The sequence below is a fragment of the Solea solea genome, chromosome 13 (genome assembly GCF_958295425.1).
Source record: "Solea solea chromosome 13, fSolSol10.1, whole genome shotgun sequence".
In the NCBI taxonomy this organism is placed as follows: Eukaryota; Metazoa; Chordata; class Actinopteri; order Pleuronectiformes; family Soleidae; genus Solea; species Solea solea.
Genome location: NC_081146.1, coordinates 4,481,759 through 4,553,847, shown reverse-complemented (window position 1 = coordinate 4,553,847; position 72,089 = coordinate 4,481,759). Strand labels below are relative to the sequence as shown.

The window sequence follows — 72,089 nt, the reverse complement described above, 5'->3', positions numbered from 1 at the left end:
AGCTCCCATCCTCTGCTCTGTGCGCGGCCATGACTGTGTCTCTCAGGGAAGAGAGCACATTCTCCTTTCATCCCCTCTTAGAGGACAAACATCAGTCCCATCTTGCCGCCCATCCATATTCATGAGCCGCTTATAAATATCTGATAGCAGCCTCGCTACAGCTGTTTAGCTAGGAGAGCAACGTAAATCGCTTTGTGCATACTCACTCTCCCCTCTCTCTCTCTCACACACACACACACACACACACACACACACAAACCAGCACACACATACACCAAATACACTGTTTGGAGGCCAGGACGTAGCCCCTCATCCCCCTGTGGTTCTACCTGCCTGGCCCCTTGCCTGATAGCATCAGCTCATTGCAGGACTATCTCTTTCTCTCTTGCTCTTTCTCTTTAATTAAAGTGTAAGTGTGACTACAAAATGAGAGAGACAAAATGACTACAAAATGAGAGAGGAATCCTTAAGTGGCGCATCTACCTTCCTCCTGACAGGGCTCACGCTTATCAGTGCAGCAAAAGTACCAGAAGCAAGAGACAGGGGCTTCTCAGAGGCCTGAGTAATCGCTCGGGCCTCTCTCCCTCAACACACACACATACACACACATACACACATACACTCTCTCAACCTGAGCATCTCCCACTTCGCGGCGCCCCTCTCCATATGATACAGATGGAATACAAATACTTTGCTGTTCTTCTCATAAGTTGCAGGAATTTTAATGGATAATAATAATAAATACAAAGAGTTTAACCAAACCAACATTCACAACATGCCATTAGGACAAAACAAAACATTAGTGTGATCATTTTCTGTGTTTAGATATTAATGCTAATTTTTCTTTATTTTTATTCCAAACACTTTTTTTTGCTGGAATATTTCTCCTAGAGAAAGTGTAATTGACTCCCAGGTGTTTAGGAAAGAAATGGTAAGAGAACAAGAATATATGGCTGTTTATGAGTTCAATGCAGGGTGAGAACTGAGCCTCTTTAACACTAAAATTGCTTTGTTTTTTTAAACAGCTAAAAAAAAAGGTCATTAATACCATTCTCATTGCCAGTGGTTGTTTCACCCTGTGGGTTTTTTTTTCCCCTGCCCCTGCGTCAGGACATGGCGGAAAAAAAACAAGTCAGGGAATAGAAACTCCACAAAAACAACAACAACACCATAGTTCTCAGTGATGATGCATGATGGTTACTATTTTGCATTTTTGAGTTCAGTCTCTCTTTTGATCAATCATTTAGATAAAAATTAGGATCGATACAAACATTAATGCCAATGGCTAGTCAAGAGGCTGGAAAATGAATGCATGTCGTAGCGTTGTACTGGAAATGGAGCATTCCTGCCAAAATACACATTTAACACATTTCCAGTGGTGAAAAATAATTCATACCCAGGATTAACTGGGTTTTTTGACCAGAGGGAATAAAACATGTAACATATCTTCATTAAAATCCAAAGAAATACACATTTCCTATTCAAGGTTATGTTCATTTTAAGACAACATCATTGTCATCCTATTTTTGACACTGATGGATCAAAAATTGTCATTTGCTGCATTTATTTATTTATTTTTATTTTTATTTATTTATTTGATTGAGAGACCTCTAGTAGCAGAAATTACACACTGTGCATTTAACCAAAACTGTATTTATTTGGAGCCACCAAACCAAAAACAATAAACTGAAATAAGCTAAAACACTCTAAGTGCAGCACTAAGGGAAATTATAGACTTGAATGAAGTGACTATGCCTCCTCACTGTAAACGGCCCCTTTCACATAAATTAATCCAATTCTAATATAGGACTATAGTACAATGAAGGATGCTTGAGAGAAAAAAGGAGGAGGGGCCATTTTTCCTGGGGCTCCAGATTAGAATGGTGATATAAACACCTCCCTATCACTGTCTGCCCGTGGTTTACTAATCACATCCCAGCAACTGATACTGAGGCAGAGAGAGAACGTGAGAGGGAGGCACAATCTCGGGAATCAAATGCCACAGTCCACCATGTGCTTAGTATGGCGCTGACACTGCCACACTATTCAAAGGTGACATTGCAATAAGTGGACAACAATGACACGAGTTCCTGCACTTCTGAGGAACTTGCTCATCTCCTTTTCTTTTGATATTTTTTTTTATATATTTACTGATACCTAAGCGCTTCCACTTGCCCCTCTTCTCCTCCAACTCATTAAAAACAGAATTGCTGATGCTGGCGAGAAAACACATTTTGCTTCGGTCTGAAGAATATCTTTGTTCTGTTCCCAATACAAATAGAAGGAGATTTAAATATTGCTCCTCGGGAGTGTGCTTGTGTGGCGGAGTGAGCGAGGGAGGAAGAGCGAGGGAGAGTTTGAATGTGCTGTGTGCATCTGTGTGTTGATCTGCGATTGGTTGTGCGTACGAAAGGATGAAAAATTGTGTGAGCTTGTGCGTGTGTGTGTGAGACTGGATGTGTGTGTGTGTGTGAGACTGGATGTGTGTTCCCAGAGGGTATTTCTGTTCTTGTGGGTAGTACAGTTAAAGTGAACAATAGGCAGCACTGCACTGCACTGCACCCTACACAGCATGATACTAGAGAATCGACAAAAGGCAGAATAAAGCGGAAGCTGGAACTCTGCTTTACTCTTAGAAATCATTAAAAATATATATCATTTAGACAAAGAGATCCAGAATGTTATTCATAAACTTAGATGAAGGTCCAGTAGCTGGACTGGCCTTTAAAATAAGTAATACATCTACCTGAAGCACTGCAACAGGTGCACTGATTGTAGTCTCATCAAAACAAAACCACAACATGGAGGGAACTAACATGAGTTTACTTTTAAAGGGATAGTTCGGGGTGTTTTGATAGTAGCTTTTTTTGAAACCACTGAGCATGCACAACACCGTCTCTGAGAACCAGCCCAGGACATACATGGATGACAGCAGTGACATAAGGAAAAACTGATTTTAGTCACTAAACAAAAGTCTATTTTGTTTATTTGTTGTAACCTGTTTAAGTCGATATGATATAGTGACTCAATGTTTATAAAGCTGTCACTCCCCTTCACCAAAACCCATAGAGAAAATCACTGATTTTACATCACAGCACACAAGAATGATACATCCACTGCTGCCTGGTAGCTAAAAATGACTTTGGTGCAGGAGAGTTTGTGGTTTACAAACGTCAGTTACCAGGCAGAAAAGACTGTCTAACCGTGAAATAATGTGACAAACACTTCACAGGTGTACAAAAAGGTGTATAAAAAGCCAGAGCCCACAACTGTCTCTGAAATAACTTCACAAAATAAAAAGTAATTCGCCTCCCATTGTTGTTTATTCCACGTTTAACACAAATCAGGCTTTGCTTTGGATTTTTGATTCAACTAAATGTTTTACAAAATAAAACAATATTAAATGGCACAGGCAAAAATCACCGAACACTTAACTTAATATTTTAGTGCACAATCATTTGCACAAATCACTGCCAAAAAGCAAACTCTGTAACTCCCACTGAGACTTCTGCATCTGCTGACAAGTAGTTTGTCCCACTCGTCCTGAGCAAACTGCTCCAGCTGCATCAGGACTGAAGGGTGTCTTCTCCACACTGTACTTTTCAGATTATTCCACACATGTTCTGTTAAGATCAGGATTCATATAGGATGATTTCACAGTAGCCCAGTGTTGGATGCTTTATCTGTGTGTTTTGGGTCATTATCCTGTGGCCAATGAGCTGTGACTGAGACTGAGCTTTCCGACACTGAGCAGTATTTTTCCTCCAGAATGTCTAGATCGTTTTGAGATTTCATTGTGCCCTGCATAGATACAAGGCACCCCATGCAAAGAACACAACTAAGTGCCCTCCATGTTTCACAGTAAATATAGTGTTCTTTACTTTGAGGCCTTAATTGTTCTGTCGATGAACACAGAGCAGAAGGGACCATGCTAAAACCTTCCAGTTTTGTCTAATCAGCCAAAAGAATATTCTCCGAGAAGCTTTGCTGTTTAATAACTGACTTTTTTAATTTAATACATTTTCAGGAAAAATTAGGGATCAACAATCATCTGTAACAAGGCATAGATTTGTTATGCCTGCTTTTTGAGTCATTTGTTAATTGGCTAAAACCTGTTTTTCCCTCTGTTCAGTGAGAGCTTGTGTCTTTGGTTCTTAGAAAAAGTTGCAGGCTTGTAACATAGTCAGTGCTTGACAATGTGTCAATACCTCATAAAGCCGCACTTGATAAAACTTGAATCATCCCTTAAAGTGACACAATGTAGTGTTTTAACCTTCAAATGGCGTCTCCAAGCTTATTTTGTTTCTTCATTAACTCACAACAGGGTGAATGTCAGCTCTGTCAAAGCCTGACCAGGTTGGCATTACCTGCTTTGGCATTTTGCAACTTCTGGTTTTGGGTTCATGCCACACAAATAACTACAGAATGCTGCTTTACAGCATTAGTTTTTGTTTCTAATGAAACAGTGTAATGTATAAACTGTACCTGGTCTGAAGACATGACTGTTTGTACGTCCTGCTGCCTGAGTCCACCTGGATCAATGGCTTGTCAACAAAGGCACATTATACAGCAACATATTTTACAACACTTGTAACAAACAATACCATTCGGCAACAATAGGGGGGCCCTGAGAGCAAATCCTACATTGTGTTACTTTAAAGTGAAGGATGAAATGGCAACATAAGACATGAATAAATAAATGTGTAGTAAATACAAGGTGGGGAACTAGAAAGAGAAAGGAGAGGGAGGGGAGGCTGAAGCTATCGCTAGCTTACCTCATTAGCCATGCATAGTATTTTGGCTCTTCTCCCACACCTCCCAGCTCATCATCGCCTGGGCCCTGGCTGCCAGCGAACCCCCACCTCCACAAACCGTTCCTCTCTCTCTCCTCCCTCTCTTCCTCCCTCCCCTTCCAGCCTCTATAATCACACCCGCAATCACAGTCCCTAATTAGGTTAATTAATTTGTATCAGCCCTTGTAGGGACTTGGCTGATGAGGCAGCCATAATAGTATCAGTGCTGCCCCCTCCTCCCACGAAAAAGGTGGAGAGAGAAAAGAAAACACAGAAAAAAGGGAATAAAAGATCTGATGCAAGTCTGTCTATGACAAGACAGGGCTATAAAACACGGGGTCACGTTTGCCCCCCCCAACCAACCCCCAACCTCTTTGTCAACTATGATTTTTCTCCCCTCTCACCCAACACATCCCTTCCCCCCCCCCCGCTCCTGGTATTCAGCCGGGGTGACACCTAAATAGTGATATACGCATATATCCCATTGTGTCTCTGTGCTTCATTGTGTCCACTGGAATGAAAACATCCCATAATCAAGTCTGCATCTTTCCGGTGGCACATACGCCACGTGTGTGTGTGTGTGTGTGTGTGTGTGTAAGTGTTGTTTGTTTACTCTTTCACACTCCATATTGTTGTGTTCCAAAGGTGGGGAGAGGAAAAAGGAAAAAAAGTGTATGCTATGATAATGACTTCCATGGCGGTTTTTGTCTGTCGTCGTCAGGGACTGATCGTGGCATCACATTACAATCAGTGGCCCTCATCGCCCCTCATCAGGCCACTGACGAACAAACTCTGATTAACACCCCGATCTGATTACTGCAATCACCCAGGCACGAGCACTGTCCCCCATCACCACACACACACACACACACACACACACACACACAGATGCACATACACGCAGATTCAAAGCGCACATGCTCACCACATTGTCATGTACTGCTTAGAGAGGGAACAATTATTAGAGTAAACACTAACAAATTCCCGAGACAGAAAAGTGCATGGTCACACACTGATAATATAGTTTAATATAATGAGTTTTCATAAACTCACAACTAAAAAAATGTATCCTCAGATACTAATATTAAAAAATGTGAATGGGATTTGCAATAGTATGGATACTAACAGTGCCATCTTCTGTATCATTAACAGCCAGGGTTATTGAACATGGTCACACTATTATCTGCGTCACAGAAACTGACCAGCAACAAGACAAACAGTGGCAGCTTTTCTTAACAACTCTGTTAGTTGTAATCTAATCACCTGAAGCACAGAAAAGAAACTCTTAGTGTGAATGATACTGACTTTTCTTTTTCAGTTTTTAGTCATTAAAAATGTTAAAATCTGTGTAAAGTGATTAAAAAAAATGCTCTACAGGAATTATTAATAACCACCATGCCAAACGTCAATGATTAAAAAGTTAAAAGCTAAGTTAGGTTTTAAATCAGGTAAAATTCTGCAACATTCTCTGCTCTGAAACACACACACACACACACACACACACACACACACACACACACACACACACACACACACACACACGTTGCCGCTCATCAATATCTGCATAGAATAAACATACATGCTCAAACTCATCTGTTCAACAAACATAATAGTAGTAGAGCAAGTTGTATTTCAACTCAAAGGTTGTGGATTTGCCAATGTGTCCTTGGGCAAGAAATAGAAAGTGATAGAAAATGCACTGCACATAGATGCACTGTATGAAAGTGTGAGCGAATGTAGTGTAAAGCAGCTTTGAGTGGTCATCAAGACTAGAAAAGAGCTAAATACTGACCATTCACCATTTAGTTCATATCGAACATACAAACAACATATGTATATATATATATATATATATACATATATATATATATATATATATATATATATGTATATCTGGATAATCAAAGAGAACATGTACATGTACAGAAGTCATGTTCATAATTGTTAAGGCAGTTTAATAACTGCTCTGGTTCAGCTACAGTCCTGACCTCTTTCTCTACTTTCTTTCTCTTCTTCCATAGATGCAGGAGCAGCCGCAGTTACTCACACATGAACAGGAAAACCACTTACACAGTAAAGCTCACTGAGGGCTTTCATATCATTACAGTGTTTGCAGAAGAGTTATGTTAACTATGGCTCGGGTGTTCCATCATGTCATTTTGTTAACATGTGTGAAGAGGAGAAACTCTGCATTTGCTTTACACTCACTTTACTGGTATCGGGTATGAAGTATTTTGCTGGGTATCGTTATCAAACGTGAAAGTGTGGTATCGTGACAACCCTAACCCACCCAATCAAACCCAGTACAGCTTGTAGTACGAGCACCATTTTAAACTCCTCCAACACTTTTCTGTACACATGAACTGGGTGCGTTCAGTTGTGATACAAGCAGACAGATGCATAAACACACACACACACACACACACACACACGCACTCTCAGGCAGACAATGACACGAGGGTGGGGGTGGCTGTGGTGGTGTTGTTGGGGGGAGACTTCAAGACAAGGACAGATCCGGTAGTTAAAGCGTAATGAACACGTCCCCGAGGCGCGCGCTTGGCATTCCCCTGAATGATGGACTGACAGTAATACCGGGGCAGATGGGTGCGCTCCACGCCCCGTTCAACACCACACACGCACACACACGCACACACACACACGCACACACTCACATGTACACATCCTCCCCCTGGTATATTCTGTCCCCCTCTCTCCTGCAGAGACTTACCCCCTGTAGGGTCTGATGTTGAAGGAGGGGAGGGGGTGGAGGGGGGGGTCCAAGGGTGCTGTGTGTGTGTGTGTGTGTGTGTGTGTACCTAGAGGCAGGGGGCACAAGTATGAGGCCCCCATCGTGATTTAGGCTCCCATGCAAATTTAATCAATTCGAGTACCTCTTGCCAGCCAGGCCTCATTAGCGGCAATTGAAAAAAGAGGACTCTGTGATCCCCACCTCAATGCATGAGCCAGGCATTCAACTCAAGCACACACACATACACACACACACACACAAACATGCTAAGATACGCACACATATCCAAATACTGACACAAATACACACATCCCCCCCCCCCCCCCCTCAAAATAAGAGAGAGAGAGAAAAGCGCAAACACGTCAGGGGCACTGTCAAGGCTGTAAAGATTTTCCTTCAGACGTCTTCCCCCTGGCATGGAGAGAGAGAGAGACCATGCCTGTACGCCATCACCCCCTCCTCCCCCTTTCCTGTCCCTCCTCTATCACGACTTCAAAAGCCCCATGACACCCAGCTTCAAGTTAAAGGAGAAAGGGATCCGAAGATAAAGACTCCCTCTCATCCCCCCACCCCGCGCATTCTGAGACACACTCCCTCTCAACACTCAAACCCCAGGCCACCTCTCTCTTCCACCCACCATTCGCTCTCCAGCTCAGAGTAATTGGAGGATCGATTAGTACATCCTTAACCTCCACTCTGTACACTGGCGGTGGAGCAGGGTAGAGTTGTTGTTTATTAGAGAAATGGGTGGTTAGAGGTGCAGCACTTGTGATTTGCAAGGACCAGGTCTGGAGGTAAAGACATCCAGAGAGTGTGATTGGTTTGTTTCTGTATTATCGCTACAGGTCGGGAACCAAGAGTGCTCACCACGTTGTTTTACTCAAACAAAATGTTTTTTTTACTTATTGCCAAACTTGAACTTCTGAACTTATTTGATAAGAGGACATTTCAAACATTTACATCTTTTTGTCTGAGTCATGATAAGTGTTACTGGGCGACGCATAGACACGGTTTAAAGTCTCCACATCTGTGATGCCAGCTGTTATTCTTGTACAATCAAAGTGGAACAAATGCACCTTTTTGCTGCTTCATGTCCATCACTTCAATGAAACACTTCCTAATGTTGCTGTCGCCTCTACAACAGGCAACTCATTATAAAACTTCTTCCTGTTCATGGAAACTAGTAAATAAACCCAAATCTACTTAACATGAGCACTTTAGCAGCAGTCCCTTTTACATTGCTGCATCACATATGTTACACAGTTAGTAGCTGGTCTTCATTAACTGGAACACAGTTTATGCTGTTTTTCCCCCTATTCGTGTATTGTTGTTGTAGTATTGTTTAGTTTGTTTTTGTTTTCCTTCTTGTCTACGTGCTCACCAACCTGTCTAGAGACTACAGATGTAAATTAGCCACTTGCTATAATCTGTGCAATATTCCTACTCAAGCAGATAAATAAATAAACAAATAAACATTACGACATTACTGATGCCAATAAAACACCAACTCCCTTTTTCCCCACGACCAAAAACATAAAAAAAAGAAACAATACGCAATTAAGAACATTCACACACGCACCATACATATGTACGTTTATTTTAATGTAATTTATGTTGTAGGTATATTTGAATTTGCAGTGTATTCACATCTAAGATGATTTTCTGATATACAGGATTTTTTTCCCATGATGCATCTAATAACTAAACTTGCAGAACAAAGGTCCATTTATTGTACCCTTTCTTAACCAGGCCACACTTTTCTCTCTTACACAGTCACTATATGTGGAGGTTAATGTCATACCCTGCAGCTGTGTGACTTCAACCCAGCTCTCCACGTCTAACCCCCCCCCCCCCCCCCCACCAGTCCAAAAATGACCGTTTGTTAGCAAACCTCCAGGGTCAGTAACTTTACAGAGGGGGACAGGATGGCCCGTACGAGTCGTCAAGTGAATTATGAGGCTTTTGACAATAGAGGAATGCCTGTCTATATCTTTAAAATCAGAGGGTCGCCCACTGCCCACCCCTGAGCCCTGCCTCTGCGCCCCAGCATAAGAGTCCCGTTGCTGTGGGGAATGAAAGGCGAGCTTGAGGAGGAACAGTGGCTCGTCTGTGTCTGGGTCGCACAGTCTGAACGGGGTCCCGGAACTGCGCACACAGTGTTTCGACCCCTGGGCTCTCCTCAACGACCTCCACCCCCTCCGCTTATGGATGCTGGGCCTGAGGGTGTAGATACAGGCACGCTCTCTCAGCGGTCTGACGCAGTCGGAGAGGACAGGCAGAGTGGGAGGAAGACATAAGGTAGTAGAGAGGGAGCACTGGCTGGGGACGTTCGTCACTCTTCTACTGCAGACGACACAGTTTTTCACATGAATGGTCAACAGTGAAATGCCAGCGATGGAGGCTTGTGTGACTTGTTGTGCGTTTACTACGTGGTTCTCTACTTTGTGACACATTCTCGTCAACATTCCTAGTACGATTTGGGTAGAATTGTTTATATCAGTGGTTGAATCAGCTCTGACTGTGCTGTGTAGAGCTCCAGACACAAACATAGCTTTCTTAAGTGCTCACTCTCCTGCACCAAAGTCCATAGAGAATATTTGTAATTGTAGCTCACAGGGACGCAGAGATGCTGGTCCACTGCTGTCTTGTTTATCATGCTTGTGTCACTTTAGTGAATATGAAGCAAGGATTTCAAAGACAATCATCATAAAATATCACATTTGGACTGTCTGATGAAGGCAGCAGTGGTTTTAACCACTCCTGAATGTAGTGATGTGAAAATGCAACATTTTCTTTATGGACTTTGGTGCGAGGAGTGAAAACAGCAACACAAACTTGACTTTACAGTTAGAAAAACCTGTCTAATGATGAGATAAAGCTGCATAAATATTCTTCAGGTGCCATAGACTTAAGCAGGTGTTGTTTTTATTACTTGAGCCTCTTGTTAAGTGGCTAAAATCTGTTTTTTTGTTGTATCTGGCAGCCATGTTTTCAGTGACCGAGCATTCATGTCTCAGGCTGCTTCTCTACGTAAGTCAGTGCCTCATATAACGACGTTTCAGAAAAGCCTAACTTTCCCTTGAAGGCATTTACTCTCGTTAGTTCTGAGTTTTAAATGAGAACAACCACCATCACTCTTTCTCTGCTTTGGCCCGTCCCAAGCCGCTGGCTCACCTTTGCTCTGGTCAGCAGTGTTTGGGCCAACGCCTCTGGTCCCTCTCCCGCAGCTCCTCCACCTTTTCCCTGTGCCTGGTGACATTTCTGCCTGGCTCCCTCTCTCCCCTCTCTCCCCACAGTGGCTCCCAGGAGAGGCTGATGGATGGGCCCTGTTTATGAAGCTGCTGCCACCACAGTGATCAATCAAGCCTGGGTCACCATGATTCGCTGCTGGGCACCAGGCTTTTAGTCTATTTCACACTATAATCAAAGGGAAGTAACAACACATACAGTTTGGTTGTGCTCACATCGTGTATGTGAGCACAGTGATTACATGGAGGTACGGGGGGGGCAGGGGGGGGGAGAACAGCAGGGTAAAGCAGTAGAAAATACAATTTACTTTACCAGATCCACGGTGCTTCATTCATTCATTTATTGTCTACTGCTTTATCCTCCACATGAGGGTCGTGGGGGAGATTCAATCCCGGCTGAGCAGGCGGGGTACACCCTGGACAGGTCGCCAGTCTTTGTAGGGCCACCATATACAGACAAATAACCATTCACCCTCACACTCACACCTACAGTCAGTTTAGTGTCCAATTAACCCTTACCCAGAGAGAACCCACACACACACACACACACACACACAGGGAGATCATGCAAACTCACACAGAGGCCCTCTTCGATTAAACCCGCATTCAAACCGGCGACCTTCTTGCTGCGAGACAACAGTGCTAGCCACTACTTCGCCGTGTGCCCCTATGGTGCTTCAGTTCATGTTAATGTCAAAGTGGAGACTGCTGTAACCGTCAGAGCAGGGGAGAGGATCAGCAGAACAGTTGGAGGCAGGAGTGTACTTACAGTAGGGCATCAGAGCTAATCCACGCTCATCCATGCCACTCAGGCAGAGTACATGCTCTCCTAATTCCCCAAGGACCCAGGTGGTGAGGTGCAAGGCAGAGAGATGTGAGGACACACAGAAAATGACAGCCCTCTTAGGATTCTTCATGGAAGACATTTTATACAGAAAAAAACACCTTGTATGCTGCCATAAATCATGTACAAGGTTTATGTTTGGGAAACTATGGATGCAGGAGTGACTCAAAGGATGCCAGCACTCAGCTGCCAACCAGTGTTGTAACTGTACCATGCAGCATTTAGTGAATCCACGGTGTAAATGAATCTTTCACAGATGTTCAGGGCTGGTGTCTAATTTGCGGTATGTGTGTCGAGAAAAGAGAAAAGCCCACAGCGAACCTCTACGAATACAATGCATTTCAATTCAGTTTGTCATCCTCCAGATTTTGACCAGTCACGTAGACCAACCTGAGTTTTCTTCCTCTTTAGCGTCCTCACTTTCAGGCTGCTTCACTGTCCCACTGTCCTGACTTAAGTTGAACTGAACAGAGCGGTTGTTAATGTGATCAGTTATTACCTGTGCTTATCCTGTTGAAACAACAGGCACATACACACACACACATGTTTAACAAGGTTATCTCACAGGTTAACGTCCATAATCATAGAGTCATGACGTATATCCTCAGAAGATTTCATTCAGTTTTGCTGCTCACTAACACTAACAATAGAGGAAGTAACAAAATGAATGATGGCTGAATTCCATTCAGCTACGTGAACTTCAAGGTCCTCGTATTCAGTGTCATTCCTCGGACTCGTGAACAGAATGAGGCCATCAGTGATCTGTCTATGCTTCTTTTTCTTCTTCTGTCACAGTCACGTTTAACTTTACATTATATAGAACTATATATATATATATATATATATATATATGAATTTAAATGTGCATGAGATTGATCTTGTTCCTTGATGACCTGTGACAGAACTAACACCACGTCCAACAGGAACCAGCCCAGATGAGAATAAACTTTAGAAAGTGACAAAGCTGTAACAATCATTACATGTGTCTCTCAAGGGAGCCTTTCAACAGAGGTGTGTGTGTGTGTGTGTGTGTGTGTGTGTGTGTGAGCACAGCTGTGGTTAATAAAATGAATAATCGGGAGTTTTGATTAAAGTGAGCTAATGAGCAGGCATTGACGATATTATTATTATCAATGTTTGCTCACCGACACCTAAATCATCCATCATTTTATTGGCTGCAGCTGTGTGTACCCTGCTGTGACATGTGAAAGAGGGTCTGTTAGAAGTGTGTGTGCTGAATCTTAAGTCAGGGCCAGCAACAAAGGTGTGTCCTTCAGAGGCTCTGCTGAATGTGTGTCAGCCCTCACTAAGTCTGTGCGTGCTCTTTGTTAATACACGAGGAAAATAATGTCAAGTTTATCTGCACTACTGCTACTGCTGGAATAACTTTGAACCATAAAAAGACAGCAAAACATGAACGTGCACTCTACGTGCCACTATAATAGGTACACCTGTGTAACAGTTTAAAGCAAATATCTAATCAGCCAGGGTCATCTTGCATTCTGGTTCTGGCCTTTGTGTGTGGAGTTTGCATGTTCTCCCTGTGTGCGTGGGTTTTCTTCAGGAACTCCTTCAGGTTTCCTCCCACAGTCCAAAAACACACAGAGGTCAATTGGACAAACTGAACACAGGTGTGAGTGTATGTTGCTGCCCTGCACCTGTTCACCCTGTGTCAGCTGGGATTGGCTCCTGAGCCCCATGACCTTCATGTAGAGGATAAAGCAGTAGACGAATGAATCTAATCAGCCAATCACATGGCAGCAACTCCATGCATTGTGGGTCGTACCACCTGGTCAAGACGACCAACTGAAGTTCAAACCGAGCATCGGAATGTGGAAGAAAGTTGAAAATTGGAGAAAGGTAAAAATGAGGCCACGATTCATATGGGCTCACCAAAACAGAAGATTGGAAGTAAGTGTGCCTCATTCGTAGGTAGGCTAAGAATTTGGCAAAAAATAAAATCATCATGTGAACACAACATTGTACTTTCTTGTAATGTGTCATGTGACAAATAATCTCCAGCTGTTTTTTTGAATGACGACACCTTTAGGATGTGGTGTAGCAGGAGATTCACATCATGGATGTGCAGCAACTGCATGTACCAACATCTCTGAGTGCACCTTGTTGCATTTAGGCCAAAGAATCAAGGCAGTAATGTGTACCTAATAATGTGGCCAGGGTGTGTATGTTCATGTGTAATATATTAATTATTATGTGAAAAAAATATAGGTTTACCTTTTATGTATTGGTCATCAGATAAAAACATGAATGCAGTGATAGGACATAATCATAACATGGACATGTTGTATATCTTGTGTTTTAGGCTGATAAAGAAAACTTAAATGCAACATTCATCAATCACGGGAGGCTACATTTGAGGAATAGCTCTTTTTGTAGCTTTAAAAATGATCATCTGTCTTATAATGCAGGTTCAAATTAGGAATTAAAGGTGACATTAGAGTTTAACACTACAACAAACAAACAAAAAAAGGTGTTTTTTTTATGCTTGAATGTTGTATTACTCTTAATTACAATTAACTCTTTAAACACATTTATCCATGTACTTTAAGCTCCACTGTCTTTGGTCACCGAGTTTATTTACTTCAGTTTGAATCATAAAGAACACTAATGCCACCTACTGGTTCAAGAATAAAACAACAGCTGGTCAGACCACGTACCACATCCTCAGTTCAAATTCAGTTTGAAACCTTGTAAAATATAAACCAGACAGGTCAATCATATTTTAACAAAATTAACAAAAGGCTCGCATAATAAAATCTAAGCCTTCTTACATCTTCAATATTTTAAGATATTAGTTAATGTTTTTGTGATGCATTATCTCAGTGTTAATAAGCCACTTCTGGTTTGGAAACTTGTCACTCCCCTGCATCAAAGTCCATGCAGAAAAATCAACATGTTTTAGCTGCACATTTCAAAAAAGGAAAACACATCAATTTGCATGTTATTCAGATTTTTATTAGAAATAAACTACAAGTCATAGATAAATAAGCACAGAATTACCCAGGTGCAGCAAAGAGAAATATCCCATGCCTGTGATCTATTGTACGATCTCAAGGTCCACTGAAGCGCTTGTATGGCATTAAGCTGTTGATCGTTGTAAAATGACTTATCCATGTTCCATCCATTCCACTCTCAGCGTTTCCTCTTGGCCTCAAACTTATAAATAGCTGCAGAGTTGATCGTCTCCTTTTTGACCTTCACTTTCTTCCTCTTATCCTGATGCAAAGAGGAAAATAACAAAAACCACATGAAAGCTCACACCAAAATAAACATGGATGTTTGAGGATGCTCAATTCAAGCCAAAATGAAGAACCATCTCCTCCTCCTCCTCCTCCTCACCTGCAGATCCTTGCGTGTCTGGATCTTCTGGGTGATGACAAACATTTTCTTTTCTCGGTCAATCCTCTGAGAAAGGATCGTGTACTGGTGCTTCCTCTGTCTGGCCAGTTTCTACAGGTACAATGAGGAGAAAACAACAGCCATCAGTGCATTGAGCTGAGAAATGTGTTCAGGGGTGATCAGCATTCACTACAAACACAGACCTTCACTCTGTGTGGCTCTGTCGCTCCCTGGATGCTCTTGGTCTCCAGGGTTTTCAGAGTGGGTCTGTTGTAAACTCGGTCCACCAGCTCAGGAGCTGTGTTCAGGTGGTTCGCCAGATCGAATGAATTTACTGAGGACATGAGGGAAAAGAAGACAGTGTGTGTGGTGACCTTGATAGTGGCAGCACGCAGGGATGAGTCCAGTGTCTAGAATGATATTTACCTTCCTTCTTTGAATCCACGAAAAACGTGTGCTTGTTTTTCTGTTTGCTTTCTGCGTCCAGAAGGTGGAGCTCTCCTTTCATTCTCTCGATTTTCTGACACATGATGAACAAAAGACACCAGCACATTTGACCAAATAATAATCTCATGTAAAACAGTCTAAATTCTTGCCTAAACAACTACTGGGGTTTGGGACTGAAACTGATATTAAGTTAGAGGAATTCAGAAAATGGATCATGATAAAATGTAAGTTGTTCTTTTTTTTTAAAGTAGGAACCAAACTCTATATCTACTGTACACAGGACATTCTAAACCTGTCAGTGCTCCCTAGTGGACTAACACAGTAAAGGAGACAACGTTTCTAAAACACATCAGACTACATCAGGCTTTTCTGAAATTCATTTTGTTGTTTGTTGTCTCATAAACTGAGACAATTTGAGTATTTACAAAACAAAACTTTTTTTCACTTTTACACCAGCACAGTTCCTGCTCAGAACCTTGGTGTCTTCAGCAAATCCTCCCCCCTTTCATACCAGTGAATTAGAACCCAAATTCCACCATCCTATGTGATCAATGGTGGGACAGACAGAGACAGATTCCACTGAACTTGATTTAACTGCCAACTGCTGTCAGACCAACGTTTGAGGTCTGACAATGATATCATTTGGAGGGTATTTACTGACCACAGTTCAACATTACTCTTGAACTCGTACGGCCTGAGTCCAGAAATTTGAATGATCATAGATACTGAGATTTTCTTTGGGAGTGACCAGGATGGACAGGATTAGAAATGTCATATAGGATGTTGAAGATGGTGCTGCCGGGCAGGAGGAAAAGAGGCATAGATACACGCAAGTTCCACATAATTCCATTGGAATCACGGAGCCGAGAATATCAGATCAGACTGGATTTTTTTCCCCTTGGAACCATAATCAATGCCACATGTTTTCTGTCTCTCCGTTTTAACACGATCTATTACACATAAATGAATCTTACCTTAGCCTCTGCAACCCTTTTCATCTCCACATATTTGATGTCCTGCGTCCTCATCACTTTCTTCTGCTCCTCTGTCATCTCCTCCTCCTCTGGTTTTTTCGAAACGTGAACTCCATCCTGTCGTACGAAAAAAAAAATACACACAACACTTAAGGCTTCATTTTAAAATCAATGCGCAAGAAGAAAGTTTGTGTCGTCACTGATCTGATGTTTCAACAAAGGTCTCAAAGGTCTTACCTGCAGCTTCGAGTTGATCATGTTGAAGTAAAACTCATCTGGGTTCTTCTCCAGGGCTTTCTTCCGCAGGGCGGCGAGGGTGTTCTGTTTCTTGTGATAGTCACTATTGATAACAAAAAATAACACAGATCATGCTAGTTAATATCCTGGATCCACTGCCTTAAAAATGCAGTGCAATCTTTTCGTGATTTATTTGTATTAGTGCTTCTATTTGTTCATCATGATGAGAAACTCAGATACAGGCTCTGTCAAGCAACACTATCACACCAGACTGTGGTAGTGTTTGTGTGTGTATACACTGGCAGTGCACAAGAAGTTATCCCATCAAACTGCTACACGACGAGATCTAAACACCACTATACTTAATCGGCCCTGTGTGAACTCATCAGACAATGGTGTGAATGTGAAAGACATTAGTTTCTATTTAAAAGTTACACACTACAGCTTTAAAACAGAAAAACAATGCTCATAATTTTAGATTCACTCACTCTGCACGCAGTTTGTAGTCCTTCTTCTTCTCCAGCAGTCCCAAATGTTTCCTGAATCCAGGCTAGTGGGGAAAAAGATGCCGTTAAGAAACGTGACACACTTTCTATGTTGTTTCTTGCTGCGTGTCATAGAACACAACATTTATATGTTTCATTAATAATGTTGGAAAACTTCAGAACACCTTTTGATCTCGGACATATCTCAGACTCATTTTTCTAAGTCTTGTCTCTGTCCTAGAAGACTGAGGATTTTATGACTGATTTATGAAAAATAATGAATGTGATTCTACCTTGAAATGGAACCTTTGGTTTTACAAAACACACAAAATTATACAATATATTTGTGCTGACTTATCTTCCCTCACTTGTTTACATTACATTACATTACATTAATGTAATGCGATGTAATCCCTCACTTGTCAGTGGAGTTATATATACATAAGTTATATAACAGAGGTTATTTACTATATGAAATTCTGATCTCAGGGAATAAAACTTGTGATATTGATATATTACACTTTACAGATTTGTATGGTGAACTGGTTTTGGTCAATACCTATAAACCATGGTCTCTGTCCCTGAAGGTGTGAGTCTTGACATGATCTCAGACCCCTTTGTTTTGTCATGTTTTGGCTTTGACACTTGGTCCCTAAAAGTCTTGGTGTTGACATACTGACACAGCTTTAGTCTTGATATGGTCTCAGTCCCTAAAAGTGTTGGTTCTGGCTTGGTCTTGTTCTGGTCATGACAGGTTCTCGGTCGCTAAAAGTCTTGGTCTCTAGACATAGTCTTAGTCTCGGTCCCTAAAAGTTTCAGACTTGTCATGGTTGCTAAAACTCCTGGTCTCGGTCCCTGAATGTTTTGGACTTGTCTTGGTCTTGACATGGTCGCTCAAACTCCTGGTCTTGACATGGTCTCGGTCCCTGAATTTTTTGGACTTGTCTTGGTCTTGACATGGTCACTAAAACTCCTGGTCTTGACATGGTCTCGGTCCCTAAAAGTTTCAGACTTGTCATGGTTGCTAAAAGTCTTGGTCTTGACATGGTCTCGGTCCCTGAATGTGTTGGACTTGTCTTGGTCTTGACATGGTCTTGGTCCCTGAATGTTTTGGACTTGTCTTGGTCTTGGCATGGTTGCTAAGACTCCTGGTCTTGACGTGGTCTCGGTCCCTGAATGTTTTGGACTTGTCTTGGTCTTGACATGGTCGCTAAAACTCTTGGGTCTTGACATGGTCTCGGTCCCTGAATGTGTTGGACTTGTCTTGGTCTTGACATGGTCGCTAAAACTCTTGGGTCTTGACATGGTCTCGGTCCCTGAATGTGTTGGACATGTCTTGGTCTTGACATGGTCGCTAAAACTCCTGGTCTTGACATGGTCTCGGTCCCTGAATCGTTTAAAGGCATTTGATAACACACCAGCAGAATAATAACACAGTGAAATGCTCACCTGGGATCTTTCATGATGGTTTTTCTGTCGGGATTTCAGCGCTTTCCTGAACGACGACATGTTTGAACAAAAGCGTCCAACAGCTTAATACTGTGGTTAGTTCAGATAATAAAGTTATTATATGTGTCTCACACTCTCACGCACACACACACTGATGTTTCTGGGATCTGTTGCTCTCCGGCTCTTCGCCTGGGACACGTGGGTTCCTGCTTCCGGTCCGCCGCTTCACCCGCCGTGTTGTTGTTTTTCATTTCTGTTCCGCAGATTCGTTCCTCGATACAACAACAACAACTAGTGAAAATTTTATAATATAAATAAAATAACGTGTATTCACAGCGTTGCAATTTGACTCGAAAGTAAAGCATCATGAGTTATATTTTCGATAAAATATAATGCTACACCGCGGGCTGTGAGAGCGCATTATACCCACGAGAGGGCAATGTTGCACGTATTTTGAAAATATAATTGTATGCAGTCATGAGATATTATTGTGCATGAAATATGCAAATAATGAAACCCAATTATTTGTAATTTACTACATCCGGGATTACACTTTACTGTTAGGGGAAAACTGCTTTAATTTGAACTATATACAGTTATCTAATGATTATATATGTTCGGTGTTATTTTGCTTTTATTTTTTTATTTCAAAATGTTACACACAAAATGTCAATTTCTTAAGAACAAAATATCCAGGAAAGCAAGACAGTTTTATTTATTAAGCTCTGTTCATATATTTAAGGGTAGATTCAATGTGTTATACAGACACAAAATGCTTTAAAACATTAAAAACAACACAGAGACACAACATAAATGTCAAGAGATCAAGTTTGAAAAATGCAATCCATTTTTCCAATCAAAAGACCATAAAAGAAAAGAGATTAAAGGGGTAAAATAAGAACCAACATAATCAACAAACAAATAAATAAAATAAAGCCTAAAGCAAAAGATTAGGGTTTTTTTAAAAAAAGAAAAAGCATCAGTAATATTATCCAAGTGATAAAACTCACTAAATATCAACACTTGCATTCTGCAGTGTAGGAACCTCCAATGTAACAGAACACTGTATATTCATAAAGTTTTACTGCCACTTAAATGTCATTAACTTATTTTAATATCCGTTTCACTGCCAGAAATGCTGGAAATGACTGGAGCTTCAAGGAAATAGAAAAACATTTGAACAAATTCATCACCCAATTTCCCTAATATGTCCTTAATGTAATAACCTCATGCCTTTTAAGTTCAAAGCCCGTTAATATTTCCCTTGGCTTTAAATATCCAAGACCACAGTGCCTACACCAAACTATTTTGGTCTTTATATAACGACGGCCTGCATTTGCCAGAGCACACAGTGAACGCTAATTGGTAACAAGTTTATGTTTTTACAACATGGACATTTTACTGCATGCTTCCGCTCTGGTTCCAGACCCTTGTTTTGATTTATGTCCAGCAGAACTAAAAGAGAGGACACAGAAACAGAAACACTGTACATTTCTATAATAAGCAGCCATGCCATTTGAACACGAACATTTCTGTATGTTTGAATCCCAAAGGTAGAACTAACTTATTATGGTTTTAACTCATAATTATGAAAAGAAAAAAAAAGAAAGTATTGTAACGGGAACGATGTGGGGGGTCACCACTGTGCTGTGTGTGGGGAAAAAAGGCGATCCACTTCCTGACGTGATACTTTGGGGAGAAACGAGACAAAAGCAAAGCCACAATGGTACCAGCCTGTTAATCTCACCCAGACTCTCATCTCTTTGTGGATGTGAGAAGAAGCCAGCAGGACAGAGACGTTATATTCCACTAAACAGCCATTTTCCCCTGCTATCCCTCACTATCCCTGCTCCAACCGCAAAGGAATTTGTTTTATATGTGTGAGATTTGCCTGGCATGCAGAATGTTTTACGGATGATGAGACCTCTGAATGGGATCAGTGTTTCCACATTATGTCACAGGCTTGTTTATCAGTCTGATGGCTAATGACCCGATTCCTGTGAAGGTTTTCAGCCCAAGGCCTGACTGGTCCATGCACCACACACACACACACACACACACACACACACTAACCTGTGTTTAACTCTGCAAACAAAGACATCAGCATGAGCCAGAATTTACAGTATGGGTTAAATGTCTGCATTCTGACTTATTGGGCTGCGTGCTGTTTAATTCATGCGAGTATTTGTCATTACAAGTGAAATGCCCGGTGAGCCACGGCGGGGGTAAACACTATTTTACAAATCGGTGGCTTGTAATAAAACTGATGCAAGAGCAGAGGGACAAGAGATTGTGGGTTTGTTCAGGGTCAGCAGTGGAGGAATGCCCTTGTGGGACAGATGCAGAGCCGTTTGGTTTTCCAATATGACCCCATAAAAATAACACTGCTGACATATTGTAAGATTGCTGCACTTGGGCTGAGCTCAGGACTTTGGTATGTCTCCCCTGACCATGGTTGGTCCTCATCTGCAGCGAGCCGCCCGCCAGGCAGGCAGGCCCAGTCCAAAAATGCATGAGCCAGTTGTTCTCTCCTGTGTGATTATTTAGTTACATCCCAAAACTCAATAAAAGGGACCAAAAACAGAAACAACACCAGATATAAATTAGACCTCAGCCTGTTAAGTCATTATGGGCAGTGGTGGAATATACTGTAGCTCAGTGCCTGCTCATCATTTCTTTACTAAACTTAAACTTACTAAACTTACTAAACTAAACATTATTACACCCAACCTTTTTGTTTTGAGACAGCTGAGACTCATCTGATTGTTTGTGGTGCTTTCCTCTCTAATATTGCTTAATGGCCACTTTATTAGGTACAGAGGACACCTAATAAAGTGGCAGGAGCGGCACCTCCTTGTCTTTTGCTGCTGCCACTTCATCTTGTGGCATCATCAAAGCATTTTTGCCTGCATGGAGACCTGTCCCTCACTGGATAATGTCTCTTTTTTTGGATTATTCCCTGATAGAGATGGTTATTTCTGAAAATCCCAGCAGATCAGCAGGTTCTGAAATACTCACTCCAGCCCGTCTGTCACCAACAAGCATGGCATGTTCAAATACACGAAAATCACCTTTCCTGTCCACTCTGATGCTCGGTTTGAACTTGAGCAGGTTGTCTTGTGCAGGCCTACATGCTAAATGCAATGAGTTGCTACCGTTTGATCGACTGATTAGATCTTTTTTTTATAAGCAGTTGAACACATGGACCTCAATAATGTGGCTGCTAAAGGTCAATAACTGAACTAAGCAGGTGAAAATTGTAATGCGTCATAAAAAAGATAGAAAGAAAGATTAGAAACAAGTCTAATTTCAGTTTCTGTAGAGCTGATTTATTGCTCCTCTCAGCCCCATAAAAAACACATCCACTATAAGTATAAGAGTCACTGTGGCCATTTTTACATACTGTTTTCTGCTTTTCCTGACATGAAATCGAGAATAGACTATTTTCACATGGCCATATTAAATGGTCTACGTTCTGATGTCTGTTTCCCAGCTGTGACAATAGGTGTTCTCCTGGGTGGCATTCTCACCATAGTGGCTAAACCACAAACTCTTGTAAAACAAAGGACGTCTGTAATTAAGCGCCAATATACGTCGCTTATTTTCCCCCGCTTGAGTTTTGAGAGTGTATATGATAGCATGACCTGTTTAATACGTTGTACAGTCGCAGCAGTGGAGTGGACTAGATTCTGATGAGACGCAATATTCTCTGTACCTCAAGTGGGCTGTAAAAAAGCTATTATCGCCAATATCATCAAAAGGCTCTTACAGTTGATGGTCTTTTGATGGACTATTCTTAGCTGCTCTCTAAGAGGTGGCACATGATCTCAACAGTGAATCTGAAGCTATAAACACATTTGAACTGAATATTCAGTGTCCGGGCTTTGATATCATTGATTAGATGTTCAGGTTTTTTTACAGTGTATGAAGTACTGACAAGAAGTTAGTACGGACTGTGTTAAACATGATCCCGACACCTGTTTCAGACAAAGATGCTGCAAAAGCCTCACTTATCAAATATCTTTACCATTTTATTTTGCTGTAATACGACCTTTAAGTGGACCTGCCCGGGGTGTACCCCGCCTATCACCCTATGTCAGCTGAGACTGGCACAGCGGATAAAGCAGAAGATGGACAACAACCTGAAGTCACTCCCTGCACCAAAGTCCACAGAGAAAAACAGTGATTTTACATCATGGCACACAGGGCTTCATGATCCTCTGCTGCCTCCATCATTAAGTTTAAATCAGAGTTTTTGTGACTTCAGTGTTTAGCAAAGAAGGCAGCAGGAGATCAGCAACTGAACAACACTGATTTTCTAAATGGACTTTGGTGCATGAGTGTACTGTACACTGTTAAAGCACTTTACAACCTCAGTTGGCAGCGGCTGTGTAAAAAGCAGGGAACACATTGTTAAGATACTGTAGGCATAGATTTTATTAGTTTGTTTTTTCTTGCGATCCCCGCCGGGCAGCTATGTTTTCAGTGACAGCAAGCGTCCCAGTCTCAAACTGGTTTAAAGCAGTTGGTGCTTAAAACGTGTCAGTATCTCGTACAACCACACTTCTAACAAGCCTAAACTACCCCCATAAAATAATGTTTGTCTTACGTAGTGGCAGCATTCCAACAATTTCCTCCTACCATCACGTGTGAAGGAAAAAGGCACACGTTAAAGGTCAAGCATGTTACCTAAGTGGGACTTTTAACAATATAATTGCTTCATTGGTCTGCTGTTCAGTGTCATGATGCTCATTAGAGGTCATTTCACTCAGGTGTTTCCAAACCACATTATGATTCACTGAGGTTTACATTGTTAAATGGATTTAAATTTCATTTAGCGGAGCATGTTTTACAGTCTCCACTCTGACTGTCTCTCTTTTTCCATTATATTTAAACTGCATTACTCACTTAACCCACATTACCTTGTCACTTGTTTTTCAAACGGAAAACAGAGAGTTTCATGTGAAAGGTAAAAAAAAGAGGCTTTTTTTGGAAGAAAACAAAACAGTGGAGGAGTCATCAGAGCATTTCTGCCTTGATAAATTGACAAGCGCCTATCCTCTAATTTGTTGCAAGCAGAATGACAGGACCACGCCCCAGAGTGTAAAATTAGAATTCATAATTAGTGTGTTGTGGGAAATAGAGGAGTCAGACCGGGGCAGATTACACTCTTTTGGTTGTCACAGGACCATGAAAGACAAGAGTCACATGTGTAGACATGCAGTTCTGTAAAAGTCATGTTGAACGTGTTACTTTATGCTCTGCATTTTTCCTAAAACGAAACAAAACAAAAAACAAAGACGGGGGGAAAAAATACACCGAGGCCAAAGCAATTAAAATTTGAAGAAATCTACATAACTGTGTGACATGCTTATAAATTTCCGCCCCATGTGCTGTGAAATATTCACAGATGTCGAGTTTTGTGAATCTTCAAGCGCAAGCGTTGAATTAAAAGGTTGAATCCAACAATGGAGACGTAGACTATACAGTTGTTTTCCACGAGGAGGATATATAGTGATCTGTATTCTCATCCACAAATTTGCTAACACACTTTTCGCCGTCTTTGTAAATGAATAAATAAATAAAGAGTGACAACATTCTATCTGGAATTGGCTCATGTGCCAGTGCAGCTGGGAGAGCGTGCTCATGCACACGCGTGTTTACATTAAATCATTGCAGAAATATGACCGTGGAAGCGTGTGGTCCGAAGCATCGCTTACTGTGTAGACGTTGGCCTAAGTAGCAGGAGTCAGTCGTCTAGTTTACGCTCTACATGATGAAGGTTCCTACATGCTCTTAGCTACATAGACACACCCGACAATGTTGAGTGAATATTAATTTCTTTCATTCATGTTCAGTTCTGGGAAGGGAAATTATAAAATTATCCCCATTATAATTTATTTGCTTGTCAGGGTATGAAAATAAACAGCATCGCAGTGCATGGTAGGCTGAGCCAGGAGCTAATTGACTTCTCCTAGCAAAGGGACTGGAACATGGTTTTATGAAGTGAAAGTGTCTATATTGGCCAAGAGAGCTTAGAGCCATGTTTCTCAAACTGGTAACAAATCCTAAATGCTTTAGTTATCAATGCTCTGGATTGTCACAAGAGGAGGAAACGAACAAAGAAACACAGGCGTAACTAACTCTCAGTTCAGTCCACGTAAGTCAGGACAGTGTATCAGTGAACCAGCATACATCCTTAAACTGACAAGGTTAAATTAAACTTATCAGTAGGGCAGCAATTGCACTTGTTACAGTAAGGCTGAGGTGTGGTGAGCCGGGCACCTAACCCCCGGTTGCTCCCTGGGTGCAGCTGGTGTGTGTGTTCACTACTCGTGTGTAATAAAGATGACGTCAAATTCACTGTGACTGTGTGTGCAGAAATGACTAACTGTAATCTATCAGATTATTTACACCTGAGTGAGTTTCCTGTGCAGGTTCATTAATGAATGTTTGGCTTCATGTGAGTGTGTATCCTTTGTTGCCTTTCATGGTGCTACAGTGATCATAGACGACAACTTATTCCACATTGTGATGGCTATTTATATCACATGCGTGGCATCTGTTGTGAGTTTTTGTTTAACCAAATAAACACTTGTAACCTGACTGCTAGAGCACAATTCATTTGTGTACAGCGACAAGGTTGTTTACCATCACGGCTCTTTAAAGCACAGCATAACCTGGCTTTATTTGTAATTTGTGAAGTGTTGGATGGTGTATCTGGTAATAAGCAATCAATCAATCAATCAATCAATCAATATTTATTTATATGGCACTTTACAATATTGGCAAAGTAGAAAAATAGAAAGAATAAAAAAACTCAATCAACAAATCAAATACACAAAAAAAAGTTTACTTAACTTAAAAAAAAAATTGCAAATGCACAATAAAACAGCAAAGAAAACCAAAAACATAAGAATCAATACAATTAGAAAATGTACAATTAACAACAAAGGGACTGCTACTGAATATTAAAAGCCATTCTGATAAATATCACAAATAGGGGGTCACCTGTTCCAAAGGAACAGTGACCCCACTGTTTGTATCTTGACCTGGTGACAGCCTGTAGCCGCTGACCTGAAGAGCGTAAAACCCTGTTATTTCCATGTTATGTTAAAATCTCTGCCAAATAAGGTGGAGCAAGATCATTAATGGCTTTAAAAGCAATTCTAAAATGAACCAGCAGCCAATGAAGTTGATATAAAACAGGTGTGATGTGTTTGCGCCTCGGGGTGAAGACTGGCAAAGACCAACATGAAGTGTGTTACAATAGTCGAGCCCTGAGCTAATAAAAACATGGATTTCTGTTTCCAAATCTTGCCAGTTAAGAAAGGACTTTACTTTGGCTAAAAGGCAAAGGTTAAAAAAAAAGAAACTTGTTTTAACAGCAGAGTCAATCTGCTTATGAAATCTAAGGTCGCTGTCACAGATTAGTGCCTGTGTTGGTATATTTGCATCACATGTCACATTGTCTGACGCTTGTGTCTCAGTATCTGCTGCACGCAATGCCAACAAAAACAAAAAAAGAACAAAAAAGTGGCGACAAAGCGCCACTTGACACTGCTACATTTCAAAATGAGAGACATTTCTTGTAATATCTTCAATTTTCCGTGCATTATTTATTTCATTTGCATCAATGCGACTTGTTTGATTGTCTGAGCACGAGCAGATAAGGCAACAAAACACAAACTATAAGAAATGCATGGTGACTGTTAAGCCTGATACTGGCAAGAAGAATCCGAAGAGTGGTCCCATCTGTCAGACAGTGCTGCGTCTCAATGTGTTGTGCACGTACTGATTAACAGTAATGACTCAACTCATCAGCTGTTAAGTTTCCTCTGTGTGTGATAAAACAGCTGCATTGAAGATAAATGTCTCTCCCACTTGTTGAGTCATCGTGACAAAGTCAAAACGTCAGGACTGCACTCAAATAAAGGAAGTGAAATTTAACAGCTCTGTTGCTCTTTAGCCCTTTTGGATGATGTCTGGGCTCACAGATGTTACTGAAAGATACAGGTGATGCTGTTCCAGTCCACGCTCAGTCATTTACATCTGAAACCTCCATTATAATCCACAACACATTTCAGCAGCCAAATATCAGGAGATCTGACATTAACCTCACCTCGACGTCTAACCAATTTTTATATAATAATGGTCACATTTTATGACTCAGATGTGAAACTACAGGATGGATTCACTGTCAAAGCCTAATTATTGCACAACTTCACTATTTTCATACTGCTGTAAGGGAGGAAGGAATAATTATTTGGAAATAAAGTTTCCGGGAAAACGTATCTGCACAAATCTGTAAAAGTGAAAATTGAGACACTCTGGTATTTGTGTAATGAAATTGAATCTGAAACTGATCGGTCAATTGCCAGGTTTTTTTTTTTGATCGTGATTATTGATTCATTCATCATTGGATATTTTTCACAAGGCACCATTATAAAACAAACTTGCTAAAAGTGTTACTGATCACATTAATGTGAGCGCCCTGTGACAGTGAACCAGCATGGGAACTCTGTTGTTCTCTGTTGAACGCTGTTATTCATTTGATTTATACCTGTGATTTTTATTGACCTGTCAAAACGACAGGAGCAAGTTCTAGTCGTTTAATCTAAGATGGTGAATTTAAATACCATAAGAGTATTAATTCCATTGGATTAGAGTAGATTTCAGAATTGATTTAGTGGTAACTCTAATGGCCTTTTCCAGACTAGGCTTCTGGCAACAGTACTGCAGTTTATACGTTGTCTCTATATTCCTTCTACTTCCAGGTCAAAGATCGGGGAGGAAATTTTGGTGCATACAGAACGCGCAAGTCCGTGTGACTCCAGTCCGACTAAGGGTGCTTTCACACCGGAGATGTTTGGTCTGCCTTAAATGGACCAGAGGTCATTTCCTCGTATAGTCTGCTCAGTTTGGGCAGGTGTAAAAGCTCATCCGAACCCTGGTGCAGAACAAACAAGCAAACTCTGGTCCGCCTGAAAATGTGGGTCTTGGTTCGCTTGCAGGTGAACCCTGGTGTGGTTCGCTTACAGTGGGAAATGCAAACAGACTATCCAGCGAACCAAAGAGAGCAAGTGAACCAAAGAGAGGAAGTGAGGGTAGCTCGCTGCGTCACCTGCTGCTCATACGGGGGAAGCTTCTTGTGTAAAACCAATAAAACCAACCAAAAAACAAAAACAGAAAAACACCAAAGTAAAAAAAGAAACCCCAATCAATGAGCTGGGTTTTCTTCTTCCTCATGCATTTTTTCTTTCCTGGTCAGTGCTCATATCGGGAAATACGGCCCCAAAAGGACCAGCTTTAGGCCTAGACAGCTACGTGACGTTGTCTAGGCGGTTTGGTCTGCTTATAAAAGTGCAGTGTGAAAGGGAACCAAACCAAATTAAGGGGTGCCCAATAGAACTGAGTCCCAGGACTTTCATGGTGTGAAAGTTCCCTAAACGTATACATGCAATCAGACTATGAATCGCATTATCCAGCTATGTTAGTCTTAATAAGACTAGCTTAATTTTAGCCTCTAGGACTTTTAACATGGATCATCTATTATCATCTATTTTCCTGTCAAACTGTTGAACTAGCTTGTTTTTTTTGTTTTGTTTAGAGTAGTAGAATTAACTTCTGAAATATTTCTTGGATGCTTCTTTTTGTTTTCAGGCATAACCTGTTTGCAGTCGGCTCGCTTTACTAGCACAATGTTGCTGTTGCCTACATGTGTTTAGCTATAAAATGAATCATTTCTGGTGTTCTGCACAGGAATGTCACCCAGTGATTTTCATGTGAAAAGTGCTATAGAAATAAACTCTTCTTTCTAGTGTCTCTATCCTCTTAAAGACACATTTTTACATTCAGGACTGGGTGTCTGAATTATGATGTCATTTCTTTATCGTGTCTCTGATCTTATTTTAGATTTTCTCTTCTGATTATTATTATTATTATTATTATTATTATTATTAATAATAATAATAATAATAACAATAATAATAATAATAATAATACAATTATTATTATTATTATTATTATTATTATTATTGTTATTATTGATTGATTGATTGATTAATAAACTAAAGGATAGCAGATGAGCCCTGCAGTCATCCACTCTCCATTGCATGAACTTCTCTCTGGGCTCCTTTGAAGTTGCTGGTGAGAGGGAGGGAGGGTGAAAGAAGGGAGGAATGTTTTTTTTTTTCTTTTTTCAGGGGAAGGCGGGATCTTGTGACTCACTAGCAACTTCCTCAGTAGTAGGACAAAAGTAGCCGGCAAGCTGCATCACTGTTCGGCACAGAGGCTTGACTTGAGTGGAGTGAGAAGACAGAATAAGTTTCACGCTGCTGAGGAGTGGAAGTAAAGGACCTGCACACTGATCCCAGTCCTGCTGTCCTGCTGTCTGCTCACACACACACACAGACAGAGCGAGGCGAGTTACCACAGTCAACTTGCAAAAGTTGTCTCCAGACTTCACTCTTTATTCCTGGTAGGACTCAAATTTTTCTTTTTTTTCTTTTTTCCGTCTTTCTTTTGTTAATGTTGAGTATTCAGTTCCTTTGCCTCATTTAGACTTTCAGAAAACAATGAAAATACTCTTTTTGGTGTCAAATATTAGGACCTTACTTTGAAAACGTTTGATCATGGAATAGTGTATTCATAGAGTTTATTATAGAGGTTCTCAAATGAATATGAATGACATACTATTATCTTGAAACGTTGTGATTACCAGCAATAGGCTATAAAAGTGTTTGACTCTATAATTAGTGGAAATGACAGTCTTTGGTGACACATTGTTTTCTTTGGCCAGAGTATAACAAAAGGAGCAGCAAATAAGAAGTGAGCTTTTAATATTATTATTATTTATATGTCAAAATAATAATTATTATTGATTTTTGGACATGTCAAGTAAGTAAGAACAGCAGAGTTGAGCTAAAAAAAAGGGGATTAGACAAGGAAAAAACAATAAAAAAAGGACAAATAATGAATTAAAATAGTTAATACATTTAGACTGCTTAAAAGATTAAAGAAAATCAAAAAAAGGGAAGAGCTAATGATGGATGGGCGACTATTCCACAGCAGAGACAGTCCTGTCACCTTCAAGGAGACTGACAGTGTCTCCACTGGGATTACAGATATTTACAAGAGTCATTATGAATGTAGCCTAATATTTAGTCTATACATTTTATTTAGTGAGTTTTTACTGTACAGTCTGAGTAGGAAAGCGGGCGTGGACTTGACAATATGACCAGCCTTAATATTTCACACCGTAGTTAAACATGCTGTCTGGACAGAAGCCTCAAATGTAAGACAGGAACCACTTCCTGTAAAAAGTGAGGGGGTCTAATGTGTGTGTGTGGGTGTGTGTGTATTCCTGCTTTTCATTTTTCTCTTCCGCTCTAATCACATCCTTACACCTTCACCACATGGTCCAGTCGTATTGTGGTGGACACACATACATTGGAATTTGAGGCAAAAAGCAAATAAACAGCGAGTGCACTGGATTGTGTGAGCCACTGAAGTGTGCGCAGGAAGGATTAAAAGGACAGTTGTGTCACAGAAGCTCCCAGCTGAGCAGTGAGTGAAGGCCTCACAGACCAAAGTCCCTCGGGGGGAATCTTCTCTCTCTTTTTTTCCACCAGGAAGTGGGAGATGGTGCGTTTGTGCTTTGGGTTTGTTTTGTTTTGGGTGTGCATCCTGTCGTCACTGCATGTGCGGAATAGTAGTAGTGTCACCGTCATGACGGTTGATAGGTGTTTCACCTGTTGTGTCATCATGGGCACAGTGGGAACAATGGGTTTTGCCCAAAGGGGAAAAAAAAGCTCACTGACATAAACTCTATGTTTTCTCAGGAATATTTAATTGTACTTTTTGACAAATGAGGCTGAAGAATGAAGATGTTGCTGTTCTCTGTGGCTGACAGTTGGATAACACCACAACTATACCCAACTGTGTATAAATAACCCAGAAGAATGATGCAGCTTTATGTGTCTTTTTTCAAAATACCATACTACTTTTCTACCTTTGTTGTCATTTAAGAATTTTTTTTAGAAACAACCTTGTTATTCTAGTGTGTAGTAGTTGGCAGGGTGGAAATATCAATGTTTACTTCATAAACAACGTAGTCAATATATGATTTTAAAGTGCATCTTTACAAAAAGCCCAATTTGATCTATTTCAGAAGTGTGAGGCTGCAACTTTCCAGTCATTCCATTAAATAAGATTGTTGTATTTTATTTTAAAATGGTCTCAAAAAATGTGTATCCTGGTAAAAATGCAAAAAAAATGTTTAGATTTGGAGCCAGTTTAAGAGTTTAAAGCATATTTTACAATTTACAATTATTCCAATATTGTGAATTGCGAATTATTTTTGGTTCTGGATAATCATGCCATAGATTTTTCATATAGTCCAAGGCATTGACTCAAACCATTCCTTGGATTTGTGTTATCATTTAAGCCTTGGGTCTCAGACGTTCCCAGATCTTGTTGTTTCTCCAGTCATGACGTAATGACGCGTCTCTGCCCTCTGATGTTTCTGTTCTTCTGGTTTTGCACCAGTCACGCAACAGAAATTCAATATTTGTTGTGAATCCTGCAGATAATTAGCTGTTCTCCTCACACAGGAGGTGTGGATTATACGGGCTTGCTTGATGTACCGTGAGCTGACACAGTACATCAAGCTGCCGTTTAATGTCCCGTCCAACTGATTTCAGACATTTGCATTTGCTCCTGCAGGTCATGTCCAGTTAACAACCTTAATACAAAGAGTGTACACTAAATACACATAATCATATAATTATATAAGCCTTGATTTCTAACAGGTTTGATTTAGAGGGACTGGACATGATTATGATTAAACAATAGCAATTATTGTGGCTGTGTAATTGTCTTATATTTTCCAGTTAGATAGGGTCGCTATGCTGTATATTGTTAAATGTGAAGCATGATGCAAAACCTTCATGTGTTTGTCATTTCAAAGAATAAAGGCATGATAAATGTCATGATCAACTTTGAACATTTGCCCCAGCACCTGTTTTCTGGCTGTTGTGACATAAATGCCATTTTTGAGGGATTTGTTCAATGAAACACCCGTCTGTGCTTTTACTCACTCACAATCTTTTCTTTTTTTAGTTTGACACAGAACAAGAAATAATCAGCTAGCAGCTAAACACCAGTCATTCTGGTCCATTTAGCCTCTTGGAAGCTTTTCATGACTGTGCCCGCGGGCTGTATAATGTATTTGTTTGCTTTCATGCTCTTCCGCTCTCCCTCTCTGTTTCATTGACCATGGTCACATTCTTCAGAGGTCTCAGTGGCGGTTGGACCCTGGCCAGTTCCAAACTGCAGTGGGACAACAACCAAATGACTTGGGACTAGTTGTGGCTGGTTTTATGGGTTGGCATGGCCTGAAACCACGGCAGTGATAATGATGGAGAATTGACGGTCAAGTGGTTGCAGGTGGTTAGGGAGCAGAAATTAGAACTACATTGTGTCGTGAGTAGTTTGCTTTTGACATTATGCAGCTGTCTGGCTGCATTTAAGCTGCAGGTTTTTGTGCTGATTTTCAAAAAGGTTTAGATGGATAGAGATGTTTATATTACAGTTCTTCACCTTTTTGTTTGCAACACAGTTTGTTTAAACCACCTGTGGTCAAATTCCAAAAGGAAAAGCATGGCACCATGTGTGTGACAGCTCGTATCTTTCATTTGCAGCCTGGTTGCAGGTGACTTCATATTGCAAATCTAAATATATGGTCTATGCAGTGGATGCGCTGCCACGCACGGATGTTTTTCTGCACTGCACCTGTGCATTGTAAACTACCATCATGGCACTTGCTGTTGTATCGATTCAGTAGCATCTAAAGTAATACATGCATCAGTGAGGTTGATCTTTGTTTCAGTACAGCCCAAACACACTCGCTGTGTCAGCGCCACAAAGCACAGAACTTTGCAGTCCTTTTTTTGGTCCAAGAAGCGACAACGAAGACGAAAGACATGCATGACGTCATACACAGAGGTTGTTGTTGGTACCCACGCTTGACAACCCATTGCTCAACGAATACAATGTCATAGAACAAACATTTGACCAAAAAGAACTGGAATGAGAGATCTTGATATGGACGCTGATTTAAGTATCAATAGTGGAAGCCATGTACATGGTATGGTTCACACTTTCTTTTTATATTTATCATAGATAATAAATACAACCCAATTCAACTTTTAAACAACTATGTTGAGAAGGGAAACTGGTGCCAACCCTCATACACTTCTTTGAGCTGTGTCAGTGAAATAACCTCTGATTCCCATCATTCAGATTGCATTTTTATTTCATTGTATGTGTCTTCATGTCTGGACATGGTCAGTAGGTTTGTAGGGACACGTGTCTGGCAGCAGGAGTGTGTCTGCATTCCCTGAGAAGAGGGGGAGTTAGGTGACCTCAGGTTTCCTTCATAGTGACGGCCAGGTGCTATGGTGTTATTGTGAGGGGTGCAGGACTTCCTCCCTGAATGCTTTGTTGGTAAATGTCTGAAACGTGATCCTTTGAGCTTGGGCCCCTGTGGGAGGTAGTATGCCCCCCCCCCCCCCCCCCCTACACTTCAACACAGTCCAGTCATCCTGCCTTAGTCTCATTCCCTCATTCCGTCGCTTCCCTCTTTCATTACACGCGCTGCCACACTGTTCACTCTACACAAGACTTCATTTAAGGAGAATATAAACTTTATATAGGCAGCTAAGGAGTGCAAAAGGTAACAAACGCTGTACTAATGGGGTAATTACATTCCTCGAGGGATACAATTACAGGCCTATACCTGGCACTTACCTGCTACTCTCAAAGGAAATGCTGTTTTCAAAGGAAATACCAAATTGTGAGGACAGACTTGCAGATTCCTCATAACTAAACACTTATTAGTTTAATACAAACTAATTATAGGCTCTGAATGAATAAGTCTATATGTTCCGCCTCACTTCACTTTCACCTGAAGTGCATAGTCATGCCTCGCCTCTCCACTCTGTTAAGCCCCTTTCACACTAACATTAGCGGGTATCCCTGGAATTTGTAAACCTGAGTGAACCTGCAAAAATAAGGCGATTAACATCATTCCTATTACCAGTGGTTCTTCTGCCCTGTTGTGTCTTTTGACCCCAGGATCACCAGTGCATTAAATGTGATGTCACAAGTGTACCATAAACAAAATAAGGAGGAGGACGAAGAAGAAAACAACAGCAACAACACAACAGAGCTGAGTGACAATGTTAAATATGTTCATATTTTGTATGTTTTTGGTCTTGGTTCTTTCCTAAACTCTGATGATTTTAAGGCACTGATTAAATAAAATAAAATGAATGATACAATATTGAGCATTCATGGCTAATGGCTATGCTAACAGTTGGAAGATGAATGCACATCGCAGCTTTGCATCAGATGACACGTGAATTTGCATTCCTGTCAAAAATAAAACAGATAAAGAGAAATTAATTAATATATTCACCTTGCCTGTATGGTGGCGTCATTTGATCCAGGAGATTAAAAAAAATCCATTTAATCCAGGGATTAAGCAGGTTTTTTGATCAGTGAGAAGTATTAGTTACCTCTTCTGTACCTTGTGTACCTTATCAGTGTTTATGTCACACTTTGTACCAGCCAGGTGTTGTTTGGGTGCCTGAATCCTGACGATTCATTGCCGCATCATCACCTTCGGCTAAATTGTGAATTTATGCTGAGGAGACGCGTGAGTCAAGCCATGACTGTTTCCCTGCACCCTTGCCTGAGGGGAGGAGGGCAGGGTCATGCTGCAACAGAGGTGTGTGGCACGTACAATTCCCAGGACTTGATGAATGGAATGTTATGATGAAAACTGTGCAGTGGTTACCAGCTCTGCCATCATGTGGTGCAGCTGCCTGGTTTGTGTTTGGGAACAGGATCCCAGAAAGACCTGTCTGTGTTTACTCGAAACGCCCTCACCTCTGCCATGAGTTGAAATGTTCTTTCCCAAAAATCTCCAGCATTGCTTAATCCTGCTCATTGCGCAGTATGTTGGCACCCCTGAAAAGATGCTGTCATGAGAAAACAGTATTTATTCAAACGAAACAAATGTCACAAAAGTCCATTGACAACTGGTATTTGTCTTCCACAGCCAAGCAGCAGGGAGAAAGGGGAACTGAGAAGAAAGCACAAGCTTCAAATCAGTGGACAAATTGCAGTGGTGATGTGATGTTGTGTATAATAAATACATGTAACTAATAGTTATGTTGGGCTGTGGCTAATGGCTAAATTGAAGGATAACCTATAGTTAATGGAGACACTTGAGGAGAAGAATGTTGGGTGAAGAGAATTTCATTACATGAGGTAATAGGATGTTATTTCACTCTAATAGATCTTTGTGAAACGAGAGCCAGGACTCATAATCCACACTTTAACACCACATCCTCGTATCTAGTGATCTTTGGATATTATTGTTACTGAGGGAATCACTGGGCCACTGACCTACAATTATCATTGCTTCCAACAGAAGTAAATAATAATTTGCATAATGTGCTTTTCTCGAGCTGAGATTGGCAAAGCGACCCTCGTGTGCGGATAAAGCGGTAGAAGATGGATGGATGGATGCTTTTCTCTGTTGAGAGTTTAAATACCCTACCAGCCTTGGTATCTTTAAATTAAAATCTAAGAAATTATAGAATAACCTATTGTAGTATGCAGTAAGCCAGCAGCAGCCATCTGTCATCTGTTTCATTTCCATTGAAGCAACACAGACGTCATCCTTCCCGTTGGTTGTTCTTCCACACTGGCTTAATTGGGCAATAATTTGAGACCACGTGGCATGCAGCTCCTTTACCAGGCAATGATAATCAGCAGGCCTCAAATAAGGCAACAAAGCCTGAGGCTCAAAATGTCACCTTTCAAAACACTATATATCCCAGAAGGAGTGGGCCATTAACAAAGTATTTCCTCACAACAGATGTCTTGAAAAGGTAATTAAACCATGGCACTGGCACTGTGAGTTGTTTATATCACCACAACACTACTGTATCCCCACCTTCACCCACGGCTGCTGTGGTAGTTGTGTCTTTATATGGCGAGTAGCTTTAGTTTGCCACAATGCCAACTGCATTAGTGATGATTGTTTCCGAAACACTTAATAAGGCTGTATCCCACAGACACAATGAATGAACCCAGACTGTGACATCATGGTAGAGGAAGTGTAGTCATCAGAGTGTGGGTGTATGAAGTGGGTGCACTGCTTTTTTTTTTTTTAATTTAAATTGGCAGAAAAGCTCTAGCTTGTATGGATAAGCAGATATGATTTTCAGTAGCTGTATCAGTCTTATACTGACCAAAATCACTGAAGAGGCTGTCAGAAAATTAAAAGTAAAATCCTTTTTGATCTGTAAACCCTAAATATGATGCTTAAAATAATAATACGAGTTTGCATGTTCTCCCTCTGTGTGTGTGTGGGTTTTCTACAGGTTCTCCAGTTTCCTCCCACATGTCCGAAAAAACATGCAGAGGTTTAATTGGACACTCTACAATTGCCCGTAGGTGTGAGTGTGAGAGTGAATGGTTGTTCAATTCTATATGTTGGCCCTGTGATGGACTGGTGACCTGTCCAGGGTGCAACACGCCTTTCACCTATGTCAGCTGAGATTGGAGGATAAAGTGGTAGACAATGGATAGATAGATAAATAGATATACAGGGTGTCCATAAAGTCTCTTTACAATTAAAAAAAATATTACAAAGGCAGTTGATAATATATCTTAACCAGATTTGTTTTATTGTAATCAGTGGTTGTATTTTTTAATACACCTCTATATGAGCACCATTAGTTGCACAAAGCACATCAAGACGATACTTGATTTCTTGCCATGTTCGCTGTAGCATAGCCTCATCAATGGTGGCAATGGCATCAGAAATCTTTTGCTTTAAGTCAGTAATGTCCCGTATCTTTGTTTGATACACGATCTCTTTAACATAACCCCATAGAAAGAAGTCTGACACGATCGATGTTTTCCTCAGATGTTCTTGGTCGCCCACTCACTGTCCCTGTCGCCATCATTTTCTTGTGCCATTCACGCATTGAAGGACGTGATGGTGGATCTCTTCCATACTTAGTTCTGTAGTTTGTCTGCACATCCGATTTTGTCTCAATGAACCATGATACACATTGTGCCTTCTCTTGAGGAGTGGCCATTTGTTAGGGTTTCATTTAACAGTACCTCTTTCACCAACAGGATATCTGAAACACACAATTTCAATGTGATTACAAACTTTGATAAACACTGATTACAATGGATCAAATCTGGTTAAGATATCTTATCAACTGCCTTTGTAATATTTTTTTTAAATTAAAAAAGAGACACCCTGTATTAGCATGGGCAACATGCTGTAAAGAGACATGTCTGCCGCCACCATCACATGACCAGGACATGATAGAGGACTGCAAATGAAGAGCAATAATCTTTTGAAATGGCTGCTTATGGCTAGACAGTAAATACACGAGCACAAACGTCTAATTAACAGCTAAGTTGTACAAAAGAGGTTAAAGACTGATATCAGTGTCAATAGGAATGTGTGGTTGTGATATTACTATCTGTATCGGTATCAGTATTGGACACAGAAAATGGTGCTGAGACATGTCTCTCAGGGACGAGCCAGAAGGAGCTGACTTGTTGGACTGCACGAAGAGCTGTTACTTGTTCCGATAAGATGTATATTATCTTGTCTTTGATAAATACAGGAATGTTTATTTGAGGAGCAGCTGTGAGTGAAAGCATTCCCCCATCAAAGTAAACACAGTTAAAAATGTGTGATCGAGAATGCGACTCCTTTACCAAGATGTTTTACACACACACACACACAGACACAGACACACACACACACACACATGCACGCACACTGTTTTTTTCCTCACTAGTATTTCCACACATACACTATCACTCTCTATGGCTCTGTTGGAGAGACAATAGAGGAGACAGGCTGAGACAAGCCAGACTACGTGCACTGAGGTGTGGATTTATGTCAGTCACTAGCCCATAAATTCAATTAGGTGCAAATATTGCACCCTTTTAAAATGACATAACATAAGCCCTCACTCACTGGCAAAGTTCTGGCATGTTCCTGTTCCTGAACTAAATGTTCACGCTGAAAATAAATCGGCATGGAACCTAAAAAGTGCTTTTTTTTCATCAGTGGACGTGTCAGTGTGAGCTGTAGACGAGAGGAAGAAGGAAGGAATACTTACCAGTGTTAAGGCAAAGGAAACTAAGAAAATGCAGAAGTACCTAAAGGTCAAGGAATGTTTGGTGGTGATTTGGTCATCCCACATTCTTTTCACTTTCAGTTTATGATGAAGGACAGTTCTGCTTAACTTAACCGTGTGAAGGTTTCCAAATGGAACGAGAGCCCTGAATAGGAACCGTGCTCGCTTGCTGGTGTAAATGCACAAACAGAAGTGTGCACTGCTTGTTCTTTGGCACTCATCTTTAAAAATGTATCTTGGCCTCCTTTGCTACCCTGTCTTGTCTCACCTTCATGGGATACTGACCATTCCTCATACTGTATGTTGCATTGGAGGAGCCATAAATGGCAGAAAGTGTCCTTGATGTGGCTATAAAAGGATGTCAGCCCCTCAATGACAGGATCCCAGTTATTTACAACAGAGATGAGTAACAGAAACCTGAGGAACAATTTCTTGGCGAAGAGAGTTAGGCGAAAGAATGAGATTGCGAGAGAGAGAGGAGTGGCCTGACTGCGCCATCATTGCCTGTGGGTCCATCTGTCAACGGGCTGTCACGGAAAGGCATAATCGAAGATAAATGCAAGTTCCTGCTGTGTATAGTTTACTCAGTGTGCACAACCTTTCCATCTTGGAAAAGTTTGTATCACTAGGCAGAAATTCCAGCAACTATTTAACCTTATCGCAACAAATGCACACATGAGCAGGAACATGTTGTGACGCTCCCAAAGGCGTCCGTCATCTGCTCTCATTCACCTTTATGTAATTAAAGTTCTTGAAACTGGTGCAGTGAGACCATAACAGTGAAGCACTGCTTTGTTTGACACAACCAGCAGATCATACTGAGCTCAGGATGTTTGTAGTAGTCGGACATAATTCAGTCCAGAGGGAGATCAGAGCCTTTCCACTCATCACAATTACCAAATGAGTCACAGACCTCCTGAAGAGTTGGGTACAAAGGAATCAAATCAAATCAAACAATGGCATACATGTATACCTGAGAGTGGATCTGCTGGGCGAGACAGTATAAAGTAGCAATGTAAAGTGTATGGCGAAAGCAAGAGAGTGAGACTACGTCAGCCCTGCAGCAAGTCACAATGAGTCAGGAGTCAGAGCCAAAAACTGACTGACGTTTACACTTTTCAGTTGACAGAGAAAAGGGTTTCGAAAGGGATTCAAAATCAAAAAAAGGAGGCAGATTTCACGCCCCATGTCATGCCACAACAAATGTCCACATCAGATTGAAACACTGAATACACTCATAAAGTAAGTGTGTAGACTCATTTTTAGACCGTATTCAGTCACCTTTGTATCAATTACCTTGTTATTTAAAGTGCATCGCTAATGAACCTAATGCAACATTTGGTCAAATGGAAAATATGTGCAGCAGGGCCTGAAAGGTTGAGGCATAAGAATTCAATTAGCTTTTTCACTATCTTGATTTTTGTGTGAGTGGAAATCCTGACTTTGAAAATTGCATTATCTTCTGGAACCTCAGCAAAAACATGGTCAGATATTCTGCTACGACGCTGTAAACAACACATTTGTGATGATGCATTTGTCACTGAGGCATAAACACAACATTAGGCAACATGAATCGGATAAAATCAGATAAAATAAAAAATCCTGTTTTTGTTTTTTATTATATTTGTACAGTCTGTGAAGCATGTATGTGAAAATTGGGGTTTTGGTTTGTATCAATTGTTAAGGTTTTCCTTTTCTAATATCCAATCTTCAATACTCACACTGGCTCTATAAAAATCTCTCTTTTACCAAATTATTAAAAAAACAACAACTTGAAAATGAAATGTGAAAATATATAGTGATACTTTAGTGTTGTTTTACCCTCAGAAGTTCTGTAGATTTTTTTTAGGGGCCTTAAACCCCTGAACTTTGTGAATCTCTGATGTGGTGTATATGTCTCGGGCATTCAGTCAAATCACCTGACCACATGAGCAGCAGCAAACTGGTAATGTAACACATCTCTGGCATAAATCCACATCTAGGTGCAATATCAGTAGAGATAAACTGTTAGAAGGTGACATCACAGTAAACACAAGCTGCTAAAAAAGGGCAGCAGGCTGCTGTAAGGCCATGGCTGTACTGGTGCGGTGTGCTGTGTCTGGGTTTGCCTTTGAAAACAATCCTAAAACTATACTTTTAAATAATGCAAATACTCCCCTGTAAACTAAATGCCAGGAATCTTCGGTATGAATCTGTTAAACCGTTTAATCCATGCTGCAAATATCTTACAATTAAGTCTTGTTGATAACAAAGGGATTCAACTGAAATGCTCGACCTCTTATATCTTGAAACAGAATGACATATATGACAGATAATGACACTGAATCTGAAATTTACTGTCTGTTTTTTGTAAACATGTGCTTGGCTCACAGAAAAATAGGCAGGCAGTGTGGCTGCTCTAATCTGTCATCATGTGATCCTAAGTGAAAAGCAAGACCTCTTGCAATGCAAGATGCTGCTAATGCATCCAGTGTGGCCCCGGCCTAGGACAGAAAACCTGAGTCCAGGACCAGGGGCCACATTCTTTGGAGGCTGCATTTGAAGGCTGATTGCATCATAGCACTGTGATTAAGTGCTCCAATTTCAAAGGCTCCTTTAAATGTGGCCGACAAATGCATTCTTTCATCCCAGAGCAAAGAGAACCAGCCTCAAAAAAAACACACTGCCCTAAAACTTTCATTTTTCTTAAAATATTTGATGATAGTGATCTGCACTGTGTCCAGCTGCGACTCTGATGCTTGGTGACAGCAGTAAAGGCGAGACAAGCTGATGATGCAATGGGAAAATTCTCTATAGGCTCATTTCATCTCATTTCAGTGCGGCAGCTGTGGTTGAAAGACATTTTCAGGTAGAATTTCAATACACGAGAGGTGGAGATTTTGTAATATTATGATGCCAAATGATAACTAAAGCTAGAATGAAGGGAAGAACAGCACGAACAACAGATGCAAAAAGTAAGATAGGTGTTCAGATTTCACTGGACGCTGCTAAAGAAAGTTTACATTGTGTTTACGCCTTCCCTTCTCAAGAATCTGGCAAACATCGCTGAGTTGTTTTCTTCTTTACTTCTCTCGAGGTCCACCATACGTTTGCAATTCTGTCAACGCTTTAATGGGCCTAAACATTCAACTTCAAACAGAACCACATCTAGTTTTGGCATTGGAAATTAGATCAATGGGTAAAATGGGGGCCAGACGGTGAGCAAAGCACAGCAGAGAGCCAATGACACAAGCACCATGACTTCACTGTGGAAGTATTCAAACCCCCCCTTTAAAAAAAAAAAAAAAAAAAAAACCATCCCTCATCCCACTGCACGCTTTCTCAGCAGTGGTGAGTGGAAACTGTTTAAGTTTTAATGGATACTGAAGAATGAATGGAAGGAAATGCATCCTATAGTATTAGAAACCATGTGTAATGATGGTCATTGGTCATTTGCTGTGTCATGCTCGTGGCGGTGGGTCAGAGGAGTTTTAAGCCGTGTTTCCACCAAGTGTAACGATTCGGTTTTGGGACCCTACATATTTTTTTTTGTTGTGTTTCCATTAGGAATAGTACCAACATATCCAGCTCCAGTCGTGCCATTCTTTGGCACCCTTCCCTTTGGAAACCAGAGCAAAATGGTACGATGGTACCGAAGCGACCTTGGGTTTCGTGAATGGCGCTTTATAAATCAAAGTCATTATTATTATTATTTATTATTACGATACAGTGAGGGTGGAGCTAGACCGGCTCTACCCATGACAGTCAGCTGATTGGGCATCCCATGGAAGTTGAGGCTGGATGTCCTTCCATTGTTGGGGGACCTTGCGCCACATAGCCATCACACACAGCCCACGCCCTGCCTAACAAGTAAAGGTACTGTTCTCAGCTGAAACGCAAGCCTGACCCAGAGCTTTAACATTCCAAACTGTACTGTACCAAACGGAACCATATCTTGATGGAAACACAGCGTACCTTTGAAACTACTTCTGTTCTGTTTTGATTCTGCGTGTCAAATATTCAAGCCAGAGCCATACATTCTGTTTCAGCTAGGTAGATGTGTGACATACTCTACATTCACACGTCTCTTGATCATTGACAAGGCCATGTAGCCACGAAGACAACCATGTGCCTTCGACTAGCTTCTCAATTTGTGTGTGCCTTTTTTGTCTTCCCACATCCTCTAAAGCCAAAAAGGTGTCTCTGTAGAAAAGAGGGAGCGGGATAAAAGCAGAGCGAGGTCAAAACGGAGTCTGATGAGGAATTGTGGTTAATAGATTGAAGGCGATATAGGCAGGTCTGCTCGGGGAAGCAACATAATTCAACCATGCTATCAGTGTTTACCAAAGCACCTGTTTTCACGTCGTCGCTCCATTTAACAACCGCCGCCGTGCCTTTGCATGTTATCACTGATAATGAATTAGGTGGAGAAGATGAATGGTGTTTTGCATGGCTGCATGATAAAGAGATTCCCGTGTGTGTGACACTGTGAGATAAGGACCTGACGGATTGCAGGTCTCTTCTGGCAAAGTCAAGAAACAAGCTCTAGGATTTCTGAACTTGCAGTGAACATCAGATAAATCCTCTGAGATTCATTGTCTCCCAAAAGGAGAATTGCTTTCTTTTATCAAACTAATTGGTTATAGGTCATTACATGTTTACATCGAGCACTACCACTCCACTGCTCTCATGTTCCTCTGCTATGATTGATTTATCATGATCTGCTCAGATTCGACTGTCATGGCATGTTTGGATGCAAAATCTCAAAACATCAATGACAGGACACAAAGGCACAAGGACTGAACTTAGACTAGAGGACAGCGGAAAATGGGAGATAATGTTAGATGATGGTGAATGACCGGGAAACGTGCAGCGATGTGGTTGGAGGCAGTTTTGGACGCATGGCAACATGATTTATGGACACCTTTGAAGTGAGCTCATTCCAGCCACAAGGCCTGCCTGCAGCATCTCAGGGCTGGGACATTCTCCCTGCGGTATGGTGAGGAGGATAAATGACCTTTAGGTCACAAAGCTCCACTCACATATGCACTTCCTGATTTTGTGGCAATTCATCAGAGCGCGTTTGGCCTCCCTCCACCAAACAAAACGAGCTGCTGCCATGGCATCAGCCAGAGTCACTTCTCAGCAATCAGTCTGGAGGTCAAAGCTAAAGCAAACTGACAAAGACAACACACGCCCTGTTCAGACCTGGGACAAGTAAACTCATTCATCAGCATCAGCCAATTATTATTTATTGAATTGTCTGATCATTACCTTTGTAAGTTTACACATTTAATGTTTTGGTTTTACCTTATTGTTATTTAAAATATATACTGTAAAGTCCTCAGTTCAGTTCTATACAATCACAAGTGGACAGCAGTTTCTCCCCTCCTTGTGCTATATGTACAATCAATGTCTGTTCCCTGAGAAGTTTTAAAAATACCGTGGAACTGCAGCAGGTCAGAGGACGTCAGCTGAGTAGACGGACTCTAATCCGTCCTGAGGACAGGATGTGTTCATGCATGCTCTGAAATGTGTCCACATCTGTGTCTTCTCAAACCACAGATCTGAAGCTGCATTTAGGACACATTGAGTGCCTTCAGACCTGTAGCTGTGCACATGTGATAGGATTACTCAGGATGGATGTTAATACCAGGTCTGAACTGGGTCCTGAAGGAGGTGTTTCGTCTGTGGGATCATACAAATTTCCCTTTGCTTCAATGTGTTGAATTACTGTAAATTTGTTATCTTTCATAGTTTAAATCTCTCTTTCACTCCAGTTGTCTTTAGTCTTGATGTTAGTCATGATGGCATCATTATTTGAATGGGTAAATCTTGTGTTTTGTGTTTCGCTGGTGGTTGTCTTGGCGGTCGTCATCCTGGTTTGAATTAATCTGTTTGCATTCTTATTGCCAAGATCTTGCCACATTTTCTAAAATTAATTCCCTAAATATGTCCAAATTGCATGACCCGATCGGCTTTATTTATGTGAGCTGAAAAAGTAGGGGGTCTGTAAATATGAGACGCGATTGCACCCAACAGGAAGTCCCCACAAAGAGACCTAAACAAACTGTGAGTGTGTGTATGCAGCTGCTCCCTGTGCCTGCTCTTCCTGCACAAGTCATCCATTGTCCCCCAGTTTGGCTGCTGTGTTTATTTTTTGTTTGATCTCTCTATCTACCCTCTGCTTTGTGTATTCACATGTTTGCATGCATAATAGCGTAGGTGTGCGCTTATTCATGCACATGGCTGCAGGTGTGTCTACAGCTCGGCAGCTTTGTCCTTGTGTTAGTGTGTTTAGACATAATACGCCTGTTTTTCATTTTCTCTCTGTGTTTGCAAATGTGTGCGAGCATCTCTCTGAGACATCCCAGAGATGTCGCTCTGTTTGGGGTAACAGGAAGGAGCACATTGCGGGTGCATGCTGACTTGTTATCAACACCATGTTTTGTGTATGGGGTCGTTGCCCTGTAGGAAATGAACCCACGTTTTGTTCTCACAGTAAATGCCAGAATAAAGGAACAAGACATTATGTTTGTTATGACAGGAAAATGGTGCAAGAGGATGTTTCAGAAGTCAACACACATTATCATGTCTGTTTTTATGTTTTTAATTTTACAACCTGCTGATTTACAATAAACATATGGCATCCATTTGACTGCATGCTCTGGTGAGCGGTCCTACTTACTTTAAGGGTCTAGTGTGTGAGAATTATCGACATCTAATGGTGAGACTGCAGGTTGTCTCCTCTGTTCACCTTTCCCTTTCTTATGTGTGTCAGGGAACTACGGTGGCCTTTAAATAAATAAATATTGTTCTTTTTCTGTTTGCAAAGTAAGCTTACACTTATATTTATGGGTAGTATTTGGGCTAGGAGACACAAATTTTGATTGCAATTTGACTTCAGTTCAGTATTTACTGTGTGATAGGTTTAAAATAAGATGGTTATCACTCTTGCTTTTGCAACAAGAAGACCTGGGTTTGTGACCCGATCAGAACAAAGGCCTTTGTGCATATCCGGTTCTCCGGTTTCCTCCCACAGTCCAAAGACATGCAGATTTGGGGATTAGTTGGACATTAATTGGACACTTTAAATTGACACTACTGTAGATGTGAGTATGGATGAAGCAGTAGAAGATGAATGAATGAAATCAAAATATTGACACCAGAATGGGGAGGCACTGTATAGGACATTAGTTTAAAACTGTAATTGAAACTAAAACAATCAAAAATAAAACGTGTAAATTGCATTGTGGCAATTGTGATTTCTCTTTGAAAACTATTAATTGTTCAGCCGTAGGTAGTACTGTATATTCAACTCCTGCCACTAAACACCTCTAATAGTTACACACTGAACCTTAAAGTAACTTTGACCGGATTTTCGACATGTGCATTGCAGACTCTGCTCCATAAATATGTTAGGAAGTCTAAAATAATCAACATAATCTAACTTTAGGATGTATTATATGATATCTGAGTTCCCTGATGGCTTCAATATATTTTATGGTCCACACATCAATGTTCACATTGCCACAGCTTCCCCAATAAAATGCTGTGTTTTGCCCCCAGTCATTGCTGCGTAGGATGAAACAAGAGCAAAACGTTGCTGCCAAGATGTTTATGGTCCAGGGGAATGAGGGCACTGTTTACACGTTGCCATGGAGATGTGCATGAGAGAGAAGGGGAAAAAGGCTGCATATACTGGAAATGACTTCTGAGATATTCATCCCAGTCATTTCACATTTGGCAGCCCCTCCTGTTTTTCTGAGCCAATGTTTTTTTTCTTCATATGAACCCATTTTCTTGGGGTTACAGAGTCAAAGAGGGAGAGAGGTGAAGTTTTTCGGGCTGTTGCGGTTGTGGGAGATAATTTGTGCAGCTGTTAAAATGGGGATTGTTCTTGCTGCTCATAATCTATAATACCCATGGAGGCCCTTAGTTTCACACAGTGGCTGGAAACATCCACCTGCCCATAACAACACGCTGAATATTCAAGTGTGGGGATTTTGGGATGCATGTTTAAAAGTAGAAGAAGAAGAAGAAGAAAAGCTCTCTTGTCTGGGCATTAACCTCGGGGTCAGGTGCCATCACTGCTGCCACGAGCCACAAGTCTAAATTAGTTATAAATAATTGCTTGCAGTTGTGGGTTTGCACAGTTGTTTGTGGTTCAGACTGCTGAGTGTACAGTCTGTGAAACTAAAGCCCAGCTCCTTGATGTCCAAGCTATAGCTGTGCTGACTCAGCCGACATGAGGCGACCACCTGGGACTGACCGAAGGTCTGTAGGGTGGCCATTTTTTTTTTGGTTCACACTTTGTCTTGGTATTCAATACCTTTGTGTTAATGAGTGCAATGGAGCCAGGTCATAAATTAGCAGCGGTCCGAACAGAACAGAACAGAACAAAGTCAAAATGATGATGCAGCCTTCCTCTTCAACCTTATGTGCACTGGGATCATGTTTGTCCATTCGACTTTAAATACATATTATTAGTGCTAATAACATATATCCAAATATCTTTGAAGGAGTAGTATGTCAAATGATTTGTTCTAACTGGACTCGGACATGCTACAAAATATCACGATAGGCAAAATCGAGCATGAGTATGTCCTTACCAGAAGTGTCATTTCCTTGTGTTTCCTTTCTGCTTGTGTATGTCAGTACCACAGAGGGAACATCCCTCCGTCTCTCTCTACAACACTGAGGCATGTCTGCTAATCTCTACCTTGGTATCAATGGATTTGGAGGCATATTTTTAAAAACACATCCAAAACCAACACAGATACAGATCATATAGTGAATAGAGGGAGAGAAGGGTGACTGTGGTGAAGGAGGTTGGTACAGATCTATCATTTATCATAGTCTGACCATTTGTATCATATATAATACATGTTTAAGATGGATTTGTGAGTATTTCCTGGTCTGAATTGCTCATGGATGGTGCAAAATACTGACTAGATTCCACTGACTAGAGTGGAATTGGGAACTTTGCAACACGTCTGCATCTAGAACTAATGAAGACAACTAAAAGTATTTTGGCTGAGATCAAGGCTACACAGCTGTCAGATGCACTTTCTAATGAAATTCAACTGCAAAGATAGTCAAAGCAAACGCACAAGCATAACCAAATTCCTCATCATGTCACAAAGCTGGGGCGATACAGTTAAAGTGTCCTCTGTGATTATAGGTCACAGTCCAAACCTCCAAAGTCATGCACTTGAGATCCTTACTGACACTTGTGTAACGCAAAGGTGGCTCCATCAGTTTAAAGAGTTTCAAGCAGTTTGTTTTATTTATAAGAGCTCTCCACATGCAATTTTCCATTGGGGTGACTTGTGGTTGGACGTGAAGTTCAAGTTTCTCTGGTCATGTAGCAAAGACAGAGACAGAAATTGATATTTGTGCTTTTCCTCTGAAGATATGCAGCGGTGGGTCTCTTTTGGTTCCACCTCTGGAGGTTTGTTTAGTAGAAACATCCTCTTGTGGAACTTGTAAAACCAATGAAGACTCTTTCATACTCAAATTAGCCCACATTTTGGGGCTTTTTGAGCCTCAGTGTACCCACTAAGGCAATTAACATCATTACCATTGCTAGTTGTCGGTCTGTCCTGTGGTGTATTTTTCATCCCTGTTTCACCCATGCGTGAAATGTGACGTCTCAAACACGCCCGAGGGAGAATTAGTCGGAGGAAGAAAATGTTACAGTCGTTACTATTTTATATGTTTTACGCTGTTCCAAGATGTAAAGAGTCAAATTCAGGGTTAACGGCTCTATTAATGACCAGAAGATGAGTACATGTCTCAGTGGACTCGATTGCCAATTAAATGATTCCACACTAGTCAAAATTCAGGTTAAAGCCAGGATTAAATCGTTTTTTGACCAGTGGGTATGGGATATAATTGAATCACCAAACCTGCAAGTAAAAGTACCAGCTCCTCACTGAGCATGCCTCTCGTTCTGGTCTGATTTGAATGAAGATAAGGTGTTGGTACGCTTCTTAAGTTTTAAACAACATTAGCTCAGACAATGGCACAGGTCCACAGTCCTCAAGCAGGTGTCGAATGGGTTTTGGTTTAATAGAGCAGGCTTCAGATTTCAAAGGGATTCCCTATCCCTTGGATCACAGGGCTGAGGATGACAGGGAGGATGTGAAGATATCACGACAGTGACTATAAGATAACCATTTTTGGTCACACAGCTCTGGCCTGGGAAACTCTGAGGTATAGGGCTTCCTTACATAGGGATTACTAACTTGTTTGTTCATAGAGAACTAATATACACTGTCAAGTGGCTGCAGGGGAACACAATCGTTCACAAATTATTTATTCTGAAACATGTTGCCACACCAAAGCACCGATAGACTGTTACCCTGAGATCTTTTAGCACCTTTCTTGGATTTCTTCTTGCTATATACAACAGGCTTATCTTAGCGTCAGTTCATTTTTGTTGGGCGAGAATCGGCTTTTAATGTTTGTGTTATCACAGATTATTTGTATCTCCATTCCCTCTGCATTCCTCCCTTCCTATGCTCTCATCATATGTTCATATGTCCAAATATTTTTTTTTTTCCACACTTACTTTTAAGATTTGCTGGCTCTTTTCTCACTCTCACTCCAGTTGTCTCTCTGCCATCTAAACATTTACTGGCAAATACAAGCACGGAGAGAAAGAAAAAAAAAGACTACCTTTTCTTGCATTCTCCAGGCAGTGACTCTCCAAAAAACCTCCACTGGCACTCAGGAGTCGACTGCATAGTTTCCCCAATGCAAACCAGATGTGACTGTCTAACGTATGGCAGTGCTGTTTTTTTTTTTTTTTTCTTCAAAGGAAGACAAATGTAGGCCAAAAATGCAGTCTTTAGGCCATCCACACCGAGTGATATAAAAATAAATTCACTTTTGCTCCTCAGTTCCAAACTTTCCCTCACGGTGGTTGGGACAGCAGTTGCAGCACTGTATGATTTAGAGTAATTGCAATGTTATTGTTTGGTGTCGGTGGAGTATTGTGGAAAGTTGGGATTGAGACAGCCGTGTGGAAGGGGACAGATGAGATGCGACAATTGCATTTTCAGCTGCACTTCTCCCTCAGAAAGTTCCATGTATGCGGAGTCTTCCTTACCATTACGTCTTCAAGTCCTCCGTGTGCCAAGTGAGTGTCAGATTATGCTTCTTCTTTTTTTTACGGCTTAACTGAGCGTACGTCAGTGGTATACGTGCTGTGCTTTTGTTTATCATTTCTACAGAAAATCTCTCTGTCAAATCCCTTTAATAATTAAGGCCACAGAGTTTGACGTGTATTTCTTTCAGGCCAGTTTTCCTTCAGTCGTAGATTTTCCTGTAATTCTACAGTGTGTCCTACACAATAGGTTCAAGGCTAATATTAAAAGACATCAAGTCATATCCCTGCACTTGCATGGTCATTAGAAGTTGCCAAGAAGGGACAAATTACAAAGGCTGCGGTGACATTTTCTGCTGCAGGTGGTCATTTCCCTCCTTTGTGTTTATGATGTTGGCTTTGATTTGAGCTCTCTGTCGCCTCCCACTCCACACCAGCTGGTGTTTAAATGCTCAGGGACAATAACAGGTTAGTGTTTCCAGTGTCTGGTCCTGCAGCCTCTACTCGATCCTCAAGTCTGACCCAGGCTCCCACAGAGGAGCAGTCTCAGGTAAAACATCCACCCTGCCACAACTCGTTCACTGACGGTTCTTAAAAGGAACAGACAGATGATAGTTTTTTGCATATACACTTCCACAGTGTCCTGAGAATGTGGGTGGCCCAGACTCTCCTCTAATGGAAGACAGGCAGTGATCTAAAAAGGACAGCACTCATGTTTGAGCCACTGGTTGTTTACAAACAGCATCTCAACAGAGGATCAGTGCAGATACCACAGTTTAAACTCTGATACCCACAGATTGTGCAAAGTCCTCAATATCATGGCTATGATTGCAGTTATGGTTTTCTGGTGAGGAATCAATGTCAAATGACTAATGGATCTGTGGATCTGTATTGTTGTTGATCTGCAACTGTATTGTTTGAGATTGTTGTGCTGCCTACAGGAAAGCAACATCCTTCTGTGTAACATTAGAAGTGAAGTGTTTTTTTTTTTTTGTAGGGATTTCCCAATGGCAAGTACCAGATCGGAGCTGATCTGGGCATGTTTTAGCTTGGCAGTCACCCCAATCACCTCCACACCAGCTGCAGGGATTTCCACAAGCTCTGGCTGTTGGCTACTTTAGAAATATCATGTAGCTAAGCCGTAGACTCTTTACAGGATTTACATGGGACTGACTTGTAGTGGCATTTATTTTATGTTGTCTGTGTTTGGTTATATTTTGATACAATGACTCATTTTTAGTTCCCCTCCGCTGAAACCAAGTCTAGTCTTAAAACCAAGTATTAACCCTCAGAAAAAAACAACAACTTTAAAGTTAGGTCAAATTTGCCCACACACACACACACACACACACACACACAAACCCTCAAAAAGGAATTACTTCAGTACAAGAGAAAGTCTAGTAGTCTGTGTTTATGTGTCCTTTGTGACTTGTGCACTTTTATGTCCAAGTGGACACTTAAACAAGTGTGGATTTTATCGTGAAAAGTAAGGTCTAATCTGCCTGAAAAAGTAGTGCCTATAAAAGCCACTTAATCACCTGTAACTACCTGAGTGTTATGGCAGCGAATAGACTAATGCGACACAGGACGGCGTGTGCAGTTAAGCAGGTCTCCTTTAAGTACACATGACTTCTTCCTTTTACAAAATGTCACAGAGAAGAGAGATGACGAAACAGAGAAGTCAAACACTAGGAGGGGATTAGACACAGTAAAAGGATGGAAAAAAAAATGAAGACAGTGACATTTAGAATCAAACGAACGCTGGAGCAGGATCTTAATCCGAAACCTATATTAAGCCTAAACCTATACTAAACCAGGTCTTAAATCAAATTAGAGGAAAAGTGGAACGGCTTCTTTTGTGTAAACACATACCATCACATTGCTCTCTGTCTGGTGCCTGGACGTCTTCCAGACGCAGTAAAGTTCCTTGGTTAAGTTGGGATAAGGAAGAAAGAGCTGGACACTTTAGTGTATCATTCGAGGGCTTGGTTAGGCATATCAAAAATAAGTCAAATGTCAAAAACACACTTTAGAAAAAATTCATTTGTCTTAGTCCAGTGGCAACCAGACAGGGGACAGCGATGTTGTCCAATCTTATCCAATATTTCAACACCTCATGGCATGCAAGACTTTTCATTAGGTGACTTATTGTAAAATGTAAATTGCATTAAGTTAAAAAAAAACAAAAACAAAACTAAAAATGGTTCAGCTCTTCTGTTTATGACACAGTGTCAGAGGGATTATGTTCATGTCTCTCTCTTCCAGGGTCTGATGACTCAGAGGCCATGTCCTTAGTTACACGTCACGTAATCTTGTATTTAGTGTCTGAGATATTTGTAGGTGTGTTTTGGGTGTAACATCAAAGAGGACAATCTAAGTTTCACTTGTCATTGCTTTACAATCCAGCTATTTAAATGACGAATGCAGGAAACTGGAGAAGTGTATGATTCTCTGCTGAAGAGATGAGAGTGATAAAGGAGACAACGTGGGCACTGGGCGTGAAGATGACGACTTTGTCGGTTGGAAACGAGACATCTGCGCTGCTCTGTGTGCCAGTTTTCTCCAGGTGGACGATAAAGCCCCTGAAGTATATTCATTAAGTATTAGTCAAATGCTTGGTGCTCTGGTCTCATTGACTTTTCCTGGATCAGATAAATGAAGTCCAGTAATGGAGAGGACACAGTGAGGCAACAAGTCTTATCACAGGAAGTAGCTCATAAAGATAATGGTGCCAATTCCATACTTGTATGTGCCAAGATAACAGAGCAGCACTGTACATCATTAAAAAACAACAACATTGTTGTAAACTGGAGTTCCTGTGACATACAAATGCTCAGGCAGTCAGGGTTCCCCTCACTTGACTAAACATCCATTTATGCTCCAGTGAAAGGCTTCAGTCATGTCTGTTCTATGTATTTGTATTATCCATATCTGTGCTACTTGTTCTTGATAATGAGGTAGATGACAAAGCAGTTGCTATAATTGAGGGGGATGAGATTTTTAACGGACAACAACGGCACAAGAAACAGAGGTGATCGTTGTGTCAGTTGAACCATGATTGTGTCTGCAACACAAGAAAATTACACTTAGTTTTTGCCATTTACTTACTGCACATTTTAATAAATCCAATCCTTAAAATGTAACTTTTTACATTTACACAAGTGTCATTCCCTTCTCTCATCTAGAGGTGAGACATTAGAAAGACGACACACAGTGGAGAAGATATCATCTCCCCTCCGCTAATGTACCGTCATGTAAATGCTTTGTCTAGTTTGAGTGAAAGAGATGTTTTACAAGGAGATTCTTCAGAGCAATGGCAGGGCAGGAGGGAAGAGCTGGCAGGCCTTTCAGCAGCAGGTTGTGCAGACTGTTCATTTGGGATCAACCAGAGCATAAGCAATGTCTGGGCTGGGGATTAACAAGCCTGTGCCTGTGAGACTGGACTGGACAGGCTATCTGTGTCTGCCCTTCAGTTACCAACCATCACCCGGCAACAGCACATGGTCTGGTTTACACTGGTGCTCTGCTCTGTGGTGTCTCACAGTTGGCCCTGAACCTCACCCCTTATGTCAATCAGGCTTGTGATGAATAGCAGAATTCAGCCTTGGCATTCCTCTGTTATCTGGACAGGTCAAGGAAGTTACACGGTGCGGCACATCCCAGAATACAACACAACAACATATGCATGGAATAAATAACGCGCTATAAATATCTGTCAATTTTCATTTGTTTTCTTGAGACAATGTGTCTAGATAATGAAATATATAGGTCTCATGTTGCAGGAATTAAGGAATTCCCTTAAATGGAAAGTGGAGAATAGAAGCTTTGTTATGATGTTAAAATACAATGGAAAATGAGGCTAATGAAAGTAGGGGTTCATCCTCTCAGAACCATGAACATCTACTCTTAAGTCTATGATGGATGCATGATTGTGTGTTGCCTCAGGTGTCTGGAGATTTATACAAAACACAGCTGCACACTGTTTTTTTTTAGGTGTTTAAAATGTGCTCCTATTGTGGCTATTCAAGGTGATGTGCACTTTAATAAGATGTAAATGTAGAATGATTCAACTGTGGAATTCGGGTGAAGTTGAAGATTTGCCGTTGGCGTAAATCACAGCATTTTTCTCCGTGGTTTAAATAGATTGAAGCCACTCTTGAGGATTTACAGTTTATTCACTGTAATCATTTTTCATGCAGCACCATTACAAGCAAATTACTGTCTAGATTTGAAAGAAAATGGCAAAACCAAAATGACAAACATATATGCAAAGCAGGCAATAATTACTTTGCTGAATCTTACTTTAAAGCAAACTTATCAGGAGGTCGGAGGTTTTAATTTGCTCCACTGAGAACAGAATTGTTCCTCTGGTCCTGGAAGTTGGCAGATTTTAAAAAAAAAATGTTCGGGAGGAAAACAGCTTGTGCACAATTATGTGAATTAGGTAAAATTGAGAATGAGTCACACTTTCTTCTGCATTGTTCACATTATGATTAATTAAGAACACCTGTACGGACGGAAACATCAGCTCCTGGGAAACAAAAAATGTCAAGAAGGATTATTTGTGTAATATTATTTGTAATTTTTGTTCTTCTCTGTCTTACTGGTCTATTATTGCTGAATGTAATACATATATCCCAGTAAGTAAAGTTGGTTCAAATATTTCTGGATGGTTGTCTTTTGTGGAGAGTTTGGCGATTTCCTTGAAGCCCACACTTTTCCCAGGGGGATGAATTCACTCACAGCTTTGGTATTTGGGAACGTTATTAACCCAAAGTGGGGTTCTTAGTCACTGGGTTCTGGACAAGACGGAGATGGACTGCTGCTGGGAAGTTAGCTTATACAGTAGTGGATACAAAGCCTTGTGAGAAATGGCCTTTGTACCAGAGTTCACTGTGACCCAGATCCAAGTCTTCAGTTTCAGTACAGTGGGTTTTGGGTCAGTAATCACGTCTTAGTGCATCACAGCAGGGGTCAGTGCACTGACGTCACAGCCCTCTCTGTGAGAGCATTTACCATCAGGACTTCATTGCAGGCTGTGCTGTGGCCACTCAAACACCACAGTGAATCCCACAGAAATGAAAACACTACCTGACCGGAAGTCAGAACAATAACCTCTTCTGCCTTTGTTTTGCCTATATTCTGTATATATATAATTGTATTGGTGTCATGTTGCCATCTGTGGTTTAGTACCTGCATTCTTGCCTACATTTATTCTGGCTTTACACTGTAGGATGTGATTATGGGTCTTTGATTAAGGGAATTCCTGATTTGGCCGGTGGGGATGCTACTAAAGTGAATCAGGCTACATCCACACTACTCACAAGTCTGAAAATACTGCAGAAAATGCGACCTTTGAAAACAGAGCTGCAGTTACTCACATTTCTCTCCTGATTGGCCACAACACGAACTTTCAGCAGTGAATGAAAGGTTCTGATAATTCAGTTTCACTTTCACCGTGTGTGTGTTCATCCTATAAAAGAAATACTTACTCTTTGTTTTCAACATTGTTGTTTCTCATCATTGGTAGCTACTCATACTTCCAGAGGACTTACAACTTCTGACTTGGAGCTGAAATGCTGGTCTGGATGCAGATCATAAAGCAGTAGTATGGACGTGCCCATTAGTCTTCACTGATTTTCTGTTTGCAATGGCATTTGGGCAGAATAGCCAATGAGTGTGCAGAAATATCACATCACATGATGAATTTCTACCCAGCAGTTGTCATGTACCTACATTATAAATAACATGGATTGGCATCTCCATGTACAAGAAAGACTAGATTTCTAATGTTGACATGATTCCTGATTTCTGTCTGTCTGAAAATATAAAGATTTCATCCTCTGAGCCATGAATGCATCCATAATTTCTTTCCTCTTGTATTTTACATTTTCTACATATGACGGATGACAATGCCCCGTGGCGTGTGTGTGGTCCTACCTCTCGGACTCGTCTGGGGTAAATAAAAATGTAAAGAAATCAATTTTTAAAATCCTCTGAGGAGCACCAAACCTTGCCTTAGTGCCTAGTGCTAGAAAACCAGTCATTCTTGTTCAAACCCTTATCTCACTGGAGACCATTAAAACACTTGCAGAGAGGGCGGCTGGCCAAGGCTGCACAGGGCTTTAATGGTTAGCAACCAGGAACACAGTGGGTGATCTAACCCAGGCACGGGGATGTCAGCTATAGTTAAACATCTGTGTTCAAATATTCATCATCCTGTACGAGAGGTACTGTATTTCCACCTATGATGACCTACTTTCTTCGGTGTTGAAGTCAATGCTTATGTGGATCATGTGAATGATGTGTGGAAGGGTCAAAAACAGCCGCCTGATTTGCTTTGGAAATCAAAGCTGACATCAGACAGACGTCAGACGTCACAGCACTGCCTTCCCGGCTCTGTGAGTCATGCTTCGTCTCGTTGGCTTACCTGGCAAGCGCAGGCAGCGCATACCTACCTGGAACTGCAGATAACATTAGGTGCTGTGTTCATTCTCAACCGTGCACTTAGTTGATCTAAGCTTTGACGTTGTGGTTACGCGGGCCTACGGCAAACGTCACGGGAATTTTCCTGATGGATGGAGTGTCCAAATGCGCAGAACTCGGCGTTAAAACAGAGACTTGCAAGTTCAGCATGTTGTTGCAGATTACACAGGCCAACCACAGCTGCTTATTCTGAGACCTTGCCATAGCATTCAGATGGATGTGAGATATGTGAGATGTATCCATTCAGTCATTAGTTAGAGAGTTATGGCTGCGCAGTGATGCAAGCCAGTGTATACACATGACTGCAGGGAGTCGTGTATTTACATTTTCTGAACTATGTCTTGGAGTTGTTGAAGGCAGCTGAAAGCGACACTCCAGTTTGGGGAAATGGTTGTGGAACTGTGGTGGTGAACTTGTTCACCTTAACTCATTAAGGGCTTGTGTCTCACTAAAGGCTGAGACAGATGAAATATGAGAGTCTGGGACTAATGTTTTCCTTGATGACAGATTCTGTGTGATTTGGCTTTTACACTTTGTTCATTTTTCTATGTCACCCTGTGCTTTTTATGTGTGTGTGTGTGTGTGTGGTTGCCTGCTCCGTGCTTTATATGCTTGTATTATGATGGATGTTCATATACGCACGTGTGTGTGTGTGTGTGTGTGTGTGTGTGTGTGAGATAGGCAGTACCTGAAGTTACAAGTTGAATTGATTGTGATATTAAGTGGAGATGATTGTTAGTGTGTGGTCAGAGTAAATGAGCTGCACTGCATCTTTTCTCAGGGCTGTATCACTTATCACTTCCCTCCAGCCATACTGCAACACTTTTTTTTGTTTGATTTAGTGCTTAATAATCTCTTTATTATTTCAGGCACAAAATCACAGTATATCCCAAATCACATACATATATATACATATATATACATATATATATATATATATATATATTTATAAATATTTTCTAGCTTCATCAACCCATCCTTTAAGTGCCATATTATAGGCAAAACAATGACATATAACCTGGACTTTATAAATAGTTAATATTTCAATACATATACAAATAATAAAGAGTAAATGAAGAAAGAAAAGAGGAAAAAAAGGAGAAGTAACTGACTATGTGCTTCTAGGGCTGTGTATTGGCAAGAATCAGTATAGTGTATTTTAATGGTAAATGGTTTGTATTTGATTATTTTCTCGATTACTCGTTTGGTCCATAAAATATCAGAAAACCTTAAAAAATGTTGATCTGTGTTCGTCAAACCTGGAAAGGATGATGTTCTCAAATGTCTTGTTTTGTCCACAGACCAAAATGAATCACTTTAAATGATTTCTTTGTTATCCAGAGCAAAGAAATTAAGAAAAAAGTAGCTTAAACAATCGGAAATCGTGTTTTACTCGTGAAAAAAAGCTTCAAACTGATTGATCGACTATCAAAATAGCTTTTCTACTCTTGATCTATGTGCAGCACATTTTCTATCACTCATCTTTCATACCCATTCACACGCTGCCGGCACAGCCGTCAGGAGCAACGTGGGGTTAATTGTCTTGCCCAAGGGCACAGTGGCATGTAGACTAGCGGAGCTGGGAATCAAACCCACAACCTCCACGTTCACAGATGAGTCGCTCTACCACTGAGCTACCGTCGCATTGGAGCTATGAATCCAGTGTATTGATACAGTATCACGCCATGAAATATTGTGATATTTTATTTAATAGATATTTTTTTAGTTATATTATATAGTAACTGTTGTCATGCACCCGTAATCTGGGTCAGGACCCACAGTTACGTTTGCAAAACTATTCTCCAGCAGCCTTTTCCTTGAGATTTATGTCTAAATTCCCACATGTCAATATTGAGCCAAAAGCACTTATCGTGAAAAATCATTACGCATTAATCATTAATGAGTAAGAACATGTCCAGTGTCATTTAACACAGTTCTGATCCTGACTCTTTCACACACACACACACACACACACACACACACACACACACACACACAGATAATGCACCATGTACACTTAAAAGATAAAAAAGGAAGATTTTAGAACGACCATGCTTTCTTTCATGCTGCAGTGTTTTGCCAACTCAACAATGTTTGCCATACTGCATCACATCAAGATGATCGAGGGCCCGTTGCACAATTAAAAACCATGTTTTCAACAGTGTCTGTATCAGCGTTGTACTGTAGGTGCATCCTTAGGCCAAAAGGAAACATCTAGTGAGGGGATCACACTCACAAACACATCACAGCGTTTCTTTATTTGTTGTTCTTGCCTCATAAATATGTACAGTGTGTGGGTTTCACATCCACTCATTTCCCCACTCGCTGATAAGATTGTGCCACAGTTGACAGCGGCAGGAAAGACTCAGGTTGTTACTGAAAGACAGCAAAGTGACAGCTCCTTCTCTCATCCTCTCGCCTCTGCATCCGCTGCACTTTCATCACACACCAATTAAAGTTAATAGGCATTTTGCACTGTCTCTCATAACTCTCCCCTCCTCTCTTTTTTCTCTGTCTGTCTTTTTTTCTTTCCACTTGCACTTTGTGTTTTGTCTGAGCCCTTATAACTGAAGCCAAATTTCTGTTCATTTCATTTTAGCCGTCTTTTAATGACATCATCAGCTTTACCTGGGGTAAACATCAGCGTGAGGAGGGAAATATCGGGTTCTAATAACTGATCAATGTGTCTTTTATTTTCATTTTCCTGTGTGTGTTTGTCACTAATGGATCACAACGACTCGTTGGCGTTTGCCGCGTGCTCTGCTGCCAAAGTTCTCCTTGTAAAGCTCAGTCTCAACAACAGAATTCCCATGATCCCGCACTGTTTCCTGACATTATCAAGCCAGGTCTTTTGTTTTTGTTTTGATTTAGAGATCCCTCGTGGCATAAGTTCAATATTGTGTGTGTGTGTTTTAAAGGTGTCGCTCTGTCTAATCTCCTTACGTAATGACACTACATCACACTTTTCTATTCTTGAGAGTCTCATTAAAAAATCCTCTTCTTTCTGTTTCAGACTTGAAGAAGAAAATTGCGATGGCCGACCGCTTTGACTGTGACAACTGCAAAGAATCACTGTACGGCCGCAAGTACATCCAGTCAGACGACAGCCCGTACTGCATCCCCTGTTACGACAGCCGCTTCTCAAACACCTGTGATGAGTGCAAAGAACTGATCGGCCACGACGCAAGGGTAAGGCATCAATCATGACATGAACAGGCATGTGTTCAGCGATCAGTTGCACAACAAGTGGAGAACATACAGGTTTTCAAAATGAAATTAAAAAAACATTCAGCCCTAAATGTTTCTTGCAACCCTTATTGGCTCTGCTGTGGTGTATACACTGGAATGAATCCCACACTATGACCTCAGTCTTTCCACACCGGGATCAACATATTAACAGTTTAAACAAAGACAAAGCACATCAAAAGAGCTAACCCTTATTAGCTCCAAGTCATTGCTTGTCACGTTGTGATGTGGCCTCGGGCAGTGAAAACAGAAGTTATGCCATTTTAATGACGCATAATTCATGGCAAATGAGGCGTGTTCTATATATTTTGTGTGGCAAGACGCAGTAAAGGCTAATTTACCTCCCAATTATACAGGCAATTTCCACTAAGTCCACAGAAGCCAAAAGGCTAGACTGTAAAAATGCAGCATGAGAGAACGTCTCCTTTGCCACAATCAAGTTAAAATTCAATCTTCCCTTAATGGAAAACACTAACACGGAGTGGTCCATTTAGAGACTGAAATATGCTACTTATTTGAGTTTATAGAACGCGGCATGCTTCCGCGTTTAGTCGTTTGGATAGCGGAGGCAGCGTATGAGTTGTCAACATCCTCAAGGCCACGGGACGCGCCAGGGATTTGTTGGGCCGGTGCCTCGTAGACAATGATTTCACTCCCACCCTTGTAAAACATTTTCAAACAGAAGCATGCACTAAAGTACAATATGTGCAAGTAACCGCCCACTGACCGAGGCTGCGTATGCAGACATTATATGTGTCATTTTCAAACAGAGAGAATACACACTCATCTTTTTGGTTTTGAGTGTTGTTTAGTCTCGCCTCAAGCCTTTCCTGTACTTGCTTCATGCAGATGAGATGACTGCATTGTGCAATTCTTCAAGTCTGTAAGAATAAGGGAATCTATTGGCACAAATGAAATAAATTCATAAACATCATTTCTCTCATTTGTGTCGACCCAAAATTGTAGTTCTTTATATTAAGGGCTGTGAATGGATCTTTCACCTTCATGTTTCTAATGACAGTAACAGGAAAAACTAAGCACTGGATATTGAGCTGGAATCCACTGCAGATTCTCCTCATTCAGTTCAACAGTTGGTTAAACACCAATTAATAGAGCGGCACAATATGATCAATATTGTGCCAATATTGTGATTGTAAGATTCACAGTTGAGTTCAAAGCCACTTCCTTTAAAGTTCCAGTGTGGTTTTATTGAATAAACATTTAAAATACTACCCAGAAGGATATAACTGCGAATATAACTGCTCGAAAATAAAAATAGTTTGGTTTTTGTAGCGTGCGAAAGAACATTTTATATGTACTTATATGTACTTTATAAGGGAAGAGTCTTCCTTATACAGCCAAACCAGTCTGAGTGTGTGTTTTGTGTTTACTGCATGAACGAAGGAGAGTTGCATCATTTCTGGTCGGTGAAGGCCACTTTTAGTTTTCCTGTCATGCTTTGGAATGGGAGGGGTGGACAGGGGAGTCCTCTGTGATGTGTAGTCTGCAGTCTCAACATTACATGTCACAAATTCTACACACTTTTCTCTTCTGTAGAGCAAGGACCAGAGAATCTCTGCATGACTGCGGTGTTTTATTATAATGCTGTTTTGACACACCTGTTATCTTTGTTGGTTATTCATTGAGCAGCCATACCACTAAATTGTACACACCAATCCTATATAATGTAAATAGATACTGTAAGTGTTGTGTTTTACACAACTGTATGAAATGACGTCCATTATCCTTGTTCTCGCCCTCTGTTCTGCTGCCAGGAGCTCTTCTATGAGGACCGGCACTATCACGAGCACTGCTTCCGCTGTTTCCGCTGCGATCGCTCGCTGGCGGACGAACCCTTCACCAGCCAGGAAGACGCGTTGCTCTGCAATGACTGTTACTGTAACGAGTTCTCCTCCAAGTGTGTAGCCTGCGACAAGATCGTGATGCCAGGTACGACGGACACAGAGATGCTGTCAGATACTTATAAACAGTTATCACTGTTTAAAACTTGAGGGCTACAAACCACATTCTACTTTTTTCAAGCAACTTTATTAGTTGATGGTGATGAGGACAAATGTTCTATTTCACTGTTCCTTCATCAACAGCACATTCTTTCAGGAGAGCTTTTGAAAGTTGTATTTCTGGCTCGATAATCACCTGATTAAAATAGTATTCAAAATTCAGTGTGTGTAACTTGCAAAGTATCGTGCGTCTGACAGTGCCCTGTACTAAACCAGAAATAGAAAGGCAAATGACTTTGGAAAATGATGACGCAACACACTTCCGAAAAAGAAGGGACAGATGAAAAGTATAAAGTAACAGAGAAGATCCAGTGAGGGACGAGGTTTTAGTGGATGACAAATGAGGTGAGAGTCCATGATTAAGCAGTAGCCAGGGCTAAATATGACAGAGTAATTGCCAATCTGCTTGACTTGTTGTCTGTAAGCCAGAACCGCGGGCAGGCGGGCTGCCAGCAGACTGATGATAACAAGAGATAAGCCAGTCAGTTATTCCTGCAGCTAACACGGCCTCCACAAAGCAGCAACTGAGTCCATGAAGGTAATCTCATGTGCTGCAGTGCCCACACATTTCAACCACAGGGTTATGAGTAATTCAGGCTTAGTTGAGTCATAAGAGGTGAAGATTGCTGTAGAGCAGTGTTTCTCAACCCTGGTCCTTGGGGAGCTCTGCATGGCTGCACCAACACCGGATTCAGATGTAGGGGTCATGTTTTTGCACAGCTGGATGATGAGATAACCATTTGAATCAGGTGTGTTGGAGCAAGGGAGCGTCTAAAACACTGCTATAGAGAGAAAAGATGTATAACCATTTGTCCAGATAGTCATTTAATAATATAATACACATTACTGTACATTGTTGTGTGAGATCTGGGATCCAGTAGTGCTTCATTTCTGATGATTAAAAATGTCCTTTCACAATAAAATATGCAATAAACTTTACAGTCCCACAAAGAAAAACATACAGTATTTTAAAGTGACCTCAGTGCAGCATTACATGTGCACTTGCTTGTGCCGAATTTAGCCGTTTGAATCCCTGACTATCATTAAAAATGCTGTAAATGTTATAGGCATCAGTTTCAGGGTTTACCAGGCTATTAAATAATCAAGGTATCCAACCGTATCTAAGGTATGAGCTTTATTGAATGAATCACTCAGGTTGTGTGTGGCATTGAGTAACACAACCTCTCCCCCTCTGGGTTTGTGCGAGCAGTCAGTCAGCTGTGGATTTGATGGTATGAGGTTAAAGGAGGCGACACTACAGAGCTGCAATCGCAACACAGTGATAATGTAATATTTTTACTTAAAGGAATACTTCACCGATTTGCATTTAGCTTTGTATTACTAGAATATTACTCCAAAAATTGTGGAGAGTTTCCCCTGAGTGGAGAAATATCTTCATTCTTTTCTCTGTTACGTGCTCACCAGTGACACTTAGTCCTGTTAGCGTAACTGTTAGCAAAGATGGCGGACACTGTTTACATTGTGGGAATGAGGTCCTGCTCTAAAAAGTGCGCAATTAGCGCTGCAGTTTCAAGTCTCGGACCAAGTGTCACTGGTGGGCACGTTAGTGTTGTAGTACTCGAGATCGGTTGTAGTACGAGACTGAGACTGAGACCTTCAAAAAGTGGTCTCTTTTTGAAGGTCTCAGTCTCGTCTCCTTTACCGGTTACCGGTCAAGACCACAACTGTGGGGATATCAATAAAATACCTGTGCATTTTTTGGATTAACGTGTTAATATCATTACTGTGATTTTGCGTAAATCGTATTGCTTCGGGTACAACCAATAACTTGACTCATTTATCATTTGAAATTTTTGTCACTGTAACGGTTGTCACCCCTCCCGCCCCCTTTCACACGCCCCCCCCCCCCCACACACACAAAAGTGCATGTGAGTGACAGGAGAAGAGGCCGTGAGAAGATGTCAGCCAATAAAATCTATAATAAAATGTATGCAGCCACAAATGCATAAATACCTCCAAAAGAAAACACAGCGCAACGTGTAAATCCTGCAAAGCGACGCTAACGGTCTTGGTCTTGTCACGGTCTCGACCCCTCAAAGTCTTGGTCTTGTCTTGGTCTCGATACACTGTGGTCTTGGTCTCGACTTGGTCTCGGTTTAGGTGGTCTTGACTACAACACTAGGGCAATACACACTCACCAAAGTGGCAATAAAAGAGACTCCAATTCTAAATATTACAAGATCATTTGTAATGAGTTTAATGACTGGAGCTTAAGTGGTTTATGTTGGTAACAAAGTGAGAAAAGAAACTTAAATGCAAAGCTACGTGAACAGTTTCCTCATGAGCTGTTGGGTTAAAAAGATTGAGCTGATAAAAACTGCTTCTGTCGCTGGAGAAAGTCTTGTACGTCGTTGTTGTTGTGCACACTTTAGGACAATGACCGTCCTTGTTAGAAGACAGTGTGAGACAGACAGGCATTTCAGTGCCTGAGATTGATTTCAAAGGCTAAATATACATACATTCTTAAAACCCACAATAAATACAGCATTAACAGTGTACATACAAATACATTATACAAGGAAATATGGCTTTGCTTTACGCAGAATTGTATAAACAATGGAGATTTTCCATTCTTCTAAAATTGCACCAAAGTAATTCAGTGGGTTTTGCCTCTGCACAATACTCCTACCTAAATTCTGATATTGTCCTCATTGAACCAGTGCATTTCCTGTGAGTTCATAACCTGGAATGTTTGTGAGGGGGATTTTTTTGTGTGTGTTCTTGATTAGAGAACAGTGGAGCACACAGCCTGGAGCAGTGAAACATTAGCAAAGTGCAGACAGCACAAAAAGTACAAGTACAAAATGTCAGCATCACACAAACCACAGCGTCACAGTAGAATAAACCAAGCAGTCAAATAAAAACAGGCGGGCGACAAGATGAATTGCTTGGGGTCTGTGGAGGTTTGATTTCAAATGAAAGAAATCTAAATGATTTATTTACTTGCCTTTGTGTAGTTCATGTATTCAGTTTCATAGTTCAGTAAAACTACGACCAAAAATACCAAAACCATCCTAAATGGTTACATACGGCAGCTGCGACTGTATATTGTGTTGTACATCTGTCCTATTGTGAATTTTCTTCAAATATGAAGAAATTGAAGCATTTCTGTAGTAAAATCATAGAAAAAAGGACAGTCTTCTGGGTTTCTCCTGACGCTAAGCCAACTGTGCTCGTTACAAAAAAAAATCAATTCCCCCTTCACTTGTTTTACAATTTACATTTTGTAAATTGGTATCATTTACAAAGTGAAATCCATTTTTTAAATAATATTTCCATCCATTCAATCGGAGCCTGGTTGCAGGAAACTGTTCTGAACGCCCAGTTGCAAAATGTCAATTAACTCCAGTCAAATCTGGAGGCTTCAAATCTGGAGTTTAGATTCTCATGATGACGTCACAGCCGTTTGTCACTTGAGTAAAATGTGAAAAAGCAAAGTTAGTTTCCTTTTTTTATACAATATTAAAAAATATAACACACAACAACAAAATGACCCACAATTACATCTGCAAAACAAAAATGCAACATGCATTTACCAAGCCAAACAAGCTCAACCCCTCTAAAACGGTGTTAAAGCTAAATAAACATAAATCATACATAAATGAAATATCTACATCTTCACCTCCAGAATCCTCAGAGTCAATATTATGTAGACAAACAAAGATCATACCAAATATGAAAGAATAAACCAACAGAGAAAGGAATAAGCACACAACGACAAGTCCATTTCATGCATGCTTGTAATATTCACCCTGTTCAGGGTCATATTGATTTAATTTGTTGTTTTCAGTTGCTATTGTTTTTTTCTATGCAAATAAAACACAGTTTGCTTGTATCTCGCTTTTCACAAATACACAAATATATTGATTACATTTTTATTTTGGTAGTGCAAAACAGCGACCTCACATTATGACCCATTCCTGTAAGAAAGTACATCTTGCACAGACTTTCACTGATTAGTGGGCAAAGGTTAAAAGGTCAAGGTCATTTTGTCCACACAAAAACAAACTTCATCACTCTCTCTCTCTCGCTCTTTCTGTGGTAGGTACCAGGAAGTTGGAGTACGCAGGCTCTACTTGGCACGAGGGCTGCTTCATCTGTCACAGCTGCGAAGAGCCCATCGGTTCCAAGTCCTTCATCCCCGACAAGGACGAACACTACTGTGTTGCCTGCTACGAGGACAAGTTCGCCCCACGCTGCACACACTGTAAAAAGGTCGGTGCAGTTATCGGTTGTAATTGTTCGTTGAATTTCCACTCGCTCTACTCACGAGAAGGAGAATAAGACGAAGCCACGTAAACACATGGGATACATGAGTGGGATTAATCCGGGCTCTGCACACATGGGAAGAGATTTCAGAAGCAATCTTCACATAACATCCAACCTGTTTTGTTTTCAGACCCTGGCTAAAGGCGGCGTGACTTACCGGGATGAGCCGTTTCATAAGGAGTGTTTTGTGTGCGCCAGCTGTAAGACGCAGCTGGCAGGTCAACACTTCACCTCCAGAGACGACAGCCCTTACTGCCTCAAGTGCTTTGGCAGCCTGTACGCCAAGAAGTGTGAGGCCTGCAGCAAACCCATTACAGGCAAGACCACATCACTGGCCCCTACCTAGATATGTTTCAATATGGAATAAAGTGCCATGAACTATGATATTGTGAAGATTAGATTTTAGAGAATATTACAGATTTATTGTTAATGGGCTACGGACATGAAAGGTATTTCTTTTCCGTGCATCTATTGTCTACCGCTTCATCTGCCACAATCCCAGCTGACATAGGGCAAAAGACGGGTCCCCAGTCCATCACAGGGCCAACATACACAGATGAACAACCATTCACTCACCAATTAAGTGTTCAATTAACCTCTGCATGCTTTTGGACTGTGGGAGGAAACCAGAGAACCCAGAGAAAACCCATGTACACACAGAAAGGCCCCGGTATTTCTTTTTACTTATTATTAAAACTTCAGAGACAGGTAAGGCAAGTCATTTTTGGTGTGCAGGACTGTTCAAATCTATGTGCAATCTTTTACCTAAGGCCAATTGAACGATTTCACTGATTAAATATCTGTCATGTGAGGAATTCTGGGAAATGCAGTATGCTAAAGTTGTAGCTCAAGTGTTGCTTCAGCCACAGAGAGAACAGTGTCAGACACTCACCCGTGTTCGCCACAGTCACAGAGCACAAGTGGTCCTCCCTGGTGTCCTAACGGACAAAAATTCAGCGGGACAAAGTGCCCTCTTGAGTAAAAAGACACACGTCAAAGTGGTCTCCAGAGGGGTAAAAACATGAGGAAGGGCCCTACTGGCTACAAAACGCAACTTGAACTTGCTTAATCAAACAATAATGTGTGGAGGTCCATAGAGGCTCACATGAAATTCCGTCCCCCAGGGCTGGCTGCCTCTGGCCCACCAGTGCACAGTAGGTGCCCACCCCTGTCCTTTCAAATGTCTGTGCACGCCTCTGAGTGGGGATGTGTTTATGTTCTCCACTGTTATATGATTCTAATATTCACACTGAATGACAGTATTATCACGAGTGTTGATCATTTTCAGTGAAATGCTCTCATACTTTTGAAGGCTTTGCTCTCACTTTTTGTCCCTCCTTATCTCTCTATCTCATCTCACCATTCATTCATTCATCCATTCATTAGGCAGACACAATATGACAATAATAATAATAACAATACGACAAGTTGACACTAAAATTTGATGATTGGTGTTATCATACTATTATACATCAATAACTCCTGAAAAACCTTTCAGCTACTGTAAATGAAATGATCTCCTCTCGTCTCTTTTTCCAGCTTTGGCTAAATTTGACCCCTGACCTTGATATCAGTCTCAGTCTCTCTTTTTTTTTGTCCCAGGTTTTGGAGGAGGAAAGTATATCTCATTCGAGGACCGTCAGTGGCACCAGCCATGCTTCACCTGCTCCCAGTGCTCCGTGACCCTGGTGGGCGCCGGCTTCTTCCCCGATGGAGAAAGGATCCTGTGCCGCGACTGCCACAACAACCTATAGAGCAGTCACTCACAATAGTCTCACCCTTCTTCTGAATGACCTTGTGCCGTTTGTCCCAGCGTTTCAAAGCCGAGAAAGATAACACAGGCAAACGAATGCTGCCTCTGCCGCGAGGGACAGTCTGGGTTCAGGCTGACGTTCATCAAGGAGCTCGTGTGCAAAATCCCGTGTTGGTGCATGAACCACAACATCACCCATTTCTTCTTTTAACCAAAGAGTTTTGTGATTTTGTGAATTAAACTTTATAGCGTGCCTTAAAAATACATTTCTTATATGATGTATTATTAAACCAAAGAGAAAAAAAAAAGCAAAATGCTAGTCACTTTGCCAAAAAAAACAATTCCCTAATATTTTATATAAATAAATTGCCACTTCAGGTAAAGCTCAGGCTCTGAAGAGAAGACACAGAACACTGATGCAGAATAGAATCTAAACCTTACGGTCTGTATTTTCAAAGTATGGTGTAGTCGCTGTTTTAATGCTCTTTTAACTGCAGTTTTATGCATTTTGAATGTTGCTTTCTCTCACGTGTCATTTATCTTTCTACAGTGTATGTTTTGCTTTGTGTGTCTTGAACAACTTACTGTATATAATGACATAGAAGGATTTGTGACACTGTTGTTAAGACCAATTTAAATGTGTCATAAAGTAAATGTAAGAGGGATATTTAGGTTTAGAAATGACGACGGTCACAATCAATAAAGTCATTTGCACTTTGGATGAAATAATCTCTTGCTACCAATGTAATGTGCACATAAAAACACATTTTAAGGACAATGGCTAAAGACACGCTTTTACAGTTACATATGTGCATGTGAAACTTTGCAATGACACTTATTTTACACGTTTTTTTATCACTTTTGCTCAAAGAGCCTTCATTTATATCTCGAAAGACGCTGAAATGAGATGCGTGACCATATGCACGTCTTCATCTGCCATGATTTGCCACATTCATTTCTTTTTTTGTTCCTGTTAACACTGTTGGTGTTTCATTTTTTCATTGTTAGTTTTAACTTGTATGTGGAAATTCTATAAAAAAAAAAAACAAAGAAGAAGAAAAGTACTATATTTCATTATTTCAGCTTTGATGCTGGTGAGTCAGAGTTGGCAAATATGCATTTTAAAATGAAAAGTAAGCCAGAAAGGGCGATAACAGGATGAACTTACTGCTCTAAAAAGAAGAAGAAGAAGACGATAATTGACTAAAAGCTACAAGTCTTATTTGTAAAGTCTTATTAAATACATTTACACTGACTGATGTTTGCTGAACAGTTTTTTTTTTTGTATTCTGTGGTCATAGTGAAAAAAAAATAAACATTACTGCTTTATGAGCTCATGGTTTTCTGTAGACTTGTGTTTACTGTCTAAGCCAGAGAAAACCCATCTGGTGTGCTCAAAAAGTCTTTCTAGGAAAGATCACTCTCTATGTGTGTGTGTGTGTGTGTGAGAGAGAGAGAGAGAGAGAGGGAGAGAGGGGGAGAGAGAGAGATGTGTGTGTGGGGGGAATCATTAAACTGTGTGAGTGTGAGAAAAAAAACAGGTATAATAAAGCAAAAAGTGTGTGTCAGTAGGTGTGAAATATTTGTGTGTGTGAGACAGACAGACAGACGCAGTAAATGGTAGAGAGTGTGTGTGTGTGTGTGTGTGTGTGAGTGTGTGGCTGAATGCCTACATGCACTCTGTTGTTTATGCTGAGTCGACTGTTTGATCGCCTTGATGAAGCACACATCCACAGGCGGCCAGATCCACTCTCCTGTCTGCTTTGGTGAAATGTCCTCCTCCCTGCCTCTGTTTCAGATTTTTTCACCAAAAAAGGAAATGGAAAACTCGTAGCTGCATGGGGGAGGGAGGGAGGGAGGGAGGGAGGGAGGGGGGTTGACTGGTGGTGGAAGTGGGAGAGAGAGAGAGAGAGAGAGAGAAAAGAAAAGTATGGGAGAAAGCGAGAGAAAGAGAGAGCGAGGGAGGATGTTCACATCTGGAGTTGCTCCATGGCACTTTCACTGAGGGGGGGGGTCAACTCAACTCATGGCCTCCTTTGGATTTATTGAAAGGAGGAGACGGGCAACTAGCAGGAAAGTTCAGGAGGAGACGCTTCTTTTAGACGCTCTCGACAATCATGATAAACTAGTGTGAGGGAAAAGACTGTTATGCTTTTTATAGCCATTGTTTTTAAGCTTTACTCGCTTTCTCTTCTCCGTTTTAAACTAATATACTTTCATTTGTCCCATACCCTTGTCATCGCCGTCACTCAGAATCAAGACCGTAAGTGAAGTGAAGCAAACAGCAACAGACCTGAGTTCCCACAGGCTTAGAGGAGATATTAGGCCCACAATTATGCTACTACAACAAACAGTGGGACATTTTTACGTGCTCTCAACTTGACATGACTAACAACGAAATGTAATCAGACTCTATATAGTCCAGGGTTGATATTATAAGAGGGGCCATCTGTTAGTGTTTTACCCAAAAGAAACCCAGGTATAGTTCACACACTAAACCCAGCTCAGTTTATTTTTCATCAGAGGTTTACATGTGAAGGTTTGCTGCACAGTTGAGGGACACTAATAGGCGCTCACTTAAACAGTCCAACTTCACTTTTGTTTGTGCAAACTCTGACGGTCCTTTTGCATCATATTCTTCTCGTATGAAGTGATTACTGTTTGTTATAGTCCACAAAGAAAACATGTTCCAGGGGTTTAAAGAGATCCCACGTGTCATTGAGGATGACATGCGACACACACACACACACACACTGACGAAAAGGCCTTTTGACTTTGATTGGCGCTGCGTCACACATTGCTGGACCACATTGTGGATGTGTTGCTTTCCTTTGCTTGTGCTGCCTGTGGTAGAAGATGACGAATGTTCAACTTTCCAAGTGAGACTTTGACCAATCACAGGGCAGTTCACGGAGAGAGAAGGCGCTCCCATTGGCTGCTCTGCTTAGCAGCTGTGCAAACGTCCTTAAATGTCACTACTCCAGCGTTGGCAATGTTCTCACATGATCTCACTCAGACATTAACTGGTGATTAAACATAGGAATCTGGCAGGAGAATCTCTGTCAACTTCTTCAGACATTTGCAGATAAAGTTCCCTCCAGAGATTCCAACTCCAGAATTCAGTGCATTTCTGAAAAGAGATTCAGACAATGAATACTGGAGTGTTTCAGAGATTATCTTGGACTGTTAGTCTGAGTTTATCTGGAGAAATGAGCTCAGGTCATTCAAATATGTGCCTTCTTTAGAGACTTCAAGAACAAGAGAGCAAATAATGTATAACTTTCACTTCACAAGTGCAAAGTGCAGCTGCTGCATGTGCAGTAAAGGATGTAGGATGAATTAACAGCACCGGTTAGGGCGACTTGTAAAAGTATCAGAGGCACACGGAGGCAGATAGAATCAGGTTAATACAGGCTCAGATCCTGAGGCTTTACTGAAATTTGGGTCCATAAAAACAGCAGTGAGGGATGATTAGCACCAAACCCATCTGTATCATTCCCAGATGTCTGTGCTCGGCCGTCTGGAGCACCTCTCAGCCTCAGCTCAGGAGCACTTATCGCGGTTTTAATCCTTGCAATCCAACATAAATAACGTGAGGTGATGGAAATGATTTTGTCCATAGAGTGCAGTCGACGTTTAAGAGTCAGGCTTCATCTTTTTAAACAAAGAGAGTGGAATACTTTGATTGTTGTGTATGTTTTCAGCTCCTGTTGAAGAGAAGAACTCTTGAAGTGTGGTTGAGATCGCAAAAGGCAACAAAGGGCAGAGAACTACGGTGGCCTTTGCATTTGTTAGCATTGTGAGCAACTACTTGTACTTTCAGGCTGCTGTAGAAAACATCTAAAATACATACAGTCTTATTCTGAGGCTACAAAAACCAAATCATCTTTATTGTAAAGCAATTATACACTTATGTGTGGTATATGCAATTTTAGCACACACTGGACCTTTAATGTCTACATTATGCAATGAGATTAAATCAAATGTATTTTTACTATGATGTTTTGCCAGCAGTTTGAATTCACATTCATTTATACTCGACTTCAGCTCATTTATGAAGCTGTTGCATAAAAAGGTTTTCTGTCTGGATACAAATCTAATCAAGTTTCCTCCTTGTGATTGTAATTGCACTGATGTCTGAAGCGATATGAAAACCAATAAAGTTTGTTCAACTCGTATCGTGCATTTTCTTGATTCAATTTCTTGATTAATTTAAACTGAGTTATCTGCTCGAGTTAAAGGTCCAGTTTGAAAGAGACTGTGCTTTGAAGTGAAAACTTCAGCTGAGTATACATTATATGAAGATATATTATCATACAGTGTAATAGCAAGTGACACAAGTGGTAGAAGCAAAAGCACTATTGAAAATAAAAGATAAATAAAACTTGAGTCAGTAACGCAGGTCTGAGTTATGAGCATTGGATGATTTATACTGTTGTACTGTAAAGGCTCCCTACCCCAGATTGCTTAAATACTACATTCAACAAGTCCTAATTCCGTGTTTTGACGATGCATTTTCCTGCATGAAGTCCTGTTCCTGCATTCACACTTCATATTTAAAGAAGATGTTTGCGGGATAAGAGGCGAAACATCAAGGAGCAGTGGTCCTCGGCCGATGACCCTGCAGCTATCAACTCATTTGGTATGCGGTCCGGCTTAGGCCTGACTCAGGGAAATGGACGTCCCTGCCATGCATGGTCTTATATGGGCACAGGTAGAGGTGCGACAGGCCCAGAGCTCAGCAGGAACACCATCCTCACTGTACAGCATAATACACATGGACATATAAACACCGTTTGCCAAACTTGGAGGCTTTAAAATGGAAACAAATGTCAGTTAGATTCAAACATTATCATGGAGTCCACAAGTTCCACATAACTTCAGTATAACAGTGTTTAAATCACTGCAGCCAGTCAGGTCTGATAGTTTTGCTCGACAGAGCCTGTTTTTAAATGAAGGACACGGCATACAAATATTGTTATGTCATTCATTCATGTGTGTTTGTGTCGCATATATGTATATATATATATATATATATATATATATATATATATATATATATATATATATCATGGCACGTGCTATAACGACAGAGCCCATGTTAACGAGGTACGATGAAATAATGGAAAACAACGTGCCTGAAACCAAACCCAGTAGAGTCAAGTTAAGTCAAGTAGTGCTAGAACTGGAAAAGCGCCGTAATTGGTGTATAGAATACTCATTTTAATTCTAATCATGAGGACCAAACACAGGCAGAATAATAACAAAAAATCACCACAAATCGTATTCCTCATTTTTTCAAGCTTGAATATTATAATTTAAAAAAACCTTTTAGATATTTAAGCTTGAATTATTATTAAGCATT

At 40.9% G+C, this 72,089-nt stretch overlaps 2 protein-coding genes across 3 annotated transcripts; one reads left to right on the top strand and one right to left on the bottom strand.

Annotated features, from left to right (window-relative positions):
* Positions 1-14,594: 14,594 nt before the first annotated feature.
* Positions 14,595-18,779, bottom strand: utp11 (UTP11 small subunit processome component). Its single transcript, XM_058648025.1, has 8 exons — positions 18,587-18,779; positions 17,141-17,202; positions 16,653-16,755; positions 16,416-16,532; positions 15,421-15,514; positions 15,198-15,328; positions 14,995-15,105; positions 14,595-14,871 (listed from the first exon to the last, which is right to left on the bottom strand). Exons 1-8 carry the CDS (start codon positions 18,644-18,646, stop codon positions 14,788-14,790), a joined length of 762 nt encoding a protein of 253 aa, XP_058504008.1. The 5' UTR covers positions 18,647-18,779; the 3' UTR covers positions 14,595-14,787.
* A 10,047-nt stretch (positions 18,780-28,826) lies between these two features.
* fhl3a (four and a half LIM domains 3a) lies at positions 28,827-68,056 on the top strand. Of its 2 annotated transcripts, none has more exons than XM_058648774.1 (6): positions 28,827-29,066; positions 58,428-58,603; positions 60,436-60,610; positions 64,748-64,917; positions 65,102-65,288; positions 66,574-68,056. In XM_058648774.1, exons 2-6 carry the CDS (start codon positions 58,448-58,450, stop codon positions 66,723-66,725), a joined length of 840 nt encoding a protein of 279 aa, XP_058504757.1. In that variant the 5' UTR covers positions 28,827-29,066; positions 58,428-58,447; the 3' UTR covers positions 66,726-68,056. The 2 variants fall into 2 exon arrangements, with proteins under 2 accessions (XP_058504757.1, XP_058504756.1); XM_058648773.1 differs by lacking the exon at positions 28,827-29,066 and adding an exon at positions 48,814-48,961.
* Positions 68,057-72,089: the final 4,033 nt, after the last annotated feature.

Excerpts from the sequence above, each read along its gene's own strand:
- fhl3a (XM_058648773.1), top strand. The coding sequence starts at position 48,859 with ATGAGATGCGACAATTGCATTTTCAGCTGCACTTCTCCCTCAGAAAGT. Across the intron at positions 48,962-58,427 it reads TCAAGTCCTCCGTGTGCCAA|ACTTGAAGAAGAAAATTGCG; the intron begins GTGAGTGTCAGA and ends TTTCTGTTTCAG. Across the intron at positions 64,918-65,101 it reads GCTGCACACACTGTAAAAAG|ACCCTGGCTAAAGGCGGCGT; the intron begins GTCGGTGCAGTT and ends TTTTGTTTTCAG.
- utp11 (XM_058648025.1), bottom strand. The coding sequence starts at position 18,646 with ATGTCGTCGTTCAGGAAAGCGCTGAAATCCCGACAGAAAAACCATCAT. Across the intron at positions 15,329-15,420 it reads CGTGGATTCAAAGAAGGAAG|TAAATTCATTCGATCTGGCG; the intron begins GTAAATATCATT and ends TCATGTCCTCAG. Across the intron at positions 14,872-14,994 it reads AGACACGCAAGGATCTGCAG|GATAAGAGGAAGAAAGTGAA; the intron begins GTGAGGAGGAGG and ends TCTTTGCATCAG.